The sequence below is a fragment of the Ovis aries genome, chromosome 22, assembly GCF_016772045.2.
Source record: "Ovis aries strain OAR_USU_Benz2616 breed Rambouillet chromosome 22, ARS-UI_Ramb_v3.0, whole genome shotgun sequence".
Classification (NCBI taxonomy): domain Eukaryota; kingdom Metazoa; phylum Chordata; class Mammalia; order Artiodactyla; family Bovidae; genus Ovis; species Ovis aries.
Genome location: NC_056075.1, coordinates 3,775,920 through 3,848,008, shown reverse-complemented (window position 1 = coordinate 3,848,008; position 72,089 = coordinate 3,775,920).

The following is a 72,089-nucleotide window of genomic DNA, read 5'->3' as shown; positions in this document are numbered from 1 at the left end:
CTGTCTTCACTTTCATCATCCATAAACATGTCTGTAGAGCTGTACAATCCACATTGCTATAGAACTAAGTGAATCAGTGTATGGAAATCACCTAGAATGGTGCTTCATAAATAGTAATCTCTAAGCAAATGTTAAATGATATCATTACCACTACTCTTTGAATATATAGCAGCAGAAAAATTCTCAGGAGAGAAAATAGAAGATAACTGGGGTTTTGCTGGGAAGACAATAATGATTTAAATTTTGTTTGTAGAAATGTACTGCTACATTAGGAAAGTTAGGAAAATCACGCAGCAAGAGTGCGTGACAAAAAGCCGATAAGACAGGAAGAGAGAGAGGACAAGCATTAAGTTTTTTGTGACTTGAAAGGCAAAATGAATAGGAACACAGCTGTGAGGCATGCCCAGGAGGCTGAAGAGTACCTGAAGCGTGATGCCAGGAACCCTGAGCCACTGGCTGCAAAGAGCTCAGCATCCTCGCGGAGGGACAGAGTGCATACCTGTCATGCTTCCCCAAGTCAGAGAGAGCAGAAGAGGGCAGCCCTGGAGGAGGTCAAGCCACAGCTAAAGGAGGACAGCAGAGGCTCCAGGAGAAAGGCCGCCTGAACCATTGAAAGGTGCTGGGGGAGAAGGAGGCAGACAACTAGACAGCCTAGTAATGGCAGTACGAACGCACTACGTGGTGACCACAACCACTACGGAGAGACCTGGACTTGTTGTGTCTGGCTGCTCTGACAGTGTCATCTGAGCGCAGGGCTGGGGTACGGGTCTAGGGAAGCAGCTTCATTGTGGAAACGCCGAGCTGAGCCTTACCCAGGAGGTTCAGGGCTCTCTGCTATCCTAGAGGACCTCCTCTCTCCTAGAACTGCCATATGTGCAAACTCAGTTGCAAAAAAAGAGGTCAGTGGCAATATCTGTGAAGGCCCAAGACTCTACCAAGTGCTACTCGTATTGTCCAGAACCAGCTGACAGGTAAAGTGGCTAGGAATATGCCCTGAGAAGAACCCCTGCCCAGCCCGGATTGCTTGGACCTGTCCTGTCTCAGCTTGGTTGTTCCCCTAACCACCAGCTCTGAAGTGATCCTGCCATAGCCTCAGGTCCGAATGCTAGGACCTCTCCAGATGGAGCAGGCAGCTAAAACCTGGCCTCTTCTGGGAAGAATTTTCAGAGCCAACTTTCAGCCCCCTTTCCAAGGGCAGGCTTTTAGGATGGTGCTAATGGTCAGGGAGAATGGGTCCATTCTTAACTTTCCAACACATTCCCTGTGGGTGGGGAAGGTGGTATTAGATCTGGACTCCCTAGAAGAGTCGGAGACCCATGTCACCACGGGTAGAATTCAAAGGCCACTTGCTCCTCTGAAAATGGGAAAGCTGGGGCACTGTGGGTGAACAGCTCTGGGCTCTTTTTTGGTTGAGACTTTAGGCTTGTCTCTTCTTCTTGGCCTTTTTCGTCTCCTCAGTTGAAACTGAGGTGGTGGGAGCAGATGCGTTCTGAACAATTTCCCTTTCTCGAACTTGGGCAGCTTCCCCAGGCTTCCACAGATTCCAGACTGTTTAAAAACTCCACGTAGTTTTTAAAAGAAAGTGCTATGAACACTTACAAATTAGCTAAAGAAAAGGAATTAAACTTAAAAATTAACACTAAATACAACTTTTACATCTCTCTCTTTGAGGGAAAAAAAGGTACAATAGCAAAATCCAAATTTTTATTTTTATTTTATTAATTGGAAAAAATGTGATATATATTATTAAATGAATGGTTAAGACATTCTAGGTATTGAGTGAAGTATATTACATCTGGGAAGATCACACATTTTTTTTTTGTCCTGCACAGTCCTAGTCCCTTATATTTCTGATGTCACTTTTTGTTTAGCTTTTGCCTCAGATTTCTCAATAATTAACAAAATGTTACTATTAGTAGACAGATAAAAACACGTCAGGATTATTTTGCTAGCTCTCCACTTTGTAACTCCAGTTGTGAAAACACAAATGGGTGAAAAACAATTTTCTCACCTTATGGTTAAATAAGTAATAAATAAGCTAGAAGACACATCTCTTTTCCTGATCCCTTCTAGACAAGGTAACTCCAGCAGTATTTCATAGACAGCACATCAGCCCTCCACTGTTTAAAAAGAACATAGTGATTGAAGTATTCAAAGCCATCATCTAAGACTGCCCACTTAGCTGACCAGGCAGATGGGGCCATAGTCTGTGAGATACTTGAAATCACAAGGCACAGATGGTAGCAGGTGGGGTTATTGTGAAAATGAGAGAATTACAGTTTTGGTGGATGTAAAATACGTATAGGAAATACAGATCCAACAATCCTGCTATAGAGCATATAGAATAGCCTGACACTTCTTATAACACAGCACTTGCCATTTATTCTTTGGTATAATCTATAATGAATATTAATTTATTGATTTAGTATTTTAGTGCTTATTTAATTTTAACCATAGACCCTTTCTACAGCAATGAACAGCTGACCCCCCCAAAAGTACACATATACTGCAAAAGTAAAAACTAAAACTTTCAATTCTCGAGAAAATTGGTATTCTCATACAATATTTGTTGTCATTTACTGTAATTTTATCATTGACCACATGCAAAGTAGAAGATAAAATTGCTAAAGTAGCAGTAGCACCAATCATAGAAGTGACTAGTTATACTAATAAGACTATGCCCTCAAACACATATTTAACACACGCAGCTGCATAAGGTGCATAGGGTACAGTTACATGTAACTCATGGAGTGCAATACTGTATTCCACTCAAAGTGAGGTTACCTACACATTTTTGAAGCTAAACATGTTTAAGCACAATGTCTTTTGCAGTGTGCTTTCATTATTCAGGGCTTCCCACGTGGTCCTAGTGATAAAGAACCCGTCTGTCAATGCAGGAGACATAATGAATGTGTGTGTTCCTTCTGTAGGTCGGGAACATACCCTGGAGAAGGAAATGGCAGCCCACTCCGATATTCTTACCTAGAAACTTCCATGGACAGGGGTGTCTGGCGGGCTATAGTCCATGGGGTCACAAAGAATCAGACATGACAGAGAGACTAACACTTTCACTTTCATTAAATAAATGTTAGAAATAGAGCCTTTGATGACCAATTTAGGGTCTGAAAATAATCTTTCTACAAACTAGTGTTCAAAATATGGTTGATTCCATGTCCTGGCTATTATAAACAGTGCTGCGATGAACATTGGGGTACATGTGTCTCTTTCATGTTTAAAAAATATAACCTTGGAATCCTCAATAAAATCATTCAGTGAGTACACCACCAAAAAATATCAATTTTGGAGTTTCTAGTGAATTATAATTATTACAAATAAAGACTACATAGAGGAAAAATATATATAAATACAGCCCTACAAAATTGTTAGGGGATTGAACAAGCTAAAAGATAAAGTGAAAAGAGTAAAATTTTATTTTGAAATTCTAGATGAACTCTTCAGAATAACTTATAGAAAAAAATCTTTTGCTTGAGCTCCCATTTTTCAATTGGATAAAATATTTTCTGTACCAAATAGAAAAAAAGAAAAAAAAAACTTTGCAAGTGTTCTCATTTTCTCCAGCTCCTAAGTTTGGCAAAATATTTAATAAACTCACATGAACAGATAATATATATTGAATTTTGTTACATGAAATATTTTCATGAAGAAATTCTCTACATAAAGGAACAAAGGGTAGTGTCTGTGAAATTATTTGAATTGAAATATTAACACAATTTAATATAAAAGATTACACTGGGCTTATTTATTTTGGGCTTACCTTGAAATTTTTAGGGAAAGGAGGAAAGAATTTCTCAATTACAAATTAATATTCTAGAGATAAAAGTCAAAGATTTGATAATTTATATTTGTTCATCATTGTCAACTGCAAACTGATACTTTCCATAGACACTGGCCATCTACCTCTAGAAGGATTAAATCAGGTGCTGTTGCCGCTGACCCTGAAAGGAGTTCAGGGTGGAGAGCAGAAATGAGGCACTCTGCACTCATCAGAGTGTGGGGGCAAAGGACTGCCAAGACAAGTTTTCAGATGGTTAGAGATTTCAGGAGCCAATTTTATGAGCCCAATTCTTGTACCTTCTTGTATCTAGAAAAGCACTAAAATCCTTCATAGTGATGACTATTCCTTGTGACTTTAGGAGCTTCAGGAGACCAGCAGAAAATTTTGGCAAAAATATGTGCTTAATTACATGTATTTCCCCCTTTACCAAAATTACATATGTGCTGACATTCCCCACCCCAGCCCCAGCCCAGCTCCCTCCACCCCTGCCTCTTTGGAGCAGTTTCTCAGAGCTATCTGACATGCTGTCTCCCAGGCAGCAGTCCTCATTTTGCCCCAAATAAAACTTAACTCATAATTTTCATATTGTTCATTTTTTTTAAGTCAACATTGTGAAATACAACAAGAAGACTGAAGGTGAGACATGGAATATTTCTTGCTGTATCAGTAAACAAAGGATGTCACAGTCATCAGAGTTTATAGCCACCACCAAAGGTGAGCTGGTGAGCTCTGATGAAACTCAGGAAAGGAAGGAATATCTGCCATCTAGGAGCCTTTGGACACCCTACGGTGAGCCCTGAGGAAACTCAGGATGTGAAAACACAGAATGCTCGCCCCAGGTGAGTGAGGAGCACATCAAAGGAATGATTCAGGAGACAATTATTGTGTTTTCCTATACAAAGAAAAGCATTAAATTTCTTAGCTTGAGATACCTGCTTTTCATTAACAACAACTTTTGATATCCAAACTACTTGTTGTTTTTTTTTGCAAAACTTCTATAAAACCTGGGTCCTGTCCTTGCCTCCTCAGAGCAGTTCTCTCAAGGTTACTTGAGATGCTACCTCGCTGGCTTAAAGTCTGAAACATTCCTGCCTAATAAAACATAACTCTCTTTTGCCCTACCTCATTAACACATGTAAAATAGATAGCCGGTGTGAATTTGCTATATGATGTAGGGAGCTGAAATCCAGTGTTCTGTGACAAGCTAGAGGGGTGGGATGGGGTGGGAGGTGGGAGAGAGGTTCAAGAGTGAAGGGATATATGTGTACCTATGGCTGATTCCTGTTAATGTATGGCAGAAACCAACACAATATTGTAAAACAATTATCCTCCAATTAAAGGTAAATTAAAAAAAAAACATAACCCTCAACTTTTAGGTTGTGGATTTTTTTTTTTAAAGCAACAAGACCAATGTAGTAAATAAATGAAAAATTGTGAGATGATATTGAAAATAATTTTCTCTAGAAAAATACCATAAACATGATTTTGGAGAGATGAGAGACAGAAGGCTAAGGGACAGACTAAAGAACAAAAATAATTCTTCTGTTATGTTTTTATATTTAGATAAACAAAATAAAGATAACTTACTTGCTTTTGCTCCACAGTTGTGAATGTATATTCATTTTTAGACAGTTTTATTGTTAAGAAATTCTAAAAGTTTATTCCATAAATTTAATACTATGGTAAGTAAATATGATTGACATATATGAATAATAATGTTTCTACTATCTTTCACTCTCAGAATTGTACTAGTATGAACAGTATATTGTGGGTTCACTTTAACTTAATCATTTGACTGAATAGGCAGCTAATGTAATGCCACCAAAATGTATGTGTCTCTTTCAATTCTGGTTTCCTCGGTGCGTATGCCCAGCAGTGGGATTGCTGGGTCATAAGGTAGTTCTATTTGCAATTTTTTAAGGAATCTCCACACCGTTCTCCATAGTGGCTGTACTAGTTTGCATTCCCACCAACAGTGTTACTCAGCCATTAAAAAGAATTCATTTGAATCAGTTCTGATGAGATGGATGAAACTGGAGCCGATTATACAGAGTGAAGTAAGCCAGAAAGAAAAACACCAATACAGTATACTAACACATATATATGGAATTTAGGAAGATGGCAATGACGACCCTGTATGCAAGACAGGGAAAGAGACACAGATGTGTATAATGGACTTTTGGACTCAGAGGGAGAGGGAGAGGGTGGGATGATTTGGGAGAATGACATTCTAACATGTATACTATCATGTGAATTGAATCGCCAGTCTATGTCTGACGCAGGATGCAGCATGTTTGGGGCTGGTGCATGGGGATGACCCAGAAAGTTGTTATGGGGAGGGAGGTGGGAGGGGGGTTCATGTTTGGGAATGCATGTAAGAATTAAAGATTTTAAAATTTAAAAAATAAAAACTAAAATTAAAAAAAAAATAAAAACCTCTACAACACACACACACAAAAAAAAATGTATTCTTTATGTCTCCACAAATGCCAGTACATGCTTACCTGAACGTATTTTAAAAAACAAAAAAGCAGTTAAAGCCATAGGAAAAAAAAAGACTCATACTATGCAGGCCCACATATTTTCACCAAAAATTATGAAAATTTAATATCTCCTCACATATTTTTATTCTTGTATATATTCTTATATATGTTCCTTTTTTCCTTGAATAATTTGCAATTAAGTTGCTGACAACACTGCACTTTACCACTGAATTAGAATCAATAGGAGTTATATTATGTATGCTTGAGAAATTTGTGATAGTTAAACAAGACAACATTTTAGTATAGAGTCATTAAAATCACCTCAGCATTAAGACTATAATTAATAAATTATAATCTCTTTCAGAATGAATACATTAATGAATTTATTTTTGTATATTTATATACATTTTTTGAGAACGTATTATGCCACTTTCTGTATTTAATAAGTTATAAACATAATAGTCAAAAGCTGTACTCACAGGATAATTAAAATCTATTGAGTTGTGCCTAACAAGACAGATTAATAGCATATTTTATGTCATTAAAAGCTTAAGGGAAAAAAAATACCAGGGAAAATTGATAGATTACAACTGGCTACTGTTTTGGATAAGAATATATAATCTAGGTCATTCTTTGGAGTCATTCTATTTGAACATAAACTTGAAAGATGTAAAAATGTCAGTCATGCGAATATCTGGCAGTCAGATGCTATAGTCTGAGGGAACATGAAGTGCAAAGGCCTTATTGAAGTATAAGTTCTGTTTGATCAAGGAAAAATAAGAGGGTGATGTAGCTTGAAGGCAGAAAATGAACCACAGAAAAGGAACCACATAACTGATGATGTCAGAGCAGCTGTCAGGTTGGTTGGAATCACACAAGGCATTTTAATCACTGTCCAGATTTATATTTAAGAGCTTGCAAACTATAGCAGGCCAAATAGCCCTCAGACAACTTTACATGGCCTGAGAAGCCAGTAATTTTTTTGTTGTTGTTGCTGTTTTTACATTATTACATGTTTGTTGATAAAACATCAAAAACAAAGGAGAAGAGCATGTAGCAGAGACCATATGTGGAGCGGGAGGCTGAAAATATTTACTTTCCGGCCCTTTCTGAAAGAATAATTGTCAACTCCAGGTTGAAGACCATTAGGATTTGAAAGCAGAAAAGTCACATACCATGGTCTACATTTCATAAAGATCACTCTGAGGGACATGGTGAACATATTCTGCACATGGGCAAGAGCAGAAGCGGGAAGATCTATTAAAATATGATGGCAGTAGTTCAGCCATCAGCCAGGGATGATAGTCCAGGGTTGTAACCTTGAGGCAGCCAAAAATTGTTTGGATGTGAGATATAATTGAAGGTAAAATCAGCAAAGATTGCTGATGGTTTTGTATAGGAGGGAAAGAGAACAGTCAAGCATCAATCCTTAAACTGTAGACTGAATTACTATATGTCAATTTCTTTGAGGAGGAAGACCCATAATGTACAATTTTTGTTAGTGTTCAGGTTTAGAGATTTTTTTTTTCCTTCCTCTAGAATTAAACTCTTCTCTTCTATTATTTCTTTATGCTTTTTTTTAAAATAAAGCTGTTAGAGCAGATGAATGTAGAAAATATTAGCATTTATTAAAGTTACCTTTCTTAATTACTATTCTTCAATACATTTCCAATTTAATCATCAGTTTCTTTCACTGACACCAAATTTCAAAATAACAACTTAAGAGTAGCAAAGGAATTTTGTCAAAAACCTGGAAAAGGACACAGTCATATTCACCTTGAATAAATTCTGTCACTTTAAAGACCCTTACTGCATCTATACTGGAGCTAGAGAACTATTTTTGTTAATGTACATAAGTAGCCTATAAACATTTTCCCATTTTACACAGCTAATCTAAAATAATCATTTCTGCAGTTATATTAGTCACCATGAGACAATTTACCAAAGTTTTATGGTATCTGTTTTTAATAAAATTAAAGTCCTTTAATAATGGTATTTCCAGTTTTTTGAAAAATTCAATAGCCTTAGCTATATACACTCTTTCTTTCATTAAAAAAACCTAATTTCTAATTATTTCAATATCTTAATCTAAGCAGTGTTTATGGGGTTCAGGCATACAAGAGAATTTATCGAAGGGTATATAGAGTCAGACATGACTGAAGTGACTTAGCATAACAAAACGGCACAGCACACATACAGGAAAAATGCAACGAACTTGAGAAAAGGAAATCATTTTACTGTATGGAAGTTTTGATTCAATAAAAAGTTATGTAAAGCAGTTTCCACAATGCCTGGCATACACTAAGGGCAAGAAGTGATAGATATAGATCAAAATAAGTGTCGCCTAAAACCTCTAGAAATAAATTTCCAGTTACATTTTGACAAACGTAAGCATTAACTAGTCAAAGGAAGATTCGTTTTAATAATTGGTCAAATGTTTTGTAAACTATATATCATATATAGATGTCTAGAATATCATCTACACATCAATAAAGTATTATACAAGTAGTATAGATGGTAGAATATTCCTGCATATTCAAAGTTCAAAAAATTTAAGAGGGAAGTAATTTATTGTTCATCAATGAGACTGATAAAATGCTTGAAACATTTGCAGTGCTGAAAGCTCAAGATTTGAGCTAGTAGATATAATAGACATTACTCTTTATACAACAAATGTCTCATAAAATCAAAGTAAATTCTCTAATTTTTTGGAGACTAATAAAAATGAAGATCAGATACAGCCCATTACATGTAATATAACATTTGATAATCCTGTTTTGACTGATAACTTGTACCATATCCCTCCTCCAGGAAAGAATATACAGTGTTTTCTTTTTAATTAAAATAATATAGTTTTGCATTTTGAGCTAGATTTTTAGTAATTAACAGGTGAACATAGAGATATTAACATATTTTTTGCTGTTTTGGTCCAGACTTACATTAAACCTCTCGGAGATTAGAAATTATAATTTTTCATTCACTATAGAAAATTACATCTTTATTATAGTTTAAGAGTAAATTTTTATTTTTTAGCATATCCTGTTATTCTAGGTAAAATCACTTTTGCATCTTCAGTCTCACATTTTATCAACTTTTCTAGGTATAGATACATGTATTATTTACTTAGACATCACCTATTTCTCTGAGTTAACTGTCTACTTCAGTATTTCTAATGAATGTAAGGTTCCAAGTATCTTAACACAATTTTTTTTCTTTTTATATTTCTACCATTCCCTCATGATTTTAGGTGACACTTACATTTTATTATGTCAGGAATGTGGTATTTAGGGAACCAAACGACTAGGCTAAATGAGCACCTAGTTTGGTGTCAGATCTAGACTCAAATCTCAACTCTCTAGAGATATGGCTTGTGCTGTGCTGTGCTTAGTCACCCAGTCACGTCCAGCTCTTCGTGCCCCTCATGGACTGCAGCCTGACAGGCTCCTCTGTCCATGGGAATTCTCCAGGCAAGAATACTAGAGTGGGTTGCCATGCCCTCCTCCATGGGATCTTCCCAACCCAGGGATTGAGCCCAGGTCTTCCACACTGCAAGGGGATTCCCTACAGTCAGAGCCACCAGGGAAGTACTATAGAGTTATGGTTTACTTGTGTTATTTGATCCCTTTTAAGTTTATTTAGGGATTGCTAAGTCACTTGCTACCTGCTAAGTCACTTCAGTAGTGTCTGACTCTGTGCGACCCCTTAGACGGCAGTCCACCAGGCTCCCCGCCCTAGGGATTCTCCAGGCAAGAACACTGGAGTGGGTTGCCATTTCCTTCTCCAATGCATGAAAGTGAAAAGTCAAAGTGAAGTCGCTCAGTCGTATCCGATCCTCAGCGACCCTATGGACTGCAGCCTACCAGGCTCCTCCATCCATGGGATTTTCCAGGCAAGAGTATTGGAGTGGGTTGCCATTGCCTTCTCCAATTAAACCCTTTAAAATGAGAGTGAGAATGATCATACCATTATGGAATGTTTTCAATAATAAAGGTGGGATGAAGTGGCTAGTTACTGACACATTCCCTGGTGGCCCAGATGGCAAAGAATCAGCTTGTAATGTGGCGACCCAGGTTCAATCCCTACATCAGGAAGATCCCCTGGAGAAAGGATGGCAATCCACTCTGATATTCTTGCATGGAGAATTCCATAGACAGAGGAGCAAGGTGGGCTACAGTCCTTGGGGTTCTAAAGAGTCGGACACAGCTGAGAGACTAATACACACACACACAGAAATACACAATCCTGTAGGAAACATTTCCTATTTTTAGGTAGGTTCATTTCTTATATTTCCTTCAAACCCCAACAAACATACAAAAAGTGCTCTCAAGTCAACAGCAAATGTGTGCAACTTTCCCAAACAATTTTCATGAGGCAGATACTGCATTTGTCTTGTTCTCAGCCTCTCACAACATGATACTGTGTTTGAACAAGACAGAAAAACCACTGAAAATCTCAAATGTTTTGGATGCTGACAAAGGCAGACTTTTAAAAATCATCATCTTCAAAGAAATTCTCTGCTAACTGTCCTGTATAAAGAAATCTTAATTGGATAAAGGGACAGGTTTTCTTCCCTTAATTGTGATGATCTTTGGGTATCCATTTCAACACCTGAGAAAGAAAAATGGTGCAAACATCTTAACTCATTAGCCAGTTTGTGCCACTCAGCACACCTAGGTTTAAATACCAATTCCTTCAGAGACAGGACTTAGATTTCTGAACCCCTCCTTTTTGTCTTGTCAGTTACCAAAACCACTGTGGAATTATGAAGAGTACCTTTCGTCAGCTGGCTTATGTTATGATCCTATTTATAAGACAACAAGATTGATATTTGGCAGGAATGGAAAGTAACTACAGTGTCCTAGAAGACAAAATACATCACATATTCACTTAGGTACCAAGGAATGATTCCTCTCTGAATAGGAATGTCTGGGAAAGCAACTCAGAAAGTTTCGCAGTAGCATGTGCTTTTTTCTGGATCAGTTCTCTTTTTAATATACTTGGATAAAGTTTTCTTTCCAATGTTTCTAATATTGAAATGTGGAGTTTCAAAGATGAACCCAAAGGAATCACTATAGCACATAATTAATCTTGATATTAAGGTTTTCCTGACCTGCATATTAAAGTATGGCTTATGTTTTCACTCGTCATTTTTCTTGGTAAAAAGCAAAGAAAATCAATTCTGCACCTCATAGATGGAAGAAGAACTCTCTTTCTCTCTTTCCACGCATACACAAACATCTATCTGTTATATATGTATATGCACATATAGGTATATAATGTACATATATAATGTTCATGGACATATATATACATTTATTTAATGTACTATGTGAAGTAAAATACAGATATGAAAGTGGATAAAATATGCCTATATAGATTGATTTAATCACCCATATTCTCAAAATACCTACCTTCCCTTGAAAATGGCAAGACTTTTTTAAAAAGCAAATTTTGCTTCAGAATATTTCACCTAAATTCTTACAGATTTATTTGCTATTTTGTGTGAAGAAAATCACATTTAACCTGGACTGTATTGAGAGTAATGTGTGGAGCTGTGCTCCACAAAATGCTGCACTGTGTGGAGAGTAGTATGTAACTTTAACATGTCTTACAGGACTCTCTTTCCCTCAGTTAGGTTAGAAATTCTAGAAAGCCTGATATTAATATTGGAAATTTGAAATTGTAGTAAGCACTAATAAAAGAATATGGAATATAGAAAAAAAATTATATGAAACTATAATAAAATGCATGTTTCCTTGGTGGCTCAGTTGGTAAAAAATCTGCCTGAATTGCAGGAGGCCTGGGTTTGATGCCTGGATCAGGAAAATTCCCTGGAGGAGGAAATGGCAACCCACTCCAGTACTCTTGCCTGAGAAATCCCATAGACAGAGGAGCCTGGTGGGTTACAGACCATGGGGTCACAATGAGTTGGTCACAACTGAGCAACTTTCACCTTAATGAAAGTGAAAATGCTCATTTACTTTAATTTTACCTAGATTTAAAGCTACTATGTTTCACAAATACTTATCACAATCACAGCCAAATTTATGTCTCATTATACTTCTTTAAAGTGAGGAGCTACTTCACGCTCAAGGTCAGAAGGGGCGGCTGTGAGGAGATAACCCTCCTCCAAGGTAAGGAGTAGCGGCTACACTTTGCTGGAGGAGCCGTGAAGAGATACCCCATGTCCAAGGTAAGAGAAACCCAATAAAGACGGTAGGTGTTGCAAAAGGCATCAGAGTATATAGACACACAAAACATAATCAGAGAAAACTAGTCAATCTAATCATACTAGGACCACAACCTTGTCTAACTCAATGAAACTAAGTCATGCCATGTGGGGCCAACCAAGAAGGGCAGGCCATGGTGTAGAGGTCTGACAGAATGTGGTCCACTGGAGAAGGGAATGGCAAACACTTCAGTATTCTTGCCTTGAGAACCCCATGAACAGTATGAAAAGGCAAAATGATAAGATACCAAAAGAGGAACTACCCAGGTCATTAGGTGCCCAATATGCTATTGGAGATCAGGGGAGAAATAACTCCAGAAACAATGAAGGGATGGAGACAAACTAAAAACAATACCCAGATGTGGATGTGACTGGTGATAGAAGCAAGGTACGATGCTGTAAAGAGCAATATTGCATAGGAACCTGGAATCTCAGGTCCATGAATCAAGGCAAATTGGAAGTGGTCAAACAGGAGATGACAGGAGTGAACATCAACATTCTAGGAATCAGAGAACTAAAATGGACTGGAATGGGTGAATTTAACTCAGATGACCATTATATCTACTACTGCGGGCAAGAATCCCTTAGAAGAAATGGAGTAGCCATCACGGTCAACAAAAGAGTCCAAAATGCAATACTTGGATGCAATCTCAAAAATGACAGAATGATCTCTGTTCATTTCCAAGACAAACAATTCAATATAATGGTAATCCAAATCTATGCTCCAATCAGTAATGCTAAAGAAGCTGAAATTGAATGATTCTATGAAGACTTACAAGACCTTTTAGAACTAACACCCAAAAAAGATGTCCTTTTCATTATAGGGGACTGGAATGCAAAAGTAGGAAGTCAAGAAACACCTGGAGTAACAGGCAAATTTGGCCTTGGAGTACAGAATGAAGCAAGGCAAAGGCTAATAGAGTTTTGCCCAAAAAACACACTGGTCATAGCAAATACCCTCTTCCAACAACACAAGAGAAGACTCTATACTTGGACATCACCAGATGGTCAACACTAAAATCAGATTGATTCTATTCTTTGCAGCCAAAGATGGAGAAGCTCTACACAGCAAAACAGCAAAAACACAAAAACAAAATCGGGAGCTGACTGTGGCTCAGACCATGAACTCCTTATTCCCAAATTCAGATTTAAACTGAAGAAAGTAGGGAAAACCACTAGACCATTTAGGTATGACCTAAATCAAATTCCTTATGATTATACAGTGGAAGTGAAAAATAGATTAAGAGACTAGATCTGATAGATAGAGTACCTGATGAACTATGGAATGAGGTTCGTGAAATTGTACAGGAGACAGGGATCAAGACCATCCCCATGGAAAAGAAATGCAAAAAAGCAAAATGGCTGTCTGGGGAGGCCTTACAAATAGCTGTGAAAAGAAGAGAAAAGCAAAGGAGAAAAGGAAAGATATAAGCATCTGAATGCAGAATTCCAAAAGAATAGCAAGGAGAGATAAGAAAGCCTTCCTCAGTGATCTATGCAAAGAAATAGAGGAAAACAGCAGAAGGGGAAACACTAGAGATCACTTCAAGAAAATTAGAAATCCAGGGAACATCTCATGCAAAAGTGGGCTCGATAAAAACAGAAATGTTATGGACCTAACAGAAGCAGAAGATATTAAGAAGAGGTGGCAAGAATACACAGAAGAACTGTACAAAAAAGATCTTCACGACCCAGATCATCACAACTGTGTAATCACACACCTAGAGCCAGACATCCTGGAATGTGAAGTAAAGTGGGCCTTAGAAAGCATCGATAGGAACAAACTAGTGGTGGTGATTGAATTCCAGTTGAGCTATTTCAAATCCTGAAAGATGATCCTGTGAAACTGCTGCACTCAACATGCTGGCAAATTTGGAAAACTCAGCAGTGGCCACAGGACTGGAAAAGGTCAGTTTTCATTCCAATCCCAAAGAAAAGCAATGCCAAAGAACGCTCAAACTACTGCACAATTGCACTCATCTCACATGCTAGTAAAGTAATGCTCAAAATTCTCCCAGCCAGGCTTCAGCAGTACTTGAACCGTGAACTTCCAGATGTTCAAGCTGGTTTTAGAAAAGTCAGAGGAACCAGAGATCCAATTGCCAACATCCACTGGATCATGGAAAAAGCAAGAGAGTTCCACAAAAACATCTCAGTCAGTTCAGTTCAGTCGCTCAATCATGTCTAACTCTTTGCAAACCCATGAATTGCAGAATGCCAGGCCTCCCTGTCCATCACCAACTCCCAGAGTTCACTCAGACTCACGACAATCGAGTAAGCGATGTCATCCAGCTATCTCATCCTCTGTAGTCCCTTTCTCCTCCTGCCCCCAATCCCTCCCAGCATCAGTCTTTTCCAATAGTCAACTCTCTGCATGAGGTGGTCAAAGTACTGGAGTTTCAGCTTTAGCATCATTCCCTCCAAAGAAACCCCAGGGCTGATCTCCTTCAGAATGGACTGGTTGGAGCTCCTTGCACTCCAAGGAACTCTCAAGAGTCTTCTCCAACAACACCGTTCAAAAGCATCAATTCTTCGGTGCTCAGCTTTCTTCACAGTCCAACTCTCACATCCATATGTGACCACTGGAAAAACCATAGCCTTGACTAGACGGACCACTGTTGGCAAAGTAATGTCTGCTTTTCAATATGCTGTCCAGGTTGGTCATAACTTTTCTTCCAAGGAGTAAGCGTCTTTTACTTTCGTGGGTGCACTCACCATCTGCAGTGATTTTGGAGCCCAAGAAACTAAAGTGTAACACAGATTCCACTGTTTCCTCATCTATTTCCCATGTAGTGATGGGACCAGATGCCATGATCTTCGTTTTCTGAATGTTGAGCTTAAAGCCAACTTTTTCACTCTCCACTTTCACTTTCATCAAGAGGCTTTTAGTTCATCTTCACTTTCTGCCATAAGGGCGGTGTCATCTGCATATCTGAGGTTACTGATAATTCTCCTGACAATCTTGATTCTAGCTTGTGCTTCTTCCAGCCCAGCGTTTCTCATGATGTACTCTGCATAGAAGTTAAATAAGCAGGGTGACAATATACAACCTTGGTGTACTCCTTTTCCTACTTGGAACCAGTCTGTTGTTCCATTCCACTTCTAATTGTTGCTTCCTGACCTGCATATAGGTTCTCAAGAGGCAGGTCAGGTGGTCTGGTATTCCCGTCTCTTGAGGAATTTTCCACAGTTTATAGTGATCCACATAGTCAAAGGTTTTGGCATAGTCAATAAAGCAGAAATAGATGTTTTTCTCGAACTCTCTTGCTTTTTCCATGATCCAGCGGATGTTGGCAATTTGATCTCTGGTTCCTCTGCCTTTTCTAAAACTAGCTTGAATATCTGGAAGTTCATGGTTCTCATATTGGTTAAGCCTGGCTGGGAGAATTTTGAGCATTACTTTACCAGCATGTGTGATGAGTGCAATTGTGCAGTAGTTTGAGCGTTCTTTGGCATTGCCTTTCTTTGGGATTGGAATGAAAACTGACCTTTTCCAGTCCTGTGGCCACTGCTGAGTTTTCCAAATTTGCTGGCGTATTGAGTGTAGCACTTTCACAGCATCCTCTTTCAGGATTTGATATAGTTCAACTGGAATTCCATCACCTCCACTAGCTTCGTTCATAGTGATGTTTTCTAAGGCCCACTTGACTTCACATTCCAGGATGTCTGGCTCTAGGTGAGTGATCACACCATCATGATTATCTTGGTCATGAATATCTTTTTTTGTATAATTTTTCTGTGTTTTCTTGCCACCTCTTCTTAATATCTTCTGCTTCTGTTAGGTCCATACCATTTCTGTCCTTTATTGAGCCCATCTTTGCGTGAAATGTTCCCTTGGTATCTCTAATTTTCTTGAAGAGATCTCTAGTCTTTCCCATTCTGTTGTTTTCCTCTATTTGCTTTGACTGTGTGGATCACAAGAAACTGTGGAAAATTCTGAAAGAGATGGGAATACCAGACCACCTGAGCTGCCTCTTGAGAAATCTGTATGCAGGTCAGGAAGAAACTGTTAGAAGTGGACATGGAACAACAGACTGGTTCCAAATAGGAAAAGGAGTATGCCAAGGCTGTATATTGTCACCCTGCTTATTTAATTTATATGCAGAGTACATCATGAGAATTGTTGGGCTGGACAAGGACAAGTTGGAATCAAGATTGCCAGGAGAAATATCAATAACTTCAGACAGGGAGATGACACCACCCTTATGGCGGAAAGTGAAGAGAAACTAAAAAGCATCTTGATGAAAGTGAAAGAGGGGAGTGAAAAAGTTGTCTTAAAGCTCAACATTCAGAAAAATAAGATCATGGCATCTGGCCCCATCACTTCATGGGAAATAAATGGGGAAACAGTGGAAACAGTGTCAGGCTTTATTTTTGGGGGGTCCAAAATCGCTGCAGATGGTGATTTCAGCCATGAAATTAAGACGCTTACTCCTTGGAAGGATAGCAAATTCAAAAGCAGAAACATTACTTTGCCAACAAAGGTCCTTCTAGTCAAGGCTACGGTTTTTCCAATGATCATGTATGGATGTGAAAGTTGGACTGTGATGAAAGCTGAGCTCTGAAGAATTGATGCTTTTCAACTGTGGTGTTGGAGAAGACTCTTGAGTGTCTCTTGGATTGCAAGGAGATCCAACCAGTCCATTCGCAAGGAGATCAGTCCTGGGTGTTCTTTGGAAGGGCTGATGCTGAAGCTGAAACTCCAATACTTTGGCCACCTCATGCGAAGAGTTGACTTATTAGAAAGGACACTGATGCCGGGAGGGATTGCAGACAAGAGGAGAAGGGGACGACAGAGAATGAGATGGCTGGATGGCATCACTGACTCGATGGACGTGAGTTTGGGTGAACTCCAGGTGTTGGTGATGGACAGGGAGGTCTGGCATGCTATGATTCATGGGGTTGCCAAAGAGGTGGCCTCTTGAGTGCCTGAACATAACTGAGCTAATAGTTTAGAAAATTTACAGTTAATTAAAAAAGGTTAGAATTAAAAAAGAAAGTTATGAGATGATTCTTATTAATAAATACATTTGTACATTTTTTTTGAAAAATAAATATATGCTGTTGTTTTTTAGTTACTCAGTTGTGTCTGACTATTTGTTACCCCATGGGCTACAGCACTCAGGGTCCCCTGTCCTTCATCTTCCAGGAGCTTGCTCAAACTCATGTCCATTGACTCAATGATGCCACCAGCCAACACATCCTCTGTCATCCCCTCCTCCTCCTGCCTTCAAACTTTCCCGATATCAGGGTCTTTTTTAATGAGTCAATTCCTCAGATCAGATGGTCAAAGTACTGGAGCTTCAGCTTAAGCATCAGTCCTTCTAATGAATCTTCAGAATTGATTTCTTTTAGGATTGACTGTTTTGATCTCCTTGCAGTCAAGGGACTTTCAAGAGTCTTCTCCAACACCAGAGTTCACAAGCATCAATTCCTCTGCATTCAGCCTTCTTTATGGTCCAGCTCTCACAACTATATATAACTACTGGAAAAAACATAGCTTTTACTATACAGAGTTTTTTTGGCAGAGTAGTATCTCTGCTTTTTAATACATTGTCTAGGTTTGCATAGCTTTACTTCCAAGGAGCAAGTGTCTTTTAATTTTCTGGCAACAGTCACCATCAGCAGTGATTTTGGAACCCCCCCAAAATAAACTATCACTGTATTCATTGTTTCCCCATGAATTTTGCCATGAAGTGATGGGACTGGATGCCATGATATTCGTTTTTCGAATGTTGAGTTATAAGCCAGCTTTTTCACTCTTCTACTCTACAAGGTAAATGTACCCTATGAGGCATTTACTTGGTTAGCCAAAAATTTTGTTCAGGCTTTTCCATAACATCTTATGGAAAAACTTGAATGAGCTTATTGGCCAACTTAATATATAGTGAGGCTTATTTTATAGTCTATTCAGGGAACAGTATCAGCTTCCTTCATCATTTTTTTCATAGATGTAAAATAAGAAATGTAAATGGTTTAACTTACATCTAAATTAATAATTAAATAAAGTAAATTCCCATTCACAGAGTTAATATAATTTATCTATGACAGATGATGTTTTTTCACTTATATAAATTTCATAAATTTCTCAGGCATTTAGGACTTCAGATATTTTGTCTTGCCTGCTCATGAAATAAACTTTAAATAGCTGTTTGCATACATAGAAATTCAACCAACTTATTTTCACGCTTTTTTCCTTTTAATCTATCATATATGTCCTTGAGGCAAACACAAACATATTGAAAATTGTATTGCAACTTGATACACAATTAAGTAAATTATGGGGTTTTCTAAATGGTATTCATAAAGAGTTGAACACAACTGAGCGACTGAACAACAACAACAAAATGGTATTACTATAAGCCAATATCCCCAGTGTTGAAAAATTATTAACTAAATAATGTTAATCCTAGTCAACATGTGCTGCATATGTGATTATAGTGAGCCAGGCACTCTGCTAAGGTAAAAATAGACATACTCATTTCTGCATTGGTACTATTACTTTCACCATTTTATAGATGATGAAAATGAAGTTTAGAGGAGTTAAAATATTATCATCTTGCCCAAGGCCTTATATTTGCAGAGCAGTGATTTTAACTATGATCTTATACTGCCTGCTATCATGATTCACTGCCCGATTTCTTCATTCCTTAAGAAGTCATGACATTCATACATCCCACTGGCTTTAATAACTAATATTTTTCCCCATCATTCTTTTCTCACAAGCCAAAGATATGGTAGATATGTTGATAAATTACATTTACGTGATCCTTGTTGTTGTTGTTCAGTCACCAGTCGCGTCTGACTCTTTGTGACCCCCAAATACCAAACTGCTGAAAATAATGTTAGGGGTGGGTGAGCTAGTATTTACAATTTTTACAGATAAAGAAACTGAGACAATGACAAAGTAAAATTTCCCTTAAATTGCAAACAACAAAGTGATGAAATCATAATATATGAACTTAGGAAGGCTTGCTTCAAAAAATATGTGCCCTCAATCATCAGTGAACTTGTTTTCAAAGCAAAGAGGTATATGACAGCCCTTTCTCTCAACTAGGTTATTATTACAATGGAGAAGTAACACACTTACACATGAAAAATAACTAGCATATAAGCTAGTTGATGCCTCACAAAATAATAGTGCACATGGGAAGTGCTACTGTAATTTAGAACTGGAAAATTTCTTTCTCTTTTTTTGCTTCCTCAAAGGCTCCATCTCACCTTATTTATACATCCACATCCGATTCAACCTAAGCTAAAAATACTCGACTTGTACTATATATGAACTAATTGTTATTGCTATTGTTGTTCGGTCCCTCAGTCCTGTCCGGCTCTGCCACCCATGGACTGCAGCATGCCAGGCTTCCCTGTCTTTCACAACCTTCTGGAGTTTGCTCAAACTTATGTCCATTCAGTCAGTGCTGCCACCCAACCATCTTGTCATTTGTTGTCCCCTTCTCCTCCTGCCTTCAATCTTTCCCAGCATCAGGGTCTTTTCTAATGAGTCAGCTCTTCCTATCAGGTGGCCAAAGTATTTGAGCTTCAGCTTTAGCATGAACTATTTGGGTTTCAGCTATTCAATCTGCTCTGTCTAGCAGTAATTTAATCACATGCATGAGCCATAGGGTAAGATTTTATTTTGTAGCTTATTAATGTAGAATAGAGACATATATGCATGGTGGCTTTAAGAAAAATTTACACCTGATAGTAAGTAAACTGTCACAAATAAAAATTACCAAATATAACATTTCTGTATCAGAAAATGCACTCTAGAAATATTCATGACTTTCATAGAAAATGGTATTTGGTTTCTTTTTATTATTTTATTGTACAATAAGAAGAAATGCAGTTTTAAGTATTACTTCATTCCTTTCTCATTTTTCATCATATGAAATAATGCAACTCAACTGCTGGCTCAACTACGTAGACATAGAACTAAGAGTTACAGAATATCATTGAAACAAAAGAAAAATCATTCTTATTTTTTTAGGCCCTTCATCTTGGGTGTTAATGTCCAATAGTTCCTTCTTAGTTTTGATGTCTGTACATTTTTAACCTCTGAAGTGGGATGGTACCTTTTCTTTTTTGCTTCATTTCTCTCACCTCTGATTTGTTTGGTATCTGATTTTGATATTTAGATATTCAGTGCTTATCTGACCTCCTGTGCAGGTTTGTCCCATTTTCTTCATGTCAGTGCTATATCTTCCACACTTGAATTACCTAAGTACAAAATATTGCCACCTCAAAGTCAATATGTTAAAATGTAATTAATTTTTTTCTCTAAACTAACTGTGATGGGGCTTAAACCGTATCTTTATCTTTTAGTGTGTCCCTAACTTGAACTTTCCCTTCATAGATCACTGCCTTGTGATGAAGGGGTTTACATATTGCAATGAAGCTATGAGCTATGCTATGCAGGGCCACCCAAGATGGATGGGTCATAGAAGAGAGTTCTGATAACACGTGATCCACTGGAGAAGAGAATGGCAAACTACCCCAGTATACTTGCCATGAGAAACGAACTGCACAAAAGGCCAAAAAGATATGACACCAAAAGATGAGTCCCCCAGGTCTGAAGGTGTCCAATATGATACTGGGGAAGAATGGAGAATTACCAATAGCCCCAGAATGAATGAAGCATCTGGGCCAAAGTATATATGATGCTCAGTTGTGGATGTGTCTGGTGATGAGAGTAAAATTTAGTGCTGCAAAAACAGTATTGTATAGGAACCTGGAATATTAGGCCCATGAATCAAGGAAAATTATATGTGGTTAAGCAAGAGATATTAAAATAAACATCAACATTTTAGGAATTTGTGAACTAAAATGGACAGGAATGGGCAAATTTAATTCCGATGATCATTATATCTACTACTGTGGGCAAGAATCCCTTAGATGAAATGGAGTAGCCCTCATAATCAACAAAAAATTCTGAAATACAGTACTTGGGTGCAAATTCAAAAATGACAGAATGATTTCAGTTCATTTCCAAGGCAAGCCATTCAACATCACAGTAATCCAAGTTTATGCGCTTACCACTGATGCCGAAGAAGCTGAAGCTGATCAGTTCTATAAAGACCTATAAGACCTCATAGCACTAACACCTTAAAAAAAAAAAAAAAAAGATGCTCTATTCATCATCGCGGATTGGAATGCAAAAGTAGGATGTCAGGATGTATCTGGAATAACAGGCAAGTTTGGCCTTGGAGAACAAAATGAAGCAGGGCAAATGTTAACTGAATTCTGCCATGAGAATGCACTAGAAAATACCCTTTGTCAACAACACAAGAGAGAAGTTTACACATGGATATCACCAAATTATCAATACTGAAATCAAATTGATTATATTTTTTGCAGCCAAAGATGGAGAAGCTGTACACAGTCAGCAGAAACAAGACCTGGATCTGACTGTGGATCAGATCATCAGCTTCTCATAGCAAAATTCAGGCATAAACTAAAGAAAACTAGGAAAAACTGTAGGCCAGCCAAGTATGACTTAAATAAAATACTGTATGAATTTGCAGTAGATGTAAATAGATTCAGAGGACTAGATCTAGTTAACAGTTTGCCTGAGAACTATGGACAGAGATCCATAGTATTGTACAGAAGGCAGTGAGCAAAACCATCCTAAAGAAAAAGAAAAGCAAGAAGGCAAAGTGGTTATCTGAGGAGGCTTTACAAGTAGTGAAAGAACAAAGAGAAGCAAAAAGCAAGGGAGAGAGGGAAAGGTACACCCAATTAAACACAGAGTTCCAAAAAGTAGCTAGAAGGGACAAGAAGGCCTTTTTCAATGGACAATGCATAATAATAGAAGAAAGGAACAAAAAAGGGAAAGACTAGAGATCCCTTGAGGAAAATTGGAAATATCAAGGGAGCGTTCCACCCAAAAATGGGCAAAATAAAGGATAAAATAGTAGAGACCTCATAGATGCTGAAGAGATCAAGAAGAGATGGAAAGAATACATGGAAGAACTGCATAAAAAAGATCTTCATGAGCTAGATTACTACGATGATGTGGTTAGTCACCCAGAGCCAGACATTCTGGAAAGTGACATCAAGTGGGCCTGAAGAAAGACTGCTGTTAATAAAGCTAGTGGATGCTATGAAATTCCAGCAGAACTATTCAGATCTCTACAGGAGAATGCCATCAAGGTTTTGCATTCATGATGTCAGCAAATCTGGAAGACCCAACAATGGCCACAGGTCAGTCCTCATCCCGATTCCCAAGAAGGGTAGTACCAAAGAATGTGCTAACCATCAGACAGTTGCACACCTAGGCCATGCTAATAAGTTCATACTTAAAATCTTGCATGCTAGGCTTCAGCATTATGAGAACCAATAACTTACAGATGTCCAAGCTGTGTTTAGAAAAGGAAGAGGAACTAGAGATCAAATTGCCAACATTCACTGGATTAAGAGAAAGCAAGGAAATTTCAGAAAAAAAGCATCTATCTCTGTTTCATTGATTACGCTAAAGCCTTTGACTGTGTAGATCATGATAAACTGTGGAGACCTCTTAGAGAGGTGGGACTAGCAGACCATCTGTCCTGTCTCCTGAGAACCTGTATTTAGGTCAAGAAGCAACAGTGAGAATCCTGAATAGAACAACTGATTGGTTCAAGATTGAGAAAGGGGTATGACAGGGCTGTTTGCTGTCACTCTGTTTGTTTAACCTATATGCTGAGCACATCATGAGAAATGCTGCGCTGGATGAGTTACAACCTGGAATCAAGATATGTGAAAGAAGTATCAACAATCCCAGATATGCTGATGATACCACCCTAATGGCAGAAGGCAAAGAGGAGCTAAAGAGCTTCTTGATGAGGGTGAAGGAAGAGTAGAAGAGCCATCTTAGGACTAAATATTAAAAAATAATAATAATAGTAATACCATGGCATCTGGCCCCATTACTATATGGCAAATAGAAGGGGAAAAGGTGGAAGTAGTGATAGATTTCTTCTTCTTGGGATCCAAAATCAATACAGACTGTGACTCTAACCATGAAATCAGAAGACAGTTGCTTCTTGGCAGGAAAGCAGTGACAAACCTAGACAGTGTGTTGAAAAGCAAAGACATTACTCTGCTGACAAAGGTTATATAGTCAAGGCTTTGGTCTTCCCAATAGTCATGTACGGTTGTGAGAACTGGTCCATAAAGAAGGCAGAAGACCAAAGAATTGATGCCTTTCAAAACTGTAGTACTGGAGAAGACTTCTGAAAGTCCTTTGGACAGCAAGGAGATCAAATCAAATCTTAAGGGAGATCAACCCTGAATTTTCACTGGAAGGACTGATGCTAAAGCTCCAGTATTTTGGTCATCTAATGCACAAAGCTGACTTACTGGAAAAGTTCTTGATGCTGGGACAGATTGAGCGCAGAAGGAAAAGAGAGTGTCGGAGGATGACATGGCTGGATGTCTTTACTGATGCAATGAACATGAACTTGAGCAAACTTCAGGAGATGGTGAGGGACAGGGAGGCCTGGCATGCTGCAGTCCATGGGGTCTCAAAGAGTTGGACATGACTAGGTGACTGAACAGTAACAACAACAACCTGAACTTACCCCATTACCTTGCTTCAAAAGTAAGTCCTATTTCTCTTTCAGAGTACCTTTCAGACTATTTCTTCCTTCTTTATATTTAATGCCTTCAAGTAAGTTCATAGCCTCACAAATTCTCTCCGTTACAACAGGCTCCTAGCTATAACAATAGGTTCAACATGTAACAATCATAATGACACAAAGGCAGTGTATCTTCAGTTTCTAAGTATAAAGTTCATGGTAAAATGCAATTAAATTCTATACTGTTAAAAATACCAAAGTCAAAGTATAACATTAAAGAAAATCTTTAATGATGTGAGAATTGGACTATAAAGAAGGCTGAGTGCTAAAGAATTGATGCTTTTGAACTGTGGTGCTGGAGAAGACTCTAGAGAGTCCATTGGACAGCAAGGAGAAAAAACCAGTCAATCTTAAAGGAAATCAATGCTGAATATTCATTGGCAGGACTGATGCTGAAGCACTAATACTTGGCCACCTGATGTGAAGAGCTGACTCATTGGAGAGGACCCTGATGCTGGGAAAGATTGAGGGCAAGAAGAGAAGAGGGTAACGGAAGATGAGATGGTTGGATGGATGGGATCACTGACTCAATGGATGTGAGTTTAAGCAAGCTCTGGGGAATAGTGAAGGACAGGGAAGCCTGGTGTCTTGCAGTTCATGGGGTCATAAAGAGTTGGACACGACTTAGTGACTGAACATTAACAACAATCTTGTAGTGCTTCCATAAGCCATATAAATTTATGGTCTGAGAAAAGTAGTGTTGGTATAACTTTAAAAAAGCTTTTGATTTTAATAGTGAGCTCCTACCAAAATATACTTTTATCAGTTATATTGATTATGGATATATTAAATCATGAGGATGCTTTTGTAGAGAAAACAATGACAGATGGACAGAAATAGCTACCTTGAATTTCAAAGGAATATTAATGAGAACACTATGTCATAGTGATCTTTGAGAAAGAAATAAGAAAATTATTATTCCTACTCAAGTAATTCTGTAGCTCTTTGTCTATATTTTTATTTGTAACTGTGATTCTTTTCCCATCAAAGAATGTTTAGGTAGTCACTCTGAAATTTCTATCTCTTCTTTTACTACATAAGACACTTACCTAAGCAAAAAAAATATAACTATTTCTCAGAGACCAGGTTAAAGCAAAGTAATTCAGCTTAAATTCTTTCCTGCTACCTATCTTCCTCCCTTTAAAACTTTTCAAAAAAAAAAAAAAAAGATATCAGCAGTATCAATCTCTACCATTTTCTGATCAGGTAAGATAAGAAATTTTTTTCTTAAAAATTAAGAGGAGATATTTAGACTGCAAACCAACTTTTAATAATTATGAAATTCTGTCTCTTCTTACTCTTTATATAGCATCCTTTTCCCTAATTCACACTATTAACAACTTGCAGAAGGAAGAGAGAAAGGCCAGGAAGACTAGGTTAACTTTGCTACTAATTGCTATGCAATTCTCTAAGAATCATGGCTCTTTAATAATTGTACCTTAAGTTGCAGATAAAGTTGAGTTTTTATAGATGGACTGTTGTTTACAAAGTATCTTTTCTTCTAAATTAAAAGTTCTATTTTGAGATAACTTATATTCACAGGTTATTGGAAATGATACAGAGATCCAGTGCACCCTTTACAGTTTCCCCAACAGTGATATCTTATAAATCTATAGTGTAATATCACACTCACATTTGACATTGTCAAGGCAAAGAACATGCTTTTGAATTTTTTAAATGTCATGATGTTAATACACTGAGTTTTGATTCTAGGTTCCCAGACAAAATTATCATTAAAAGCCTTTATCCATTGCTGTTGCTGTTGTTTAGTTGCTAAGTTGTGTCTGACTCTGCATCCCCATGGACTGGAGCTTGCCAGGCTTCACTGTCTATGGGATTTTCCAGGCAACATTAGGGGCTGCGGAGTAAATGATGTAGAAAGGGCAAATATCTTCCCCCATCTACTTCTACAAACTGAAGAGCCTAATTAGCTAGTGTTTATTCCTAGAAATTATATTATCTTCTTGAAATATTATCTTCTTTATAATTGGCATTCCAGTGTGGTATAATTATCAGGCACCTTTCTTAAGCATCTAACATTTGATTATACCTGTTGACTTTATGATATCGACCATATGTCAAATGTTTCATAATTCTCCAAAATTGATCACTATTATATGGAAATTATGACAAATTTTAGAGGATAACAAATTCACTTTAGTATACTTTCTTTTAAGGCTGAATATAACAGATTGTGGTTCTTACAGCATAAAATTGCTTAGAAGATATCTCATTTCAAGATAATGTCTTATTTATCTATTAGTTGCCACAGTGGGGATATAAGGACCATGTTTCATATATCATCTTGAATTGTTTTTAAGAACAAAGCCTCTCAGTGTAACTTAATAGGTCATACCTTCTGAAAATTATTACAAATCTCATATATTTAAAATACTTTGGACAAGTGAAAAATGGAATGTTTTTTATTGGCTAAAGAACTGTCATCTCTGTAGTATACTGAATATGTGACTTTTTTAGTATTTTTTATTTTGATAAAATATAAAGTTTACCATTTTAGCCACTTTTATATGTACAGTTCAATGGTATTGACTCTGTACACACTGTCTTGCAAATTTCACCACCATCTGTCTTTAGAATTTTTGCATTTTCCTGAACTGAAATTCCATATCCATTAAACATAAAATTCCCCCTCCCCCTCCCATAGACTTCCTCAAACACTATTCTATTAAATACTCTCTAACTCTAGGAATTTGACTACTGTTAAGTGTAATACTTCATGTAAGCGGATCATATAGTATTTATCTTTCTGTGACTGACAGGAACTTGTAGAGGTGAAAGACACGCCTGTTACCTTGGTTATGGTAATAAATTCATGGATGCAAACATAGCTCCCAAATCACAAAATTGTATACATTAAACCTGTGCAGTTTTGCATATCAATTATACCTCAATAAAGTTGTTTTAAAAACTGGAATATCATTCAGCCTAAATGATTCTGACATATCACATGGATGAAACTTGATGACAGTATACTAAATATGTGGTTTTGCAGAAAAATAAACATTTATTCTGACATGGATATTTCTCAGTGCTCGTCCACACACAACTGATGCTCATTGATGAAATTCCAACGATAGGTGGAAGTGTGAGGAAAATAAAGATTAGCAACTGAGTTACTCACAAAGTGAAAAATATTAACTGAAAGACCTCTCCTTCCTTTTTAGATTATGATTTCAACTTTTTTGGTGTAAAATGCATTTTTGTTTCATATACAATGGGAATTTACTAGATCAGTTTGCTTGTGTGCTTTTCGGTGTCCTTATTTGGCTTAATAAAAGTTTAGCTCTCCTGCGCTGCTCCTTCAATGTATTAAGGGTTTTGCCACTCCTTCTCCCATCAGACAGAAAATTCTGAAACCAATGGCTTCCAGTAATTTTCTTGAAAGATCTTGTAGTATCAAACGTATCATTTCAACCAATTATGTAAAGTGTGTTCCTTCCTGCAGATAATACTTAATCTATAGCTGAGCTATTTGTTGAGCTGGGGATAGAGAATTTTTGAAGAGATGAAAACTACCAATTGATGCAGTTCCTCGAAGCCATCATTGCCAAGGGCTACTGTCACTTTTGAAGTAGATACGGGAAACTACTGACATTTGAAGTTACCCCAAGTCATCATTAACTATCCCCTGAATGGGGTGAATGAAAAAAGGCAGCCCCAGGGATGAACTTTCACCAGGGTTTGCTGCTGAAGTAGGGGCAGCAAATAAAAAGTAGGGTGCTTCTCACCCTTCCATCACCCATGGCAGATATTGCTAATTTTTAAAACACTTCTTCCTGCTAAGTACAAATAAGACTTCAGAATTTATTTTAATGAGAGTCACTAAAAATCATTTGGGAATAACAGCAAAGATGAGCGCTATTTTCTACTACAGACCCAGGACTGTGCCAATAACTAACCTATTGCCACTTACTTCACACTGGTTATACATTTCTTCGTGATACTGGCTCTGGAACTCCATAAACCACATTTCTACTCACTTATTGACTCCATCTCTTGAACAGGGAGGAAAAAGGGAGAAGGCAAGGCTGAAAGAGACAAAAGGGCACTCTCCCTGTTTGTTTTCTGGCCCTACCCATGGCCCTTTACCTAACAATCCTACCAATAGCTTCCAGTCCCTCCTAAAGGCACCCATTTAATCTTATTAACATTTTTTTCCCCAACACTCACAAAACCAGTCTTATCACACATTTGTAAAACACTGACACAGCACACCCTGGGCATCCTCCCCAAAAAACAGTCTGGGTTCTAGTCCTTCAGGGCTCCTTCTAGAATCTAAAACACATCAAGCTGCTTCCCCTCTCAAAATAATGAGTGTCAGTTCTGCAGACTGTTTTCTAAGTTTCCAAATTATATCATTCCTTCCACTTTAATTTGTGCCCTCAGCCTTAGGGTGATAGCTGATTCTTAGATTACTGATTCTTCTTATAATTATAGTAATATTATTATTAATTGAGATATTTTAACATGTCATTTGCTGTTACTCATTTACTAAGTCATAGCCCACTCTTTGAAACCCCAGGGACAGCAGCAAACCAGGTTCCTCTGTACTTCACCATCTCCTAGAGTTTGCTCAAGTTCATGTTCAGTGTGTTGGTGATGCTATCTATCTCATCTTCTGCAACCCCCTTCTCCTTTTCCCCTGAATCTCTTCCAGCATCAGGTCTTTTCCAATGAGCAGCCTCTTCACATCAGGTTGCCAAGGTACTGGAGTTTCAGCTTCAGCAACAGTCCTTCCATTGAATATTTAGGATTGACTGGTTGGATCTCCTTGCAATCCAAGGGACTCTCTAGAATCTTCCCCACACCATAATTCAAAAGCATCAATTCTTCAGTGCTCAGCCTTCTTTATGGTCCAACTCTCACAACCACACATGACTACTGGAAAAAACCATAGTTTTCGCTATACAGAACTTTGTTGGCAAAGTGATGTTTCTGCTCTTTAATATGTGTCTAGGCTTGTCATAACTTTTCTTCCAAGGAGCAAGTGTCGTTGAATTTCATGGCTGCAGTTAATGTCTGCAGTGATTTTGGAGCCCAAGAAAATAAAGTATGTCACTGCTTCTACTTCTTCCCCTTCTATTTGCCCATGAAGTGATGGGACCAGATGCCATAATTTTGGTTATTTGAACGTTGAGTTTCAAGCCAGCTTTTCCACTCTCTTTCAACATCGTCAAGAGACTCCTCAGTTCCTCTTCGCTTTCTGCCAGTAGAGTAGTGTCATCTGCATATCTGAGGTTGTTGATAGTCCTGCCAGCAATCTTGATTTCTGCTTGTGAGTCATCCTAAATACAGTTCATTTGTACAATCACAAAAACAAGAGAATGGTCTTGGTTTATTTTCAAGGCAAACCATTCAACATCACAGTAATCCAAGTCTGTGCCCCCACAACTGATGCTGAAGAAGCTGAACTGAATTAGTTCTATGAAGAAGACCTGCAACACTTTCTAGAACTAACAGCAATAACAGTAAAAAAAAAAAAAAAAGAAAGAAAGAAAAAAGAAAAAAAAAAGTGTCTTTTTCCTCACAGGGGATTGGAATGTAAAAGTAGGAAGTCAAGAGACACCCAGAATAACAGTCAAGTTTGGCCTTGGAGTACAAAATGAAGCAGCGCAAAGGTTAACAGAGTTTTGTCAAGACAAAATACTGGTCACAGCACACACACTTTTCCAACAACACAGGAGATGGTTCTACACAGGGACCTCCACAAATGGTCAATACCAAAATCAGATTGATTATATTATTTGCAGCTGAAGATGAAGATTTTTACAGTCAGCAAAAACAAGACCTGGTGCTGACTGTGTCTCAGTTCATCAATTCCTTGTTGCAAACCAGGCTGAAATTAAAGAAAGTAGGGAAAACCGCTAGACCATTCAAGTATGACCTAAATGAATCTCTTATGACTATATAGTGAAGGTGACACATAGATTGAAGGGATTAGATCCGATAGACCGAGTGCCTATAGAACTATGCATAGAGGTTTGTAACATTGTACAGGACGCAGTGACCAAAACCATCCCAAAGATGTGTCAGCTAGTATATGAATCTCATATTTGCATATATACACATATATACACACACTTAGTCCTTAAAACAATGCTAAGTCCTTACCATTTTGGAAAGAAATCTAATGTCCTAAGTGGTAAGTCCCATTATTGTTTAACATTTTAAAATAAAGGAACAAAAGATTCTTGACTTGCCAGTGGTGGACTGTAAGTCACAGAGAATCAACATTAGGGATAGCAGTAGGAAATGCTAAAAAGCAAAAGCTTCTCTGCTCAGATATTTGTAGACATTTCTCTCATCCCAGAATCACCCTCTGGCCAAAACAACTCTTGGGTGAGATAGGAGCCATGATCTTTTCAATATCTTTCTCATTGAATAGATAGAGATATATATATATCTTCAAAAATACTAAATAGATTGGACATTTCAGTACCTTTGAAAGAAATGTAATGTTCACTGAAGAGAATAACTGAACTTAAAGATGAAAGCTACATCTAGTATACAAAACACATAAGGGTTTTCCTCAAGTGCAACCAACTGAGTTCTTAACCAAGAAGTTCCCAAAACTTCTCATTTTAAAAATCTTCTGTTATTTGCTATGGTTCTAAAAATGAATTTGCTGATAAAGTGGAATATATTAAAGAATAAAAAAGTATTTTTTTTTTTTAATTTCCAAGGCAGTCTAGTGGTTAAGACTCTGTGCTTCCACTACAGGGATTCAATCCCTGGTTGGGGAACTAAGATCCTGCATGCCATGTAGCATGGATAAAAAAAGAAATAAGAGATCCACTTCAAAAAATAAATTTAAAAAATTATTCACTGGATCTCAAAAATAAAATTGTACTTTGAAAATCCTTTATTCTTGATCCTTTTATACTTACAAATGCATTGTTGTCTTTAATTAGTAATTATTTAAGAAGACTACCAATGATGTTCATTCTATTTTTACTTTGACAGTATAAGATCAAATTAATCAAGGATTGCTAGGGAGAGGGATCAGTCCAAGGTCCAAAAGTACCAGTTTACAGCTCTAGTAAAAGTACAGATTTTTGAAAAGTTGATGAGATTCTCACTTCAGAGAGTAAACTCAATCATAAATGCACATCTTTTCCTAGATCTCAAATTTTACTGCATAGTATCTCTGTGTATCTTTCAATAGTATGGTGATATAAATGTTTATTGAATCCTCAGATGGTGGTAGTTGTGCTGAGCATGAATCAACTTCTTTAATTTTTAAAATGCTGTGAGGTGTAGATACTGACATAAAAATTTTATGTAGTAAGGAAACAAAGGTTTAGAAAATGTTAAATCTCTCAAGAGCTTAAGAATAAGCAAATCAGTGAAATTAAAACTGTTTGGAAAAAAAAAAGCTGTCTGACTGCCACAAAAACTACCTCTCTTTGCAAATAACTATTATTGGATTAAATCTTACCAACATTTTTAGTAATTACAATGCCAGCAGATTTCCTATAGAAATTAGTACAGAAATCTTTCTGCGTGAAAACTTCCCTTGTCCTCTTTTTGGATATAGTAGTTGAAATAACAGACTTTTCAGATATTCTCAGATCTTATTTTCAAGCAAGAAATCCATTCAGAACCAATGTTAAGAGGTACAATTTCAAGAATCAATGCAAAGCAAGAAAAGATACAAAAAAAAATTTTTTTAAGCTTCAAAAACTTATAGAGTGAAAAAAAATATCTGATCCACTCAGTGTGAAAGGCTATTTTCAAAGCTTGTTTGATAAAGTACAACAACTGTCTGAGAGAACATAAACCTAGAGTACTCTGAACTCTCAATTAGAACAATTATAAGCCACTCCTTTGGAAGCGGAGTCTTCCAGTACCTGGAGAGCTGAGATTTACAAGAAGCCAAGGCTCATACTCCCTACCACCCTCAGCACTGGTTGGTTTTGGGTTGGTGATTAGATAAATAACAAGATTATGTGGGTGTTTTTAAGGCAACAGTTTGGGGCAGTTTGACTGGAGGAACCAGAGACTAGGGTCAGCACAACTAACATCTTAGGAATAGCAAGGTCAAGGGAATGGAGAAATGATGAAGGCAGTGGCAGTGAGAATGCTCTGAAAAGAAAAGATGGGAGGGAACTTGCAGGAGGAAATGGAAGTCATTTGTGAATAATCGGTTACAAGAGATGAGAGCTTGGAATTAAACAGGATGCATATTTCAAACGAGTAGAGTATCCCACACACACAGAAATAGAATTTAGAAAAAGTCAGTAAACAAACTGTAATTGATTAGTCACTGAGAGATAAAACATACTGCTTTTTTGAATAGGAAATTATATTCTTTGAAATATTATAATCTGGACTTCCAACAATACACAGAAAAGCTATACAAAAAAAAAAAAAAAATCTTCATGAACCAGATAATCACAATGCTGAGATCACTAACGTAGAGCCAGACATCCTGGAATGTGAAGTCAAGTAGGCCTTAGGAAGCATCACTATGAACAAAGCTGGTGGAGGTGATGGCATTCCAGTTGAGCTATTTCAAATCCTAAAAGATGATGCTGTGAAAGTGCTGCACTCAATATGCCAGCAAATTTGGAAAACTCAGCAGTGGCCACGGGACTGGAAAAGATCAGTTTTCATTCCAATCCCTAAGAAAGGCAATGTCAAAGATTGCTCAAACACCGTACAATTGCACTCATCTCACACACTAGTAAAATAATGCTCAAAATTCTCCAAGGAAGGCTACAGCAATAAGTGAACCATGAACTTCCAGATGTTCCAGCTGGATTTAGAAAAGGCAGAGGAACCAGAGATTAAAATGCCAATATCTGTTGGATCACGGATAAAGCAAGAGAGTTCCAGAAAAACATCTATTTCTGCTTTACTGACTATGCCAAAGCCTTTGACTGTGTGGATCACAATAAAGTGTGGAAAATGCTGAAAGGGATGGGAATACCAGACCACCTGACCTGCCTCTTGAGAAATCTGTATGTAGGTCAGGAAGCAACAGTTAGAACTGGACATAGAACAACAGACTGGTTTCAAATAGGAAAAGAAGTACGTCAAGGCTGTATATTGTCACCCTGCTTATTTAACTTATATGCAGAGTACATCGTGAGAAACACTCGGTTGGATGAAGCACAAGCTGGAATCAAGATTGCTGGGAGAAATATCAATAATCTCAGATGTGCGGATGATACCACTGTCATCAAAGTGAAGAACTAAAGAGCCTCTTGATGAAGGTGAGAGAGGAGAGTAAAAAAGTTGGCTTAAAGCTCAACATTCTTAATGGCAGCTGGTCCCATCACTTCATGGCAAATCGATTCGGAAACAGTGGAAATAGTGACAGACTTTATTTTCTTGGGCTCCAAAATCACTGCAGAAGGTGATGGCAGCCATGAAATTAAAAGACACTTACTCCTTGGAAGGAAAGTTATGACCAACCTGCTGCTACTGTTGCTAAGTCGCTTCAGTCGTGTCTGACTCTGTGCGACCCCATAGATGGCAGCCCACCAGGCTCCCCCATCCCTGGGATTCTCTACGCAAGAATACTGGAGTGGGTTGCCATTTCCTTCTCCAATGCATGAAAGTGAAAAGTCAAAGTAAAGCCACTCAGTCATGTCCGACTCTTCACTACCCCATGGACTGCAGCCTACCAGGCTCCTCCGTTCATGGGATTTTCCAGGCAAGAGTACTGGAGTGGGGTGCTATTGCCTTCTCCAACCTAGAGAATATTAAAAATCAGAGACGTTATTTTGCCAATAACGGTCCGTCTAATCAAGGCTATGGTTATTACAGTAGTCATGTGTGGATGGGAGAGTTGGACTATAAAGAAAGCTGAGTACTGAAGAATTGAAGGTTCTGAACTATGGTGTTACAGAAGACTCTTTAGAGTCTCTTGGACTGCTAGGAGATCCAACCAGTCCATCTTAAAGGAAATCAGTCCTGAATATTCATTGGAAGGACTGATGGTGAAGCTGAAACTCTGATATTTGGCCACTTGATGCGAAGAGCTGACTCATTCGAAAAGACCCTGATCCTGGGAAAGATTGAGGGCGGGAGGAGATGGGGATGACAGAGGATGAGATGGTTGGATGGCATCACTGACTCGATGGACATGAGTTTGAGTAAACTCTGGGAGCTGGTAATGGACAGGGAGGGCTGGACTGCTGCAGTCCACGGGGTCACAAAGATTCGGACACGACTGAGCAACTGAACTGAACTGGACTTCCAGTGGAGAGAAAAGCAAGAATAACTCCTGAAGTGAATAATTAATATGCATATATAATGAAAAAGAAATTCACATATGGCTACTGACTTAGTGTAGGTATTTGGTTAACAGTTCACTACTGATTACTTTTCTTCTCTTTCTTTCTATCCATGTATGCTTTGGAATGAATGGCTTTTTAATATATTTGCAAAGAATTATAAATATTTATAAATAGCAGTAAATAAAGTTGGCTTTCTCTCAAAGACCAAATACTGACATTTTAAACTTAAAACTCTTAACCAAGAAGTCAAGGAAACAGGTAACCATTAAATGTATCATAGTCAAAATGGCTTCAGAGGAACAATGGCTACTGCAGATGAATCCATAAGAAAAACTTACATAAGATGTTAAGTTAGAATGGGTTTATTTACAGAACGATGTGTATAATCAAGAATGATATGCAAAATACTTAACGCTGAAATGACCAAAGAGAATACATGTACATGCCAATATACACGTCAGTCAGGCATGACAGTTTAAAAGCTAGTCAGGGGTAACCTACTCCAGTATTCTTGCCTGGAGAATCCCACGGACAGAGGAGCATGGTAGGCTACAGTCCATGGGATCGCAAAGAGTCGAACACGACTGAGCGAGCTTCACAGGGGTATCCCAGTGGTGAGGAATCTGTTGTTTAGACTAAGTTATGTCTGATACTTTTCCAACTCCATAAACTGTAGCTTGCAGGGCTCCTATGTCAATAAGATTACCCAGGCAAGAATATTGGAGTGGGTTGCTATTTGCTTCTCCAAGGGAATATTCCCAACCCAGCATCTCCTGTACTGGCAGGTGGATTCTTTACCACTGAGCCACCAGAGAAGCCTGGTGAGGAACTTTGTTTTTTTCTAAACTTCTAAACTATGGTAAAATAATTGGATTGAATATATGTCTATGTGTTTATACACACACAGATACATGTATATGTGAACAAACAAATCAGTAGAGAGGGTGATAGTAGCTGTTTTGTCTTGGTGATGCATGATGAACATGCATAACTTATTCTGAGAACTTACCATGACTCAAAAACTATGTCAACTAGATATTGGCTTATATAACTCATAGGTAGGAAGAATACCCTCCAGTATCCTTGACAGAAGAAAGGGAAGGGAAAGGGAAGTCGCTCAGTCGTGTCTGACTCTTCGCGACCCCATGGGCTGCAGCCTACCAGGCTCCTCTGTCCATGGGATTTTCCAGGGAAGAGTACTGGAGCGGGCTGCCATCAGAAGAAACCACTGGTAAAACTGATGCAGAGTCAACCTGAAGCATCCAGTACTTCATGCGAAGTATCAGCAAGAAGTGCTGTCACTGCTGGGCGTAACATAGACAGTTTAAGGACTCTGTATACACCAACTAAATGAACAATTTCATATAACTTTCATAGAACTACAAGGGGAAATTCTTTTAAAGCTTTCCAAGGAGGTATGTTTACCTTGATCAGATAAGTATTAGCTGTTCCCTGAATGTTTGCTAGAAGGTTTCACTAAAACAGTTCTTACGATATACTTTTATCTAAAGATTTCAAATCACAAATTAAACTTTTGGCAATGTTGATAAACTCCTTCATAATTTCTAAATAATATTTAGTTTTTAAAAGTTTAATATTTTATGAACTTGTACAATTTTCAATGCCTGAATTGTTGACAAAGATAACTTTTTATGATATTTCAAAATATTTTAAAATCTAAATATGTATTAGATCCCTATTAAGTCTCCTTTTCCATTCCTAATATTGTTTAGTTACTGTATCTTCAGTCTCTTTTCTCCCTGTGATCAACTTTGCAAAATGTTTAGTATTCTTCATTTTTGCAATATAAAATCTTTTAGGTATACAGAAATTCTTTATTATATAATATTTAATTTTCTTAGCTTCCATCTTATATTACTTTTTTTATTCTATCTTATTTTGTTGATCCTTTTAGATTTTCATTAATTGACAGTTTACTTTTAACTTTCAGTATTTTCAACATAAATATTAAATACTAAATCAACTTAAAAATACCAGTTTAGGTATATTGCATTAATTTGACATGTAGTATTCTCATATTTCAATTTTAAATATTATTGACTTTCTACTATGAGTACTTCTTTGATTCAAAAGTTATGTAGGAATTTGTTCCCAAATACATACATTTTTATAAGATTGTTTTACATTTTATAATAATGTTATCGATTTCCAACTTGTTATCGATTTCTAATCTTCCCTGATGACACAGAGGGTAAAGAGTATGCCTGCAGTGCGGGAGACCCAGGTTCGATCCCTGGCTCTGGAGAAGGAAATGGCAACCCACTCCAGTATTATTGCCTGGAGGATCCCCATCGACAGAGGAGCCTGGCGGGCTACAGTCCATGGAGTCGCAAAGAGTCGGACAGGACTGAGCGACTTCACACTTGCTTTTACATTTTGGCTTGATAACATTGCATTTAAAGAACATATTCTATTTGGTATATATTTTCTGAAATTTGTTGGAACAATTATTATGGCTTTATATTTTGTAAATTTTCTTACAAGTGTACTTAAAAAGCAAACAGATGCTTTTCAGTTGTTAGATTTAAATAGCACAGAATAGATAAAGCTTTGTAAATTATTTTGTTCACATCTAAATCTTACATAAACCTGTTTATTTTATTTATTTATTTTTTTGGTCATTTCGATCTACCAGCTACTGAGAGAGGTTTGACAAAAATTTCTATAATCCTAATATATTTGTCTATTTCTCCTTTCATTTCTCTTAGTTTTATATATATTGAAAATAATGACATAGGTCCATACGAGTTCAGTATATTTTTTCTTCCTGATGGGATTAAAAGCTTTATTAGCATACAGAACCACTTTGTCTCTAGAAATTTTTTTCTTCCTTCAATGTTATCTGGTATTTATATCACAGTCCTATTTTTTTTTTCATTGTCTTGGTTTTAATTCCATTTTGTTCATTGGAGGTGACGTTTTCTCTTTGTCTTTTTTATTATTATTATTATTATTTACTTTAAAATACTGTATTGGTTTTGCCATACATCAACATGAATCCACTACAGGTGTACATAAGTTCCCACTCCTGAACCCCCTTCCCATCCCCCTTCCCATACCATCCCTCTGAGTTATCCCAGTGCACCAGCCCCAGGCATCCTGTATCCTGCATTAAACTTAGACTGGCAATTCATTTCTTATATTATATTATATATGTTTCAATGCCATTCTCCCAAATCATCCCACCCTCTCTCTCTCCCATAGAGTCCAAAAGACTGTTCTGTACATCTGCGTCTCTTTTGCTGTCTCGCATACAGGGTTATCATTACCATCTTTCTAAATTCCATATATATGTTTTAGTATACTGTATTGGTGTTTTTCTTTCTGGCTTACTTCACTCTGTATAATCATCTCCATTTGAATCAGTTCTAATGAGGTGGATGAAACTGGAGCCAATTATACACAGTCCTATTTTTATTTTTGTGTTTGTGGGCACATATTTTTCATTCATTTGCTTTCAAAGTTTAAACATCTTTATGTTTTAAGGATGCTTTTACAAATAGCATAGCTGGTTTTACTCTAAATTCAGTTTGATAATTATCTTTTAACTGATGAGTTAAATGAATCTATAGTAACTATGATAAAGTATGTGTGCATCTGTATTTGTTGCTACTATTTTATTTAGTGCTTTTCTGTTGTCTTATTTTCCAGTGCTTGTTTCTCCTTTCTTACTCTATTGAACAGAGTTATCTTCCTTCTTTCCTCCTTATACCAAATTTCTTCTCTGGTTTGGAAACTGCATTTTTTTTTTTTTTTTACACTACTCTGCAGTAAAGGCTCAAATATCAGACTGCCTTCACATTTCAATAGCAAACCACTCTAAAAAATGCTTTCAGCCTTTCACTCCTAAATTCTGTGATTTGTCACTGTTTTACCATGCATTTTTGTTCCTTCTGGCTACTCTCAAGTAAGCTTGCATTTGAGAAAGATTTTTTTAAGGAGGTATTAATGATTTATTTAATTCAGTACAGTTTTTTTTTTTTTTTCTTGTTTCTCTGGGTAACCAAAACATACATTGTAGATTCCTGTCTAGGATTTAGGCAAGCCTAGAATTATAAAATATATTTAACTAATTGGTCTCCAAAGGGCTCAAATACATGATCTTAAGCTCATTAGCTCTGAGCATCCAAGGAGGATAAACACAGCGACTCCACTATGAAGCAGGATAACACTATTAAGAATCTGAAATTGTTAATTTGTTTACTTTGAAAATTAAAGAAAAGTAGAGATATTACTTTCTTGTTGGTACCAAATTATTTATCCTTAACTAAATTCAGATGAAAATTTGGTGTTTACTCAAGCTGGATGTAATTACAGTTAGTGGGTTGTCATGCAAATATGCAGTAGGCAGTCTGCATGCAAGCACACAGAGTAAATCTGGTAACCTTAACATTATAAAAATGAGATAATTCTTAAGATACTTATTTGGAGTACACTCTTCACCTTCCTTTTTGTTAGTTCTACACTAAGCAAATTTATTGACATTTAATAGACATAGCTAAGGTTCAGTTCAGTTGCTCAGCCCTGTCCAACTCTTTGTGACCCCATGAATTACAGCACACCAGGCCTCCCTGTCCATCACCAACTCCCGGAATTCACTCAAACTCACGTCCACCAAGTCAGTGATGCTATCAGCCTCCTCATTCTCTGTTGTCCCCTTCTCCTCCTGTCCTCAATCCCTCCCAGCATCAGAGTCTTTTCCAATGAGCCAACTCTTCGCATGAGGTGGCCAAAGTACTGGAGTTTCAGCTTTAGCATCATTCCTTCCAAAGAAATCCCAGGGTTGATCTCCTTCAGAATGGACAGGTTGGATCTCCTTGCAGTCCAAGGGACTCTCAAGAGTCTTCTCCAGCACCACAGTTCAAACGCATCAATTCTTCAGTGCTCAGCTTTCTTCACAGTACAACTCTCACAACCATACACGACCACTGGAAAAACCATAGCCTTGACTAGATGGACCTTTGTAGGCAATGTAATGTTTCTGCTTTTCAATATGCTATGTAGGTTGGTCATAACTTTTCTTCCAAGAAGTAAGTGTCTTTTAATTTCATGGCTGCAATCACCATAAGCAGTGATTTTGGAGTCCGAAAAAATAAAGTCTGACACTGTTTCCACTGTTTCCCCATCTATTCTTGTGGATAAAATTCAAGACTATGGTAGGTAGAAGAGAAAATTTAATTTAAAATCATTTATTTATTATCTCATTAATGTAAATTGATAAATGTCTGCTAAATAAGCGCTGACCAGCTCTTAACAAAGATGTTCATTTTAAGATCATTGATATTAGTACCTATGGTTCAGAGGGTAAAGCATCTGTCTGCAGTGCAGGAGACCTGGGTTCGATTGCTGGGTTGGGAATATCCCCTGGAGGAGGAAATGGCAGCCCACTCCAGTACTCTTGCCTGGAAAATCCCATGGATCGCTGAGCCTGGTAGGCTACCATCTATGGGGTTCCAAAGAGTCGGACACGACTGAAAGACTTCACTTTCACCTAATTCTGTTAGCAATTTTCTATCATGTTACATGTGACCATCTGTTATTTTCTTCCTCAAGTTCCCTTCAGTCAGTTCAGTTCAGTCGCTCAGTCGTGTCTGACTCTTTGCGACCCCATGAATCGCAGCACGACAGGCCTCCCTGTCCATCACCAACTCCTGGAGTTCACTCAGACTCACGTTCATCTAGTCCGTGATGCCATACAGCCATCTCATCCTCGGTTATCCCCTTCTCCTCCTGCCCCCAATCCCTCCCAGCATCAGAGTCTTTTCCAATGAGTCAGCTCTTTGCATGAGGTGGGCAAAGCATTGGAGTTTCAGCTTTAGCATCATTCCTTCCAAAAGAAATCCCAGGGCTGATCTCCTTCAGAATGGACTGGTTGGGTCTCCTTACAGTCCAAGGGACTCTCAAAGTCTTCTCCAACACCACAGTTCAAAAGCATCAATTCTTCAGTGCTCAGCCTTCTTCGCAGTCCAACTCTTACATCCACACATGACCACTGGAAAACCATAGCCTTGACTAGGCGGACCTTAGTCGGTAAACTAATATCTCTGCTTTTGAATCTGCTATCTAGGTTGGTCATAACTTTTCTTCCAAGGAGTAAGCGTCTTTTACTTTCGTGGCTGCAATCATCATCTGCAGTGATTTGGGAGCCCCCCAAAAAATAAAGTCTGACACTGTTTCCACTGTTTCCCCATCTATTTCCCATGAAGTGATGGGACCAGATGCCATGATCTTCGTTTTCTGAATGTTGAGCTTTAAGCCAACTTTTTCACTCTCCACTTTCACTTTCATTAGGAGCTTTTTAGTTCCTCTTCACTTCCTGTCATAAGGGTGGTGTCATCTGCATAATTGAGGTGATTGATATTTCTGCCAGCAGTCTTGATTCCAGCTTGTGTTTTATCCAGTCCAGCATTCTCCTGATGTACTCTGCATAGAAGTTAAATAGGCAGGGTGACAACATACAGCCTTGACGTACTCCTTTTCCTATTTGAAAACAGTCTGTTGTTCCATGTCCAGTTCTAACTGTTGCTTCCTGACCTACATACAGATTTCTCAAGAGGCAGCTCAAGTGATCTGGTATTTCATCTCTTTCAGAATTTTCCTCAGTTTATTGTGATCCACCCAGTCAAAGGCTTTGGCAGTCAATAAAACAGAAATATATGTTTTTCTGGAACTCTCTTGCTTTTTCCATGATCCAGCAGATGTTGGCAATTTGAACTCTGGTTCCTCTGCCTTTTCTAAATCCAGCTTGAACATCTGGAATTTCATGGTTCATGTACTGCTGAAGCCTGGCTGGGAGAATTTTGAGCATTACTTTAGCATAGCATGTGAGATGAGTGCAACTGTGTGGTAGTCTGAGCGTTCTTTGGCATTGCCTTTCTTTAGGATCATAATGAAAACTGACCTTTTCCAGTCCTGTGGCCACTGCTGAGTTTTCCAAATTTGCTGGCATATTGAGTGCAGCACTTTCACAGCATCATCTTTCAGGATTTGAAATAGCTCAACTGGAATTCCATCACCTCCACTAGCTTTGTTCATAGTGATGTTTTCTAAGGCCCACTTGACTTCACATTCCAGGATGTCTGACTCTGGATGAGTGATCACACAATCGTGATTATCTGGGTCATGAAGATCATTTTTTTGTGGTTCTTCTGTGTATTCTTGCCACCTCTTCTTAATATCTTCTGCTTCTGTTAGGTCCAGGACATTTCTGTCCTTTATCGAGCCCATCTTTGCATGAAATGTTCCCTTGGTATCTCTAATTTTATTGAAGAGATCTCTAGTCTTTCCCATTCTGTTCTTTTCCTCTCTTTCTTTGCATTGATCGCTGAAGAAGGCTTTCTTATCTTTCCTTGCTATTCTTTGGAACTCTGCATTCATATGATTATATCTTTCCTTTTCTCCTTTGTTTTTCACCTCTCTTCTTTTCACAGCTATTTGTAAGGCCTCCCCAGAGAGCCATTTTGCTTTTTGCATTTCTTTTCCATGGTGATGGTCTTGATCCCTGTCTCCTGTACAATGTCATGAACCTCATGCCATAGTTCATCAGGCACTCTCTCTATCAGGTCTAGGCCCTTCAATCTATTTCTCACTTCTACTGTATAATCATAAGGGATTTTTTTAGGTCATACCTGAATGGTCTGTTGGTTTTCCCTACTTTCTTCAATTTAAGTCTGAATTTCCCTTCAGTTGTCTGTAACAGCCCAAATATTTCTCTTCCAGTTGTTTTTTCTTTTTCTCAGAAGTATGTCTCAGGATTTCTAAAGTAATTTTCTGCTGTATCATAATGCAACATGAAGCAGTAAAATGCAATGCTTGACATCAGTTTTATGGGAATAGAGAAGGCTTGGATCTGGCCTTATTTAGCCTTCATTCCATTTCTAGATCTGCTACTTATCATCTGTGTTACTTATCATCCAGGGCAAATGACTTAGTTTCCCTTTGCTTATTTTCTCCTTATATGTAAAATAGAGTAATATTTATCTCTATGGAGGAAGACATTAAACCGTTTGGTATATAATAGGTGCTCGATAAAAATTTCTATTGCATGGCTAGTTTCTATTCTGGCCTTGTAGATTTCTTTTGAAATATCTGGAAATTCACATGCCCTAACACCAAACTGGGTGCAGACATAAAACTGTTTACCATTTTGTGTTTCTAGAATTCACATAGAGGGGATTTTCATTAGAATAAATTTAATGATAGTAGCTGTAGCTAATCTCTACTTACATGGAGAAACAGTGAATGCCCTTTATGTCTGAAGGCTATGAGGATATGTAACATAACTCCATCCTGCCCTTGCTTTCTATAAATCTTTTGTATTTTGTATATATGTCCTATCCCCTATTATATTCCAAGTCTGAGGGAAAATAACCTTTAACAAATATATTTCTTAGAAATTGCTATGGAATACATAGGCACCTAGGAAACACACAGGCCTAGGTAAAAATTTACACTTTACTAAAGTGTACACATTGCTATTATTATAAATGTGTGTATCCTTATAAAATTTTATTTGGAAAATTGACTTCCATATAGAGGTGCACACGAAGTTACCAAGTTTTCTGGGAAATAATGATTTGTGTGTTAGTCACTCAGTCATGTCTGACTTTACCATCACATGGACAATGACCTCAGTCTATAGAATTCTGCAGGCAACACAATAATACTGGAATGGGTTGCCATTTCCTTCAGTGGATCTTCCCAACCCAGGTATCGAACCCAGGTCTCCCACATTGCAAGCAGATTGTTTACAGTCTGAGCCATCAGGGAAGCCCAAAACAAACTTTTAACAAATGAAATTAAAAGCACCAGTAGAACAAGAAAGGTAAGAGAATTTTCCTAAGAAATCAGGTCATGTGTAGAATTTTAATATCTAGATTTTCTTTCTTGTTTCTACATTCTACTCATTTAAGGGGATTAATTCATCAATAGAGGGCTTCCCTGGTGACTTAGATGGTAAGGAATCTGCCTGCAATGCAGAATATGTGGATTGGATCCCTGGGTCAGGAAGATCCCTGGAGGAGGGAATGGCAACCCACTCCAGTATTCTTGCCTGCAGAATTCCATTGACAGAGGAGCCTGGTGGGTTACAGTCCATGGGGCAGCAGAGTTAGACAGGACTGAGTAACTAAATCTTTCACTTATTCATCAATAGAGAAAAAATTCAGCCTGACACACATTGGAAACTAAGAAGTAAACTTGGGTAATAAATCTTATGTAAATTGATGCTGAGGCAATGCTTTTGGTCAACTTGAGGAATCTGGGAGACAATTTTCCAATTACTTTTTCTCTTAACCATTGATATCATATCAACATATAAAGAAAGCATTTCTATAAGATACATTTTCAGCTCAATTCAGTTCAGTTCATTTCAGTAGCTCAGTCCTGTCCAACTCTTTGCGACCCCATGAATCACAGCATGCCAGGCCTCCCTGTCCAACACCAACCCCTGGAGTTCACTCAAACTCATGTCCATCGAGTCAGTGATGCCATCCAGCCATCTCATCCTCGGTTATCCCCTTCTCCTCCTGCCCCCAATCCTTCCCAGCATCAGGGTCTTTTCCAATGAGTCAACTCGTCACATGAGTTGGCCAAAGTACTGGAGTTTCAGCTTTAGCATCAGTCCTTCCAACGAACACCCAGGACTGATCTCCATTAGAATGGACTGGTTGGATCTCCTTGCAGTCCAAGGGACTCTCAAGAGTCTTCTCCAACACCACACTTCAAAAGCATCAATTCTTCGGCACTCAGCTTTCTTCACAGTCCAACTCTCACATCCATATATGACCACTGGAAAAACCATAGCCTTGACTAGATGGACCTTTGTTGGCAAAGTAATGTCTCTGCTTTTCAATATACTATCTACGTTGGTCAAAACTTTCCTTCCAAGGAGTAAGGAAGGAATGTCATGGCTGCAATCACCATCTGCAGTGATTTTGGAGCCCCCCAAAAATAAAATCTGACACTGTTTCCACTGTTTCCTCATCTATTTCCCATGAAGGGATGGGACCAGATGCCATGATCTTAGTTTTTTGAATGTTGAGCTTTAAGCCAGCTTTTTCATTCTCCTCTTTCACTTTCATCAAGAGGCTTTTTAGTTCTTCTTCAGGTTCTGCCATAAGGGTGGTGTCATCTGCATCCGTTCAGTTCAGTTCATTTCAGTCGCTCAGTCGTATGCGACTCTTTGCGACCCCATGAATCGTAGCACGCCAGGCCTCCCTGTCCATCACCAACTCTTGGAGTTCACTCAGACTCGTGTCCATCTAGTCCATGATGTCATCCAGCCATCTCATCCTCGGTCATCCCCTTCTCCTCCTGCCCTCAATCCCTCCCAGCATCAAAGTCTTTTCCAATGAGTCAACTCTTTGCATGAGGTGGCCAAAGTATTGGAGTTTCAGCTTTAGCGTCATTCCTTCCAAAGAAATCCCAGGGTTGATCCCCTTCAGAATAAACTGGTTGGAGCTCCTTGCAGTCCAAGGGACTCTCAAGAGTCTTCTCCAACACCACACTTCAAAAGCATCAATTCTTCGGCGCTCAGCCTTCTTCGCAGTCCAACTCTCACATCCATACTTGACTACTGGAAAAACCATAGCCTTGACTAGACGGACCTTAGTTGGCAAAGAAAAGTCTCTGCTTTTGAGTATGCTATCTAGGTTGGTCATAAATTTTCTCCCAAGGAGTAAGTGTCTTTTAATGTCATGGCTGCAGTCACCATCTGCAGTGATTTTGGAGCCCCCAAAAATAAAGTCTGACACTGTTTCCGCTGTTTGTCCATCTATTTCCCATGGAGTGATGGGACCGGATGCCATGATCTTCATTTTCTGAATGTTGAGCTTTAAGCCAACTTTTCACTCTCCTCTTTTACTTCCATCAAGAGGCTTTTTAGTTCCTCTTCACTTTCTGCTGTAAGGGTGGTGTCATATGTATATCTGAGGTAATTGATATTTCTGCCAGCAATCTTGATTCCAGCTTGTGTTTCTTCCAGTCCAGCGTTTCTCCTGATGTACTCTGCATATAAGTTAAATAAGCAGGGTGACCATATTCAGCCTTGACATACTCGTTTTCCTATTTGGAATCAGTCTATTGTTCCAAGGAAGATGGTAGGTGTTGCAAGAGGGCATCAGAGGGCAGACACACTGAAACCATACTCACAGAAATCTAGTCATCTGCATATCTGAGGTTACTGATATTTCTCCCAGCAATCTTGATTCCAGCTTGTTTCATCCAACCCAGCGTTTCTCATGATGTACTCTGCATAGAAGTTAAATAAGCAGGGTGACAGTATATAGCCTTCATGTACTACTTTTCCTATTTGGAACCAGTCTATTGTTCCATGTCCAGTTCTAACTTTTGCTTCCTGAATTGCATATAGGTTTCTCAAGAGGCAGCTCAGGTGGTCTGGTATTCCCATCTCTTTCAGAATTTTCCTCAGTTTATTGTGATCCACACAGCCAAAGGCTTTGGCATAGTCAATAAAGCAGAAATAGATGTTTTTCTGTAACTCTCTTGCTTTTTCCATGATCCAGCAGATGTTGGCAATTTGATCTCTGGTTCCTCTGCCTTTTCTAAAACCAGCTTGAACATCTGGAAGTTCACCGTTCATGTACTGCTGAAGCCTGGCTTGGAGAATTTTGAGCATTATTTTACTAGCGTGTGAGATGAGTGCAACTGTGCTGTAGTTTGAGCATCTTTGCCATTGCCTTTCTTTGGGATTGGAATTAAAACTGACCTTTTCATATAAAAAAATTGTAAATTTCTTTTGTGTTGGGGGCATTGTAAAGGTTCTCAAAATCTTCTGCTGTGTGCATACTGCTAGGTCATATTCACAGTACTCTAAAAATATTCACATATTTATGTTCAGAGTTTGTTTTTATGTTCAAATACCAATGCTTTAAAAATGAAAGCTTTAATTATTCTGTATCATGTGATACACATAAAACGGAGGTCAGCTCAAGTATTTGAGCTGCTCACAATTCATAAAGCTTTTAAATAAACTCCACAAACCTGGGATTGATAGAAATACATTGTAATTTGGATAATGCTGAGTTGTAATTGAAAAACTCTATATAGTCCCATTAGTTAATAAGAAATAGCAATAAATGAGCATTGTCCAAAGTAGGTTGCCTGAGAATTCTATTAAATAACACATATACACAAAAATTCTAGTCACTACTTCAAATGTTGCTATTGCCTTTCTTGTTCTTAACTTATGCAAATGAGGTTTATACATTTTAAACAAGGGCTGTATGGTTATAAAATAAAAAAGAAGGAATATTCATTGTTGGAGGTGAGATTCTCTTTCTTAACAATCTTTTTAATATAAGGGTCTTTCTTCAAAGTATCTGTCACACGTGTAAAAAGTACAAAGCCTTAAAAATACTTTCATGGTTGATATTTGCTTTCTTAAAATCATGGCTCCCTCTTTAGAAGAAACCCTCCTGACACTTTTTAGCCATTTGATCGTTTAGCATACCAAACTTTCTCCTTTATATAGATTTTTTTCTAGTCCTCACAATAACTTGTAAACAACCAAGAATGTTTCTATTTTGCTGATGAAAAAATGAAAGCACAGAGAGATGACTTATTATTGCTGGTTATGTAGCTATGTGAGAATTTCCTTTTCCAGTACTGTCTTGAACTCTAGAGGACATTTCTTCTCTCTACAGCACGTTTCCCCTGTGTTAAAATGAATGAAGTAAATTGTCTATTGCATACAAAGAAGGAAGCAAACACAATTGTGGGCTTCCCTATTGACTCAGCACCAAGGAATCCACCTGTCAGCAGTAAAGAACCCATAAAGGAGATCCAGGCTAAATCCCTGGGTCAGGAAGATCTCCTTGAGAAGGAAATGGCAACTCACTCCAGTATTTTTCCTAGAAAATCCCATGGACAGGGAGCCTAGAGGATTATGGTCCCTGGGGTCACAGAGTGAGACACTACTTAAAGAATAAACAACAGAGCAGTAGGAAGAAAATAAAAATATAGAGAGAACGGTAATATAAATGAGGAAAAGAAATGGAAATTGAAAGTGGAGAGAAGCTAATGGTAGTGCCAACTGATTATATATATATATATATACTCTGTTCCTGGTATAGACCCACATATGGTTTGGAGAGTATTCCTCTTTGAATCTACTTCTAAGTAGCTTTGTGTAAGTTGGTTTCAATAGAAACAATATGGCATAGAGTTATGCCACTGTATACTTCATTCACTCAGACTTCACAACAGGTAGGCCAATCAAAGTGAGCTAAATTGAACTGGAAAAAATCAAGTCTTTGATGAAAGAGTTTATTTGCTTTTCCTGATGGATTTTGACTGTCAGGTATAGAAATTTGAGAGCGCTGTGCCAAACCTCTGAAAATAGAACTCACTCAAAAGAGGGAGAATCAAGACATGATCCTTTATGGCCTCATCTGACCCCCATTTTTGCCTGCTTGAAAATTTGTAAGCTTTCAATTGTGAGAATTCTCTACTTTTTTGTGTAAGTCATTTTAGACCTTCTCCATGTAAATGAGAATGAGTTGAAGTCTACATTTGTTGACTTCCTTCATGTGTATATCAGAAATTGTGTATAATTCAGGAGAATAAGATTCCAAGCAGAAACACCCCTTAATTAGCTACCATGTGACTCTGTTTTCTTAATTTCTATGGTTCCTGATTTCTACGGTTGCTCCCCAATCCTGGCAGAAATATTCAAAGAGCTTATATCAAAATCCACTTTTGGAGGAAGTCACTAGCCCCAATATGTTTTACCTATCAGATACATCCAATATTCCTTCAAAGTGATTTATCCTGATTAGTAGACTATAAAGAAGTAATATCCCCTCTATTTATAGTAATATCTCCTGAATTTCTCTAGGTAAACTGGTTTACTCAGGCCAGCTGTGATGTGTACTTAGGTTTCTAGGAAACTTACTCTTAGTCTTTTATTCCTCTCTAAAAATAGTCCCTGGTTCCATGAGAAATTGCATAAGCACTCTATTGCTCATAATTCTATTATAGCATTAAGTCATTATTAATTGTAGCCATTTTTTCATTTACTGTTAGGTTGATATATCTAACCTTCACTATATTATTTTTTTTTATTTAGTGTATTGCACATTGGTAGTCTCAGAATATTTTATCTGGCAAACTTAAGATTTTATATCCTTTCAAAACATGAGTCTTATGAAAATGCAAAATGTCATATATTTTAAATATTAAATCAATTTAATTTTATTTTCAAAACTGGTGAAGGTAAATAGCAGTATTTACAAATACTATACTATAAACAAAAATCTTTAAAAACATGCAACAAAATTTTGAGAAAAGTATGTTACTATTTCTTTTGAAAGACTAATGTTAGTAACTAGATGCCTCAGATTTCAGTTAACAGAGTGTCTTTCATGAGTGCACAGAGAAAAAATACAAGGAGTTAAAAAATTAATTATTTTTCAAAATAACATTCCAAAAATTTCTCAGAATGTCAGACCCAGAAATTCTGATTTATCGCTTGATCTCTTTTTATCTTTCTGTCTCTCTGTCTCTCCCTCTCTCTCTCATATGCACACATACATACACACAACACTCAGGATTTTAGATCAACAATTACAAGGAAGCTATTCCGATTTCTCAAATAACGTTCCATTTTTTAAACTCTTCAACATCTTTACAAGACTACATGCTATGACAGACCACATGGGTGCTGTCAGTTCAACACCCTGCTACTTTATGCATCAGAAAGAAAGCCATGAGTTATTATTATTTTCTCTTTTCTTAGCTAATAAACACTGAACATCCTGTACCTTATAAAAATTCTCATCCTCAGCATATTGATCACGCTAATGGTGATTTACAGCAATGGGGCCAAACAAGATACTTGCAAAGAATATACAGGCTCATACACTGCAGTTATACTAACAAAACTCCCCAGATCTCCAACAAAAGAGACAAAAAGAGTATTACAATATATTTTCTTCTATTTTGTCAATGTGTAAATCTTTCTCTTTTTATCTTTGTTTTTAAAAGCATTTTAGATTTATGGAATTTTTTTCATGGCATGAGATAGGGTTCCAACTTCGTTCTTATAAAAATAGTCATACACTGAATTATGCATATTTTTCTATAGTATACGTAAAACTTGTGTGTATATGTATATGTTTCTGCACACATATGTATATTCTGTTATATAAAACAACAATGGCAAATATATATATTTATATATATTTGACTTTCTCTCATTGTTTTTCATTTAGGTATATATATTTTATGTCCAAATAGGTGAACATTTTTCCTGTTTTAAAAAAATATATATTCCTTACTAGGTTTTGCTTTTCTACATAAAATTTTGAGTTCTCAACTATAAATAAATTCCTTCTGGAAATAAAGATATCCAAATTGGAATAGAAGAAGTAAAATTGTCATTATAGGAGGATGACATGATACTCTGTATAGAAAACCTAAAAGACTCCACACAAAAGCTATTAAAGTAATAAATGAATTCAGCAAGGTAGCAGGATACAATATTAACATACAGAAATCTGTCATATTTCCCTTTCAGAAAGAGAAAGTAAAAAAAAAAATTCTTATTTATAATTATGCCAAAAAATAAAATACCAGGACCTAGGAATAAACCTAATTAAGGAGGTGAAAGACCTATAAGTTCAAAACTGTAAAACTGATAAAGGAAACTGAAGGTGAGTCAAGGAAATGGAAAGATAGTCAATGTTCTTAGACTGGAAGAATTACTATTAATAAAACAGCCATACTACCTAAAGCAGTGTATATATTTAATGTGATCCCTTTCAAACTGTTCATTGCATTTTTCACAGAACTAAAACAAATAATTCTAAAAGTTATATGGAGCCACAAAAGACCCAGAATTGCCAAAGCAATCCTTAGAGGACAAAAGCAAGTCAGGAAACATAACCCTCTCAGACTTCAGACAGTACTATAAAGCTGCTGTAATCAAACAGCATGATATTAGCAAAAAAAAAAAAAAAGACAGATGGATCAATTGAATAGAATAGAGAGACCAGAAATAAACCCACACAGCTATGATAAATTAATCTCTGACAAAGATGCAAGGGTATACAAGGTAGAAAAGAAATTTTCTTCCACAAGTGGTGTTAGGAAAGCTGGACATCCTCACATAAATCAATGAAATTAGAATACTCCCTTATACCATATGCACAAATAAACTAAAAAATGATGTAAACCTCTAAATATAAGGTATGACACCATAAAACTCCTAGAGGAGAACGTAGGCAAAACATTTTAGACATAGAGAATAGCAATATTTTCTTAGATCTGGCTCCCTAGGTGAAAGAAATAAAAGCAAAAATAAACAAATGGGATCTAATCAAAATTAAAAGCAAAAGAATAAACTGTATAGCAAAGGAAACCTACAACAAAATGAAAAGAATATACTGAATGGGAAAAATATTCATAAAGGATATAACTGACAAAAGATTATTTCTCAAAATATAGAAATAGCACATACAACTCAATATTTAAGAAGCACACAATCTAAACAGAAATTGGACAGACGATCTAAATAGTCATTACTCTAAAGAAGGCATAGAAAAAATCAAAAGACACATGGAAATATATTCAATGATGTCAATTATTACTCAGTTCACTTCAGTTCAGTCACTCAGTCATGTCCGACTGTTTGCGACCCCATAAATTGCAGCACTCCAGGCCTCCCTGTCCATCACCACCTCCGGAGTTCACTCAAACTCATGTCCATCGAGTTGGTGATGCCATCCAGCCATCTCATCCTCTGTTGTCCCCTTCTCCTCCTGCCCCCAATCCCTCCCAGCATCAGTCTTTTCCAATGAGTCAACTCTTCGCATGAGGTGGCCAAAATATTAGAGAAATGCAAATTAAAACTACAATGAGTTATCACTTCACACTGATCAGAATGGCTATCATCAAAATGTCTATAAATAATAAATACTGGAGAAGGTATGGAGAAAAGGGAACATTCTGACATTCTTCAGCTTCTTCACCGTTGCTGGTTGGGGCATAGACTTGGATTACTGTGATATTGAATGGTTTGCCTTGGAAATGAACAGAGATCATTCTGCCATTTTTGAGACTGCATCCAAGTGCTGCATTTTGGATGCTTTTGTTGACCATGATGACTACTCCATTTCTTCTGAGGGATATCTGCCAGCAATAGTAGATATAATGGTCATCTAGTTAAATTCATCCATTCCAGTCCACTTTAGTTCACTGATTCCTAGAATGTCGATGATCACTCTAGCCATCTCCTGTTTGACCACTTCCAATTTGCCTTGATTCATGGACCTAACATTCCAGGTTCCTATGCAATACTGCTCTTTACAGCATGGGACTTGCTTCTATCACCAGTCACATCCACAACTGGGTATTGTTTTTGCTGTAGCTCCATGCCTTCATTCTTTCTGGAGTTATTTCTCCACTGATCTCCAGTAGCATATTGGGCACCTGCTGACCTAGGGAGTATCCTATCATTTTGCCTTTTCATACTATTCATGGGGTTCTCAAGGCAAGCCTAGTGCAGTGGTTTGCCATTCCCTTCTCCAGTGGACCAGATTCTGTATAGAGCCAGACATCGTGGAATGCGAAGTCAGGTGGGCCTTAGAAAGAGTCACTATAAACAAAGCTAGTGGAGGTGATGGAATTCCAGTTGAGCTATTTCAAATCCTGAAAGATGGTGCTATAAAAGTGCTGCACTCAATATGCCAGCAAATTTGGAAAACTCAGCAGTGGCCACAGGACTGGAAAAGGTCAGTTTTCGTTCCAATCCCAAAGAAAGGCAAAGCCAAAGAATGCTCAAACTACTGGACAAAAAAATCACTGCAGATAGTGATTGCAGCCAGGAAATTAAAAGACGCTCATTCCTTGGAAAGAAAGTTATGACCAACTTACATAGCATATTCAAAAGCAGAGACATTACTTTGCCGACTAAGGTCCATCGAGTCAAGGCTATGGTTCTTCCAGTGGTCATGTATGGATGTGAGAGTTGGACTGTGAAGAAGACTGAGCACTGAAGAATTGATGCTTTTGAAGTGTGGTGTTGGAGAAGACTCTTGAGAGTCCCTTGGACTGCAAGGAGATCCAACCAGTCCATTCTGAAGGAGATCAGCCCTGGGATTTCTTTGGAAGGAATGATGCTAAAGCTGAAACTCCAGTACCTTGGCCACCTCATGCGAAGAGTTGACTCATTGGAAAAGACTCTGATGCTGGGAGGGATTGAGGGCAGGAGGAGAAGGGGACAACAGAGGATGAGATGGCTAGATGGCATCACTGTCTCGATTGACATGAATTTGCATGAACTCAGGGAGTTAGTGACAGACAGGGAGGCCTGGCGTGCTGCGATTGATGGGGTCGCAAAGAGTCGGACACGACTGAGCAACTGAAATGAACTGAACTGACATTCTTGGTAGGAATGTAAATTGGTGCAGTCGCTATGAAGAACAATATGGAGGTTCCTTTGAAAACTAAAAATAGAGCTACTATACGATCTACTGCTCACTTCTGTGGAATTGAGAAAAGATGCACAGTGGCATGTTATATGTGCTTCCTCCATAGATACAATAGACATAAATCACTTCACAAACACAGATAATTGTAAAATACAGCAAAATAATTAGGAATCAATGCATTTAGACTATTCCCTTTAAAGTATATAATTTATTTAATTATCAAGTTATATAATTTATTTTTTTAACATTAACTCTCTTAGGATGGTGTTCAGTCACCACATACATAAATAAATCCAGGCTAACTTGTTCCTAATATGAAGCAGTGACTGGCCATTTCAACTCAGGCTGTTCTAGACTAGCTAACCTTGACTGACTTGATAATAAATCTCAGATATATGATGGATGGACTAGAGGTAAACAAGACTTCTTGAAGTATAGGCTCACTTACAGATGCTTAGAGTACTGCCACACACACTAGCAGCTGAACTAATGGAGATAATTCTTATGCTCAGTCCTCCAATTAAACTCCACTCTGTGATATGCAGGGCCTACATGATAAACTCTCTTCCTCTCACTTGTACCTCATCTCATACTGCTTTCAGCCACTACTTTACCTTTCTCCAACCGGCATGGGCATTCTCACTTCTGGACTCCCCTGCTGTCTGCTTACCCCACCCCTTCATGTGGTTTGAAGCTTATCATGATTATACTCTCATCAGAAGTATTAGAAAGACCTTTCTGTGATATACTAGTTATAGTTACCCCTTGTCATTATCACATTATTGTATTTAGATATAATTTTAACACTTATCCTTAATTGATGCAATCATTTTCTTATTTAGTGTTTGAATTTCCTATTAGAATATAAGTTCATAAGAAGATTCTTTTTTGGTACGTTCACTATATTATATACTTTAGTTAGCACTGAGCCCGGGGAAGGGCACATAGTAAAATAAGTACACAAGAGATAAATGAATGAACATCTAATTTCCCTAACTTAAAAGTGAATAAAAACATCAGGGTCCCTAATTGTTTCTTTGATTAATTATTGTTATAACTTGCAACATCAAAGAATATTTCTGTAATTAAGCTTTTACATTTATTCTCTCCCAGTCCTCCATTAACATTGTAATAGGAAATAAAATCAAAATCCCCTTAAGAGCAAGGTAGAACTAGAACAGATGAGGGATGTCAAGTTAGCTTTGTATGATCAGAAGTAGATGGCCTAGTGATAATAGCTTAGCAGAATCAAAAAATAAAAATAAAAAATCTGGTGGTTGTGTGGGAAGCCATAAAAAGAAAAAACAATTTGCCCTGCAAAATCCCTTAAAAGCTTCATAATTATAGATACCAGATACTTTGATACGGTCTGTGTTCATATGTGCATATCTGTGTGTGTGTGTATAAATGACAGGAGGAGGAAGGGATAAAAATGAGGATTAATCAACTGTCAATGTGAAGTATAAGAAGCAGGTGGACTCTCAGATTTCCTCTCTGATCTCCTACTTAGGGAATTCTCACCATCAGACTAACCAGGAAAATGCAGTTTACTCTCTGCAAAGTTTAAACAAAGTTTTGTGGGCTCTGGAAATAGGAAAGAATAACAGTGAGGTGCCCGTTACATTGATTAAAACATATATGCTAGATGAGAATTGAGTATATGCTTGGTGAGAATTCTCAAGTCTTCTTCCTCATTGGCTTCTAGCATACTGAGTTAGAATTCTCTAAGACAAAATTAGAATTCTTTGTGGGGAGTATGACCATCCCAGGAGGAAAAGACCAAAACTACAAATATGGAGATTTAAAAGTCTCCCCAATGAAACATAGGATTTATCATTAGATCATCCATGTTGAAACCCTCAGTTAAAAAAGCTTGACTAACACAGAGAGTTTCTAATCAGCTTTTAATATCCCACATTTAAATATGAACTGGCAGCCAATAAACACCAAGCAATTGAGGAAAACATCTAGTAAATGAGACCAATCAAAAACCAGAAGATTGATCTCAATAATGATAAAGCCAGAACACTAAATTTTTTAAATTCTATAATTATTTTCTTCAGAAGAGTATTCACATGATAATTAAGCAGAACACGATCCTTTATGAAAAAGGTTATGTTCAGAGATTAAGGCAGAGCTCTTTATAAAGTAACAATACCAATAATAATGACAATAATAATTAATAATAATTGACAATAAAAATGTTAAAATCACTTGAAATTTTGGAATACAGAGCTGAGGAGATTCTCAGAAAGTAGAAAAAAGAGACAGAGATATTTAAATAAAAGAGGAAGGTCAAGAAAATGGAAGATCAGACCAGGAAGTGCACTATGTAGGTAATATTTTACAAGTGATATGATTAGGAAATACAATGGGGAAATGGTGGGAAGCAAATTAACAAAAAATACTGGAAAAGTTTCTAGTAACAAAATACCAGAACTTTCAGAATAAGAAGTGACCAAAATATGAAAAATAAAAAGTAGACAAAAATAATCAAATCTTGAAATTAAAAAAAAAAGATCCTAAATTTTTCAGAAAGGATTCACAATTGTCATACTTCACAGCGAAAATGCTAAAAACTAGAAGGAAATGAATACATATTTTTAAAGTTCAGGGACCACTAGATTTACATGTGAGCCAGAGTATGAATAAAGTCAATTTGAATATACTCAGACAGTCTATTACTAATGTATTCTTTTCCAAAAAACAATTTGAGAATCTATGCCACCAAAATAAGTACATAAATGAATTAAGAGCAAGACACAGGGTACTGAAAAGAGATATCCAACACCAGAAAGAGGCATAAAGGTTCTAAGATAATGATGGAAGAATTGCCAAGATAACTGTTTAGCAACAGGATAATAGGACAGTCAGCCCAAGGAAGGAAGGTGCTAGAAAGGAATGCTTCCTAATATGAGTTGCTATCTTGAGAAATGCTTTAGAATTTTAATTAAAATGTGATACTTAAATCATGAAAGAACAATTAAAACTACAGAAGATCCTAAAAGGATGCAATTTTTATTGGCAGAAGTAAACAAGGATCTGGTAAGACAAGAAACTGAATCATGGGACACTACTTTGCTCAGCTATCTACAGTATCAACAGGATTGTGATAGTGCAAATACTGACAATTAATAAGACATGTAATCTTATTTTTTCAAAGGATGGGAGAAATCAATGAATATATGTAGGAAAACTGGTCAAAAAAGAACAATCTCCACTTTATATATGTAGACATAAAACATAGGTAATTTTTTCTTTTACATTTCTACAATCCCCTTTCCCTTGGACTTCTTATCCTGGGGTATGCTAAATGTACAAATTTATATGGTGAAAATCAATCAAAGTCACAATTTTTCTGAGGCAGCACATCACAAATTCACATGCAGAGACTGATGAAAATTCTCTTTAATGTATTCTATTCATTCCAGCTTTTCACGGCCCATTGAAATATGCATGGCTCACGGACGACACGGACTTTGAAAATATTGGGGGGAGAAGAGCAACCTACTCAACATATATGAAAAGGTGCATGCATCATGCAATATAATGTAAAATAAATACATCTTTTATTAAACATACCTGCCTATGTTTTAAGGCTTATTAACATCTTATTTAAAATAACCAAATATCATGTGTTATTTCAAAAAACACTAGAAGTAGATATATTAGAATTATTTTTAGGCATACAATGATATTGTATACTGAGAATCATATTAGGAGTTTATCAGGGCATCTTTTTTAAAATAATAAGACTTTTTTTAGATTATAAGAACAATTTGATTTTTAAAACTATACATATGTATCGCTTTGATTTTAAAAATAGTGAAAACCGAGACATTCCTTTCTCTTTACAATATAGTAGTTGTTTTGCAATTGAGTTTTAAATATGTCATTATGCAGTAATTTACCTAGAAGTAAGCAAATATGTATATGCTTGCTTTAATCTTATTTTAATTCCATATATTTTTATACTGGTAAGCTTGAGGGAGACTGTCAAGGCAATTTCCTCTAGCCATTATACTTCTGAGACAGAAGATGATATGTCTTAATATATTTATTTCTTAATATACTATTTCTTATAAGTTTTAGTGATTATCAAATCTCAAGAGCATTAAATTCAAATTATAATATCCTAAAAGTGAATTAAAATGATTCATAACAAAAGGATAGGCCCAAAGGGCAGTTGAGCAATATAGTACATTTACCTTGGTAGTGAGTATATCATCTTATTCCTTTTAGAGCTGAAATAATATGGCAAAATCTATAAAATGAAAAATCCCTTAAACTTTTCTATTAAAAAACATATAATATAGAATTCTCTCCCACATATTTAAAAACATAATTTTATAGTATGTGGTAGGCATGTAACTCTAGAAGGCAAAAGATAATCAAACGTAAAATATTACATGAAAAAAAAAATCTAACAAAATTGTCCCAAACAGAAAGCTAAGTGATAAGGATCTCCTAAAGGGAAGTAATATAGCATTCAAAATTCCTCTACAATAGGTCCTTATAATATGTTGTGAAGAAGTTTTAAATAGGCTTTGCAAAGTAATTTTACTATTTAACATGCTAATAGGGTGAGATATTAAAAATTAAATATATTAGGAAAAATATGCATTTATTCAGTATGTACATGTATTATTTTTATAGCTGCATTTGAAGTTAACTTAAATCACACACTGTGTTGACATTATTTTCTTATTACTATTGCTATGATGATATTGATTTTACTTAGTAATAGAAAATTAACATAGGCATTTGGAGAAAATATTGTCTTTTATGATTTTATCAACAGAATGCAAATTCATATATAGAGTTAAAGTGATAAGGCAAATGTGGAAAAATAAGCCAAAGTGCCAAAATTTTATTTTATTTGCCTTCAGCTTTCATTCAAATGCAGCTTCCCTAATAGCTCAGTTGGTAAACAATCCACCTGCAATGGAATTTTATTCTTGGTCAGGAAGATCCCCTGGAGAATGCAAAGGCTACCCAATCCAGTATTCTGGCCTGGAGAATTCCATGGACTTCATAGTCCATGGGGTCCCAAAGAGCTGGACAAAACTGAATGACTTTCACATTCACTTTTCCTTCAAATATTATATAAACCAGCTAATAAAATGCAAAATGCTGCATACTTGTTAGAACATGGCAGTCATATATAACTTAGCAATCTGCTTTGGCATAATGGCTAGCAGAATAAAGTAAAAATTAAGAAAGAGTTCTAAGCAGATCTGTGTTTGGGTCCCAGTTTGACCATGTTCTAGTTATGTGCAGTTGGGAATTATCTCTCAGAGTTCAGTGCCATAATTTTAAAGTGTGGATTATTTGATAGACCTTTTGAATGCCACTGATTCTTTAAAGAATTGCTCAGTGTAGGGCTGTCTCATAAAGCATAGTAAAGGACAAATGAAGTATCTTATAAAAAGCACAGGCACAGTACCTATGCCTACAACATGGTAGAAATAAGTAAATGTTAGTAATATAAAATTTATTTAATATTGTTATATTTAAATAATATAGTAATAGAACCTTACTTTTCGATTTGTCCTAATCTCTTTCTCCTTCACAAGAAGCACAAATTAAATTTGTGAGGTATTTGGAACTGAAGTAACAAGTTTTTATTGTTTTCTAACTATTAAGGTAATATCTTCAGGCTGTTGCACATTCTATACAAAATTATATTTAGCATCTGAATCTACACACACACACATACAGATTTTTTTTTTAAACTGGTAACATCTCAGAAATCAGAGTAGTCTATAATACTCTTATTCAAAAAACCATTAATAATTATGAAATTATTTAAACATATTTGAGCAATGTATTTTCTGAATTTATTAAAACAAATAATTATATATTTTGCAGATGAAAACTAAAAAAGCATCTTTTGTGAATACATAGAATAAAACCTATGACTTGTAAAAAGGAAATAAGTTTCAAAAGGGAGTGGATATATGTATACCTATGGCTGATTCATGTTGAGGTTTGACAGAAAAGAGCAAAATTCCGTAAAGCAATTATCTTTCAATAAAAAATAAATTCATTAAAAAATCACTACTGGATAGCTTAGGTTTTATTTTTAATAAAATTTATGATCACACATTTATTCATTATGTTTTAAGTCTATGCAATGTTTATTGGGCACTCATTCAATGTTGGACAATTCACCAAGTATAAGGAAAATACAAGGATAGACTATCTGTCATGGGCAGCAGGGTATAGAAAGAGAATTATACAAACTAATGACGGGCAGAGATACCTGTCTAGAGGAGGGAGTGGCTTCTGTCCAGGAGAATGACAGAGTGCCTCAGTGTGATGTCAGGCTTTGGCTAAATCTTTACAGATAAATAGAAATATTGATGTAAGATTTGTTTGCAACTAGCCAAAGAATGCTCAAACTACTGCACAATTGCACTCATCTCACATGCTAGTAAAGTAATGCTCAAAAATCTCTAAGCCAGGCTTCAGCAATACATGAATCGTGAACTTCCTGATGTCCAAGCTAGTTTTAGAAAAGGCAGAGGAACCAGAGATCAAATAGCCAACATCCGCTGGATCATGGAAAAAGCAAGAGAGTTCCAGAAAAACATCTATTTCTGCTTTCTTGACCATGCCAAAGCCTTTGACTGTGTGGATCACAATAAACTGGAACATTCTGAAAGACATGGGAATACCAGACCACCTGACCCGCCTCTTGAGAAAGCTGTATGCAGGTCAGGAAGCAACAGTTAGAACTGGATATGGAACAACAGACTGGTTCCAAATAGGAAAAGGAGTACATCAAGGCTGTATATTGTCACCCTGCTTATTTAACTTCTAATGCAGAGTACATCATGAGAAATGCTGGACTGGAGGAAACACAAGCTGGAATCAAGATTGCTGGGAGAAATATCAATAACCTCAGAAATGCAGATGACACCACTCTTATGGCAGAAAGTGAAGAGGAACTAAAAAGCCTCTTGATGAAAGTGAAAGAGGAGAGTGAAAAAGTTGGCTTAAAGCTCAACATTCAGAAAACGAAGATCATGGCATTTGGTCCCATCACTTCATGGGAAATGGATGGGGAAACAGTGGAAACAGAGTCAGACTTTATTTTGGGGGGCTCCCAAATCACTGCAGATGGTGATTGCAGCCATGAAATTAAAAGATGCTTACTCCGTGGAAGAAAAGTTATGACCAACCTAGATAGCATATCAAAAGCAGAGATATTACTTTGCTGACTAAGGTCCATCTAGTCAAGGCTATGTTTTTTCCTGTGGTCATGTGTGGATGTGAGAGTTGGACTGTGAAGAAAACTGAGCACCAAAGAATTGCTGCTTTTGAACTGTGATGTTGGAGAAGACTCTTGAGAGTCCCTTGGACTGCAAGGAGATCCAACCTGTCCATTCTGAAGGAGATCAGCCCTGGGCGTTCTTTGGAAGGAATGAAGCTAAAGCTGAAACTCTATTACTTTGGCCACATCATGCATAGAGTTGACTCATTGGAAAAGACTTTGATGTTGGGAGGGATTGGGGGCAGGAGAAGGGGAAGACAGAGGATGAGATGGCTGGATGGCATCACTGACTCAATAGACTTGAGTCTGAATGAACTCTGGGAGTTCAGGGAGGCCCGATGGACAGGGAGGCCTGGCGTGCTGCGATTCATGGGGTCGGAAAGAGTCAGACACGACTGAGTGACTGCACTCAACTGAACTGAGAGGGAGATGTCATAGAAAGAGGTCTTGAGTTTGGAAATATTATGAAAACTTAGGTATGAACAGTGTATTTGGAGAACAATTCAACATATGTGACAAAAAGGCAGAAACTGAGATTGGAAAGGTTGATATAATCAAACACAGCAAATCCTTTAGTTATCTTAGCCCAAGTTTTAGAGACTAATAGATCATTGACTTACAAAAAAAAAAAAAAAAAAATTTTTAAAGTCCCAGGACTTGTTTTCATTGAATGGATTAACTAAGAAAACTAGGAGACACTTTTGCTTAGTCTGCACAACATTCAGATACTTCTCTAAAACTTCATTTTAGTGGGATGTGGCAAAAGTGATGAGATATCATCCTGTTATAAAGTTATAAGAAATCTTCATAAAGAGGAAAGCTGGGTGGCATATTGTTAGTGATCCTCTGAGGGACTGAGGATCAACTCCGATGAGACTGAATCACTCAAACCAGCAGCCTTTCAGAAAGCGGATCTGACAACATCCTTGTACATGGGCTTGGAAGCTGATTCTCTCTCAGGTCAGCCTTCAGATTGGGCTTCCTTTGTGGCTCAGCAGTAAAGAACCCACCTGCCAACGCAGGGGATGTGGATTTGTTCCCTGGGTCTGGAAGATCATCTAGAGAAGGAAATGGCTACACACTCCAGTATTCTTGCTTGGAGAATTACATGGACAGAGGAGTCTGGTAGATTACAATCCATGGGGTTGCAAAAGAGTCAGACATAACTTAGTGACTAAACAAATAAAACAACACAAACAAAAAAACAAAGCCTTTAGATTGGACTGTATCCCCAAATGATACATCATAATTGAGGTCTTTTGACATGTCTTGAGGCAAACACATGCTTCCCTGGTGGCTCATCTGGTAAAGAATCTGCCTGCAATGTGAGAGACCTGGGTTCAATCCCTGCATTGGGAAAATCCCCTGGAGAAGGGAACAGCTACCCACTGCAGTATTCTAGAGCCTGGAGAATTCCAGAGACTATATAGTCCATGGATCGCAAAGAGTCAGACACGACTGAGCAACTTACACTCACTTCACGAACACACTGGAGTAAGCTGAGTCCAGGCACATAACAAATTATGAGGTAATAATTGTTGTTTTAAATAGTATATTTCAGTATGATTTGTTACTTAGTGGTAGAAAACTAAAATATAGTTATCTGTAGAAAATATTTTCATTATTTGATTTATGTAGCTAAGGATATTATCATTCTGTACATTTATAAACAAAAAATGACATCTGGAACCACCTGTATGAATTATATAATTGTGTCTATATACTAGAGATACACTACATAGTTTTGGATTGCTAAACTACACTTGCTTTCTCAGTAACTTAAATTTCTTTATTTAGATATAAAACACTATACCAGCAACTACCAATATTTTTGCTTTTATTTTCAGTTTAGTTTAACCATGAGAAACACTTTTAGGTATGTGTCTAGTTGCAAAGTTATTTTTACCTTAAAATAACTTTATGTTTTATTGCTGAATTGGCTGCTTCTCAGAGATGGTAACGTATTAAAAAAGAAAAATGTACTTTTTATCCATAAAGCACATGAGAAGTAGTAATTGCATAAGATTTTAATCATATCTTCAGTATTTTTTTGTTTTACATAAATGTAATGGCCATGTATGGATGTGAGAGTTAGACTATAATGAAAGCTGAGTGCCGAAGAATTGATGCTTTTGAACTGTGGTGTTGGAGAAGACTCTTGAGAGTCCCTTGGACTGCAAGGAGATCCAACCAGTCCATTCTAAAGGAGATCAGTCCTAGGCGTTCATTGGAAGGACTGATGTTGAAGCTGAAACTCCAATACTTTGGCCACCTAGTGAGAAGAGCTGACTCATTTGAACAGACCCTGACACTGGGAAAGATTGAGGGCAGAAGGAGAAGGGGACGACAGATGGTTTGATGGTATCACCAACTCGATGGACATGGGTTTGGGTAGACTCTGAGAGTTAGTGATGGACAGGGAGCCCTGGCATTCTGTGTTTCATGGGATCGCAAAGAGTTGGACACGACTGAGCGACTGAACTGAACTGAACTGAATGGCAACCCACTCCAGTATTCTTGCCTGGGAAATTCTATGAACAGAAGAGCCTGGTGGGTTACAGTCCAAAGGGTCATAGATTCAGACATGACTAGGCAACTAAACACATCATTATTATAGTAAAAAAGGTAAATATAAAATTTATGAGTTCAGGTTCTTTGTAGTATTTACTGCTTTCAAATCCTATAACTTTTTTTTTTTTTGCAAAACCATATATTTCTATACTTCAGATTTAAACTTTAAAATATTCTTTAGTGAATCAATATGAGAAATTTTGAGCATAGAATCCTGATATTTCTGTTGAGATTACTGATAAAATATTAAGAAAGTAAAATTATAGTAAAATATTTATTAAGATAATATTTTTCTTGTTACTTGTGATGGCCATAATATTTCACTTTATTATTAGCACAAAGTAGCATTAAGAAAACAATAATCATTAGAATAAAAGTTATAATTAGCATATAGCTTATTACTCACTAAAAGCTTTATATGTATTATTTTTATTATCATAACAATTGCTTAAGGCATATATTGCTATTTTCTTGAAATAGTATGGAAGTGGATATCCAGTAATATTCTATAATCTTGCCAAAATTTACTAAAATTTAAATCCTGTAATGACATCTCTGTTATGTTTATTCACAAGACCTAGTTCTTCATGCTTCTGGAAGGGGCAGTAAGATCATTATGAAATGGAGAAATTTGTGTTACTAGTTTAACTCAATCAAGTCCAAGTCCACCTTTTTGTTTCCTTTTGCTTCACATTTTTTTTTTCTAACTTCATAAGAAGTTACCAGTGGTTGATTAATCCTTTGATATGCCATCTCTAGGCAAACTGGAATTATCTTCCAAGTTGCCTTGGCAATTTACAAAACCAATGGTTTGCCTCTTTTTTATTTGCTTATTGTTTCTAAAGCCCACTTATCTTTTATCTGTAAGATCCAATTTAAAAAATTAATAACATTGTATTGCACTGTAAGAAGCAGTCTCTTCCCTCTTAGTAGGTTCGTGGTGTTGATCACCTTGGCCAGTTTTCAAGTCCCCCATGTTACCACAATAGACTGTAAGACTCTCGTTCTGTTCAGAGACAAGTAACATCTTCTCTATGATTCACTATTTTCAGGAAACTCTAATTTTGCTATTAAATGTTTTAATTCTGTGATGAGTTAAACATCTCGTTCTATCTTCTGACTAAAGGTAAATTTAAAATCTAAACTCTAGATTATCCTTATTATAACTCTACTGGCAACCAAAGTAACAACCACAACAAAAAGAAGCGAAGGGGCCCAGCAACCCTCAACCCCACCTCCTCTTTTCCCTTTTGTATTCTTGGCTTTTATTTTCTTTTCCTGTGCTTTCTTTTTTTTTTTTTTCCCTTTTTTCTAATTGGGAAGGGTGATATAATATTTAATAGCATATGCATTGTTACTTAACTATGAGGAGTTTAACTGTGAGGACTTAAATGAAATTCTTAGCAGATGTCCTGATACACTATAAGGTGGTCAAAAAGAGTACTATTATTATACCATTATTATATATATATATATAATAATCATATTATTATATATACCATTAGTATTATTCTAATCAAATAAGCACTTTATTTCTTGATTATTCTTGGAAATGTCTTTTAAAATTATTCAATTCAGACAAATTGGAAAGAACACTAGAATGTTTATTTATTGAACATTTCCTGGAATATGGTTGACTGTAAACTGAGGAGAACAAGACACCTTTCTGATAATTTATACACCTACACTCTTCACCGTTATGACACAAATAGCTTAATTTCTAATTGCTGAGTTAATGAGGTGAGCAACACAAAGTGAACTTTTAATAAAGTGAAAGTGAAGTCACTCAGTCGTGTCCGACTCTTTGAGACCCCATGGACTATAGCCCACCAGGCTCCTCTGTCCATAGGATTCTCCAGGCAAGAATACTGGAGTGGGTTGCTATTTCCTTCTCCAAGGGATCTACCCAACCCAGGGACTGAACCCAGGTCTCCTGCATTGCAGGCAGATGCTTTAACCTCTGAGCCACCAGGGAAATACTAATTTTCAAATATTGAAAAATTTGTGTCTTGTTAAGCATTAATAGAAATATCCATATTTCTAATCAAAAGAAATATCATTAAAAATATCAGATTCTTCCATAATTAAGTTGCCATTTTACATTTAAAAGGCAACAACAATTCCATATTTCAAAATAATACTGAACTTTCAAACGGTGGCTTTTTCACACTAAAAGTAATCTATAAATGTACATCAACATTGAGTGAGTGAGTGAGTGAAGTTGCTCAGTCGTGTCCAACTCTTTGCAACCCCATGCAGTGTAGCCTACCAGGTTCCTCCGTCCATGGGATTTTCCAGGCAAGAATACTGGAGTGGGATGCCACTTCCTTCTGCACGAGATCTTCCTGACCCAGGGATTCAACCTGGATCTCCTGCATTGTAGGCAGACACTTTACCATCTGAGCCACCAGGGAAGTCATTCTTTTTATAAAAATGGTAAGCTATACCACATTACCACTTTTTTTAATGCTTTCAGTATTTTGAGAAGTTTAAGACAGAATACACTTATTGGCGGACAATTGCTTTACAATATTGTGTAAAAATCTGAATGTCTTTTCCTAATTAAAATAATAATGCCTAATAATTTAGTTTTATGATATCACTTTGAATGCATAAAAGTCCATATATTTCCATGATATGAAATTAAAGTCCTAAATATGTTAATTGATAAATTATATAAAAATGATAAACATGTCCTTCTTTTTTGAAATAAGAATTAACACACCAGTATGCAGATGACACTATCCTTATGGCAGAAAGTGAAGAAGAATTAAAGAGTCTCTTGATGAAGTGAAAGAGGAGAGTGACGTTGGCTTAAAGCTCAACATTCAGAAAACTAAGATCATGGCATCCAGTCCCATCACTTCACAGCAAATAGATGGGGGAACAGCAGAAACAGTGGCTGACTTTAATTTTCTGGGCTCCAAAATCACTGCAGATGGTGATTGCAGCCATGAAATTAAAAGACGTTTACTCCTTGGAAGGAAAGTTATGACCAACCTAGACAACATATTCAAGAGCGGAGATATTACTTTGCCAACAAAGGTTTGTCTAGTCAAGGCTATGGTTTTTCCAGTGGTCATGTGTGGATGTGAGAGCTGGACTATAAAGAAAACTGAGCACAGAAGAATTGATGCTTTTGAACTGTGGTGTTGGAGAAGACTCTTGAGAGTCCTTGGACTGAAAGGAGATCCAACCAGTCCATCCTAAAGGAGATCAGCCCTGGGTTGGAAGGACTGATGTTAAAGCTGAAACTCCAATACTTTGGCCACCTCATGTGAAGAGCTGACTCATTGGAAAAGACCCTGATGCTGGGAGGGATTGGGGGCAGGAGGAGAAGGGACGACAGAGTATGAGATATTTGGACAGCATCACCGACTCAATTGACATGGGTTTGGGTGGACTCTGGGAGGTGGTGATGGACAGGGAGGCCTGGCGTGCTGCAGTTGTTTCATGGGGTCGCAAAGAGTTGGATGCGACTGAACTGCACTGAACTGAAAGGTTTATGTTTTCCATGTTAAAAGTTATGATGAACTGACATTTCCTAAAGGGAAATAACCAATAAGGAGAAAATTAAATGCTAATTAGTTAAGAAAATGAATTTTCTTAAACAAAGAGTATACCTTAGTATTAAAAATATTGATCTTGAATCAGCCTGTGATACTAATAGAAACATAAAAGTCTCATTTATTAAGTGATAATTATATTTCTAGATTTCTTTAAGAAGGGAAGATTTTACTTCCATTCTAGCTTCAACCTCTTGAATTTTTTTCATTTAGTCAACATTACCAATTCATATTCAGTATATGAAGTAGTATAAAATTTATACAATCTTATCTGTGATTCCAAATATTTTGGGAACTTTATCACCTCATTGTACATAGTCAACAACTGTGCACACTCCACTCTAACCAATAAAATCATCATTTAAAAAAAGTTAGAATAATACTCCATTGTGTATATGTACCACAGCTTTCTTAGCCATTCATCTGCTGATGGACATCTAGGTTGCTTCCATGTCCTGGCTACTATAAATAGTGCTGTGATAAACATTGGAGTACACGTGTGGGATGATTTGGGAGAATGGCACTGAAACATGTATAATATCATACATGAAACGAATTGCCAGTCCAGGTTCAATGCATGATACTGGATGCTTGGCGCTGCTGCACTGGGACAACCCAGAGGGATGGTACAGGTGGGAGGAGGGAGAGGAATTCAGGATGGGGAACACATGTATACCTGTGGCAGATTCATGTTGATGTATGACAAAACCAATACAATACTGTAAAATAATTAACCCTCAAAAAAAGATTATATATGCATGCTAAATATAAATTTCAATGATTATTTTCAAAATTTTATTTAGAGCCTTGTGATATCTTGACATTTGAAATAGTTCACCTGGAATTACATCAGGATTATGCTCAAATTCCTTCAAGCCAGGCTTAAGCAGCACATGAAGTAAGAACTTGCAGATGTACAAGATGGATTTAGAAAAGGCAGAGGAGTCAGAGATCAAGTGGCCAACATCTTCTGGATCATAGAAAAAGCAAGCGAATTCCTAAAAATAATTACTTCTGTTTATTGACTATGCTAAAGTCAACGTTGACAGTGTGGATCACATCAAACTGTGAAAAATTCTTAAAGAGATGGGAGTACCAGATCACCTTAGTTGCTTCCTGAGAAACCTGTAGGCAGGTCAAGAAGCAATAGTTAGATCCAGACACAGAAAAATAGACTGGTTCAAAATTGGAAAAGAAGTACGTCAAGGCTATATATTGTCACCCTGCTTATTTAACTTACATGTAGAGTACATCACACAAAGTGCCAGCCTGGATGAATTAAAAGATGTAATCAAAATTGCCAGGAGAAATATCAACAACCTCAGATATGTAGTTATACCACTAATACCAGAAAGCAAAAAGAAACTAAAGTTTGAGCCTCTTGATGAAAGTGAAAGAAGAGAGTGAAAAAGCTGTCTTAAAATTCAACATTCAAAAGCAAAGGTCATGGCATCCAGTCACATTACTTCATGGCAATTAAATGGGAAAAAGTGGAAATAGTGAGAAATTTTATTTTCTTGGATTCCAAAATCACTGTGGATAGTGACTGAAGCCACAACATAAAAGACACTTGCTCCTTAGAAGAAAACCTATGGCAAACCTGGACAGCATATTGAAAAACAGAGACATCACTTTGCCGACAAAGGTCTATATAGGCAAAGTGATGGTCTTTCTGAAAGCCATGTATGGGTGTGATAGCTGGACCATTAAGAAGGCTGAGCACCCAAGAATCAACGCTTTCGAACTGTGCATGTGCGTGTATGCTAAGTCGCCTCAGTCACGTTCAACTCTGTGTGACCATATGGACTGTAGCTTGCCAGACTCCTCTGTCGTTGAGATCTCCAGGCAAGAATACTGGAGTGGGTTGTAATGCCCTTCTCCAGGGACCTTTCCAAATCAGGTATCGATCCCACCTCTCTTATTTCTAGTACATTGGCAGGAGAGTTTTTATTAGCACTGCCTGGGATGCCCCTTTGAACTGTGGTGCTGGAGAAGACTCTTGAGAGTTCCTTAGACTGCAAGGAGATCAAACCAGTCAATCCTAAAGGAAATCAACCGTGAATATTCATTGGATGTGCTGAAGCTAAGCTCCAATAATTTGGCCACATGATGCAAAGAGCTGACTAGGGAAAAGACCCTGATACTGGAAAAGATTGAAGGCAAGTGGAGAAGGGGATGACAAAGGGTGAGATGGTTGGATGGCATTACTGATTCAATCAACTTGCATTTGCGTAAACTCAGGGAGATAGTAGAGGACAGAGAAGCCTGGTGTTCTGTAGTTCATGGGTTCACAAAGAGTCAGATACAACTTTGTTACTGAATAACAACATCTTGACATTGTGAAAAATTGATCCTTCTTCCAAACAATGTAATTCTAAGTGACATATCAACCAATACAATAGATTTAAAATAAACTATTTTTAAGATTCATGCAGATTTTCACTTTTTTCACAATATTCTTAATGTGTTTCTTAAAGATCTTTCAGGAGAATGCTGCAGATTTCTGCCCCTTTTAACATTTTTCCTCATGTTCTGTATTACTATTATTTATTATTTACCTTTATAATTTAAAATAATTATTGATTCACAAGATGTTGAAAAAACAGTAAAAATTTGTTTAAGGAATCTATTACTAAGCATTTTCCTTTAGTTGTACATTCCAAACTATAGCGCATTCTCAGAATTTGGAAATTGAATCTGCACAAAATATGCAGAATTAGATTTTCACCCTTCTAAAAATTAAAAAAATATATATGATGCTTCAAACACTATGACTAGTTTGTACATTTCTTATCTATTCTTTCATGATTATCTCCTTTGATCATTAAACTGCCAACTGATAATTTGTAAATTGATAAAATGGCTTATTTAACCCCATCATGGTTAAACTATTTCAAAATTCATTATATGAATAACATTTTACAATTCTTTTATTCTGTGTTGTTTTTTAACTTTCTCATACTGTTATTTTTTCATTATTATCTTTACTTTATTTCCCTCACCACAAGTAAAATTTCATTTTCGCATTGTGTATCTACTTTTCCATTTCATCAGCAAGAAAGCACTATTAGAAACATTGAAAGTTTGCTGAGTTAGAACAAAATAGATTAAGAACTCATCAAACATATTAGCAATGTTTGTCTTATGTATGAGAGCGAAGTTGTAAAAGATAATGTAATGCATATTCTCCATAGGTTTATAGGACAAACAAAATAATATTTTTAGCAGATATTGTAAGGATGGCCAAATAGCTTATATGGAAGTACATAATAATAAAATATTCATTGCCTGTGGAAATTAATAATGAGGTGACAGAGTGATTATATGAAGATTTAGTCAACCTGATTACGACAGGGTGTGTTTCTTTGCATTGCCTAATGACTGTCATTGCTTTACTTTAATATGTAATTTCATACAGGTATCCCAAAGCTGAGCTCAGTTTAAAATTATATTTCTCTCCCTACATCCCACCTTCTACTGTGTAGTTACCAAGCCTTTTGAGAATTAATAAATCCCAGCCATCAGTTTGTATGTAATATTTATATTGGATATAAATACCTAATGTCATGGGTTACCTCTGCTTTCCTCTCAAGCCTAGATTATAGAACTTTGAGTCTACTAAATTTGAATTTTATGTCTAAATAAGAAAACATCCTTTTTCATAATGTTAAGTATGTAAGTATATACTGTACATGTTTGTTTTTCCTCTCATTTAAATCACTTGAGAAACATTCACTTTGTTAGGTAAGCAATATTAATTACCATATGTTAGCATGCATTAAGTTATAAGAATCTTAATAATAACTAAAAAATCAGAATAAAACTTTTAAAAGACTGTTTTAAAATTCTACTCCATCCCCCATTCTTACTAGACATTTTTAAAAATAGACTATTGGCAATACCTAGAATGTAGTATCTGTTTTTCTTTGGATTCTTCATTAGGTTAGTTAAGAATCTTCTGTTAATATATAAATTCCACCTTGCATGTAGGCACTTTTAGTCATCACAGGAATCAGAGTCCCCTTTTTTGTAAAAGTCACATATCATGAAGCTATCCAAAGTGAGATGGTATTATTAGCTGCAGAAATTTCCTCATGGGAAGAAAACATTAGAAGTAATTACTCATCATTTAGAAAATGTAGACTTCTGCAAAAGATGACCATCTCCTTCTGCTGAGCATGGGGAAAAGTAATTTTAATAATCAGTGGATACTACAGGCTATCAAAATTTATGTTAAAATCCTAACCCACCATGTATTAAGAGGTGGGGCTTTTGGGAGGCAATTAAGACATAAGAGTGGAGACCTTATTTAAGATATTAGTGTCCTTGTAACAGAGACATGATCTTGTGCTTTCTGGCTCTTCTGTTTCTTCTCCCCTTACCCCACACTCTCTCCTTTCTCTCTCTTCACTATGCAAGGATATAATGAGACGACAGCAATCTGCAAACCAGGAAGAAGGCCTTCATCAAGCACCCAACCATACTGGTTCCCTGATCTCAGACTTTCAGCCTTTGGAATCATGAGATATAAGTGTTTTTGTTTAAAGTATTCAGTATATGATCATTTGTGATAGCAGAATGAACCAGAACAAAGGGTCACATGGGATTCTGATAATCCACACCCTAGCTGTCATATCAGAGAAGGCAGTGGTACCCCACTCCAGTACTCTTGCCTGGAAAATCCCATGGATGGAGGAGCCTGGTGGGCTGCAGTCCATGGGGTTGCTAAGAGTCAGACACAACTGAGCGACTTCACTTTCACTTTTCACTTTCATGCATTGGAGAAGGAAATGGCAACCCACTCCAGTGTTCTTGCCTGGAGAATCCCAGGGACGGGGGAGCCTGGTGGGCTGCCGTCTATGGGGTCTCACAGAGTTGGACACGACTGAAGCGACTTAGCAGCAGCAGCACCTGTCATATGGACTTTCACACACAAAATTTCAATTTTAAGAACACCAAACATTTCAAAGTTGCCTTGAATTCCAAGACACCACAGTTGCTAGAAAAAGGGTTCTAGTTACAACACAAACATCAGCATTTTCTAGTTGTAATAACTCTGGCCCTGGAACACATATTTAATATGCATAACTTGAAATAGGCCCAGGCCATATGTGACAAATGGCTCTCAGTTTTGAATATATTCAAAGCAGTTATATCTATAAACATCTAAGAGAGTAAAATGTATACTCCTAATTCTTAGATGTTGAGGCAAATGGTTTACATCTAATATTCTTGATTTGAAACCCAGAAGCAAATTCCCTTCTAAGTTTGTTTTCAGTAAATACTCCTACACAGCCTGAAACACATGGTCATTTTTTTCTTATAGTTTCAATGTACTTAATTCAAATCTCAGTGGGAGAAACCACAAAAGAGAAAATAGTTAAAAATGAATATATTGGTCAGTTATTCTATTTTAATTTCCGTTTAAATGATCTCTGAATAAACAAAAATATGACTCTGAAAGAACAAATCTACAACTGATTTAGCAGACTGAAAGATTGACTTACGCTTCCTTTACTTGCGAGCTCAGTCATGTCAGACTCTTAACGACCCCATGGACTGTAACCTGCAAGCCTCTTCTGTCCATGGAATTTTCCAGGCAAGACTGCTGGAGCAATTTTCCATTTCCTACTAAAGCGAAATTTTCCTGACCCAGGGATTGAAACTGTCCCCTGCAGGTGGATTCTTTTACCACTGAGCCACCTGGGAAACCCAACTTGCACTTAAAAAATTTCAAAAATCTCCTTTTCTGCATCTTTATAAATTGAGGGTATTCAAATTTAAAATATATTAAAGAGCTAAATAT